The sequence below is a fragment of the Panicum hallii genome, chromosome 2 (genome assembly GCF_002211085.1).
Source record: "Panicum hallii strain FIL2 chromosome 2, PHallii_v3.1, whole genome shotgun sequence".
Taxonomy (NCBI): Eukaryota; Viridiplantae; Streptophyta; class Magnoliopsida; order Poales; family Poaceae; genus Panicum; species Panicum hallii.
In genome coordinates, this window is record NC_038043.1 from 46,054,940 (window position 1) to 46,124,675 (window position 69,736).

The window sequence follows — 69,736 nt, forward strand, 5'->3', positions numbered from 1 at the left end:
GCACTTCCCTGCGGTAAAAGTTTGGCCGTGCATTTTTTCCAGCAGGGATCTTGTTTTAAAGTACTCCAAGCTCATCCGTTTCGAGTTCACCAAACGATTGGCAATTGGCATTGCAGCTGCAGTATTTACAGGGTTTCAGGCTTTCAGTAAACCCCCCCCCCCCCCCCCCCCCACAAAAACACCAGGCCATCAGAATTCAGAACCAGGCACAAGATGTCACTGGACCGTGCAAATTATATGATCCTACTGCGTGCTTTTGTACAGATCGAAGCACCAAAAAAAGATCAGTTGCTGCCTACTGCGCTCGAACAGAACGAGGGAACTGATCCTCCTGTTGTTAAACTACTGCTGCTGCTGCTACTGCAGAATTTGACTTCAGAAACGTTGTTTATTTCTGTGATTATAAACGCTACACTGGCTGCCATGCCTTCACCATTAGGAAAACAAACACATGCTGCTAATCTTAGATAATTAAAGTAGTTAAAAATTATTCTAGGTCAAATGGAGAAGTGAACAAATCGCCTAAGATCTGAGACATCTTTTACCGAATACAGATTCTTCAGACCAAAAATTAGTACCATGTGGGAACAGTAAACCGTGCTCGATGCACATGGAAGCTTCAGTTATTTCTATAGACATGCCAAAGGCAAGAACCACCCCCCAAGTTCAAATGTCGAATAAACTAGTGTGTTTAGCATATGCATCATGCATGAGTCTTTCAGTTCCGTACAACCACTTAAACGAACAAGTTGTGATCTTGAGCATGTTGTTTCTGCCAGGAACAACTCATCAGTGTAGACCCAGCCTCTCCCAAGGCCATGTCTCACGTGTCCAGTGGGCATCGACAGGTTGATGGGTGAATCAGTCAGAGGTGAGTGCGTGTTGCAAGCGCTTTTAGTTCTTTTTCTGAACAATTATTGATGTGTCTTTGATCACCAGCTGCATAGAGAGACTAGAAGAGAAGAGTGCAGGCAGTGACAACTTTTTTTTCGTATTCATTCAATCATTCATCCGTAAAAAATGATAGAAATTATGAGAGTAATTCGGCGTAAAATAATACTTCAACTCGATCCTAACGGCATGCCTACCATATGTCCAAAAGAATGGCTCCATCAACCAATTCAAAACGAAATCAAGTGTGGCGAAGCACGGACACTCTGCTCCGAAATGGCAGGAACCCTCAAGTCTCACCACAGGAGCATCAAGCACCCTGCAGCGGCAAGCAGCAAGGAATTGGTAAAGCTGACGGCGCCGACGTTGTGCGCGGCGCTCGTCGAGTCACCCTTGCCGCCGGTCAGTCCGCCTGCTTTGCCGGCCGCCGGACTGGGTGCATCGGATGCTCCGGACTCCGGCGCGGGCGCCGGCGCCGGCGCGAGCGGCGGCTCCTTGCTGAAGAGCTGCATGGGCAGGAGCACCTTGTTGAGCGCGTAGATCGCGACGGGTTTGGTGGCGTACACGCTGCTGGCGATCTTGGGCCTGGACCACATGGACTGCACGTAGATGCTGCCCATGTCGTCGGTGAGGTTGAGCGTGTACGGCGACCCCGCGAAGGTGTTCACCGGGTTGAGCGAGCTCAGGTTCTTGAACTCGGCCAGGGAGTAGAACATGGGGAACGCGTGGTACAGGAGCAGCGTCTTGAGCTGGTCGGAGGTGAGGTTGGAGAAGGTGGACTTCTTGAGCGCCGCGAACGCCGAGTCCTTGGGGACGAAGATGGTGATGCCCACCTTGGTGTTGTTGGCCTGGCTCTGGAAGGTCTCGATCACGTTGGTCTTCTCCAGGTAGTTGAGGAACGTGTGGAACGGGCCGGCCACGCTAAGGAGCTCGGCGAGGTCCACGTAGTGCGGCGCCGGCGCCGGCGCTGGGGTCGGCGCGAGTGACATGGGCGCCGGCGCGGGGGGGCTGCTCGTCTGAGCCAATGCCGGGGCGGCGAAGAGGACGGCCAATACAGCCGTGGCAAAAATTGCAGCCTTGGACCCCATTATGCAGCGTTGCGTACTTCCTCTTCCACGTCGATACACCCCTGATGAGATCACGCAGAAAGTATATGTACCTTTAGATTCAGAAACGGAAATGCAGATACTTCAAGATTTTGATCTGATTAGGCAAGGAGAGAGTGTTTTTTTTTTAAAAAAAGGTTGGTGAGGTTTGACTAAATGCATATGCAAGGTATGCTGGTGATGTTATGGCTGCCGGGAAAAAAAAAGGTTTCATCTCTTGATCACAATGACCAAAATTATGCTTAGAATTTCAGTTGCCAGAACTTCAGATCAATGGTGTTATGTATTTATACCGTTGCCGATCTACTTGAAACCATACAGTTTGAAATTTTGTTTTTCCATTCATTCGCTATCACCAGGAAAAAAAGATCATTTCAGATATGAGAGGGGTCATCAGATCTAATTAGTCTAGATGCCACGTTGTAGGACGGCAACCGCCAACCAAATCATGACACGACATGTTGCTTGAACAAAAAGAAGGGGGGAAGTTTCACATCAGCGCCAATACAAAAAGGTAAAGAGCCAACCAACTACACATAGATGAACACTCAAGAGCCTACACGATCTTCGCTTCGACTTAAAGACGAAGAAATATCATTCCGTGCTAGATGAACATAAAAATGTTCCAAGTACGAGAAAGATAAACAAGCATCAGAATGCATGCAAAACTTGTAAATCCCAAGCAAAACAGTGAACTAGAACTGGCAACAGATGAAAAACAAGCTCGTAATCGCATAATGACGACATTGCATTGCAAATGCAGGAGAACAATGCAAGAGAAATTCAGGGGTAGCAGACCTGAGCCGAGCAGGGAAGAGGTCGAGAACGAGAGAGGAAGAGAGGCCAGGCGGCAGCACGCAGGAGCGCTGAGAAGAGGAGGCAGCTATATAAAACGGCGGTGTTGTTTCGTGTAAGGCGGGAGAAAATATTAAAAATCCAAAAAAAATGAGGTGTTTCATATGAGTGGCAGCTGTTGCGGGCGGGGCAGTAGTAGGTGCCCGCGCGCTCTCAACGAAGATGGTGTGCGTGATGAAAGCTGGCCGGGTATCGGCTAGCTGCGCTTTTCTCCTGCCTGTCCGGCCAGCTTTCTGCTCTGCTCTTGAGTAAATTGCACTGCTTGTTAGTGGTTGTGCAATTAGACCCCATTTCAGAAATGATTTTCAATCATGCAAGAACAATATATAGGCGCGCAGCTTTACTATGCAGGGCCGTATTTCGTATTCAACATATAGACTTTAGTTCATGCATAAAGTAGTAATTATTGTATATGTATGTGTCATGATCTGCAGCCCGTTATTATATTTGGTATATATTTTGGACTCTCTGTTGTCGTGAACTATTTAAGTAGGATGTTATCTTTTATGGAAATGGAACTATTTTTTTGTTATATTTAGTTTTTTTGGTTATAGCATTTTTTGTTATCATTTGTTTTAAAAACTTGTTGTGTAGCGAAGCTTTAGGTTTTGGAATTTTGAACAAACTTTTTATTCAAAACTTTTTGACGTAAAGGCGTTTTGGTGTCCGAATCGTAGGTAGAATGGATATTGTGTAAATATTTATGCGGATGAATTTTAAAAGTGCTTTGAATTTGAAATTGTACTATATAATGAAGCTGTAGATTTTGAATTCTGAGCAATCTTTGTATTGAACACTTTTTAAATTTGATAATATTTTGGTGTCCATATTGTAGGTACGATGGATTGTACGTAAGCATTTGTGCAAATGAATTGTGAAAGCTTTTTAAATTTTAAAATTTGCTCTATAATGAAGTTGTAGTTTTTGAATTTTTGATCAAATTCTATATTGAACAACTTTTGATTTCAACGGTTTTTGGTGTTCAAATTGTACATATAATATTATTCATGTAGAAGTAACGGATGGAATGGGTTGTCATTTGATTTAATTAAAATCTGAGGGATTTTTCTAAAATAATTCATCAGCACGGCGGGTTAATTTTACGAAAACTTAAGGTTTTCTTTGAAAATTTTCCTAAATCGGGAAAGTTGGACTGCGGATTGATTTTGAGCAAAATTATGGGCTTTTTCGCAAAATTATCTATGAGAGGAGACCGGACTGCGAGTTGATTTCTCTAAATTTTGAGGGTCGTTTTGCAAAATATTTGGGACTCGTACCATCTGGAGCGTCCGCCCGGCTGATCCAACAGTCGGGAAATGGCAGCGACGTGGCCACGCTGCATGGACACCTTTTGGTGCTGATTCCTATATAGAGATATTGCATTGTTTACTGTTGAATCCATCGAAATTTCAGTATTCCAGGCAGGCCGTTTGTGTACCATCTGACCAATAGGATACAGGACTTCAATTTTACTGTAAGGTCAATTCAAATTGTCACTCAGTTGCATGAAGTGCTTCTGACTTTCTTCGAGTCCAGTGGTGCATTTTGCGCTTTCAAACCGTTCTTGAGCGAGCCCCTGCGCAAAGCCACAAGGTGTATGAGGACAGTAGGCTTGTTTATTCACTGTCTGACACTGAGATCCGTTAGACTCAAGTAGGTTTTTGCAACATCTTTGTGAGGAAAAAGTCATAGGACAAATAGGATTGCAACGTGATCGGAAGTAACAGTGTGCTCGCTCAAAGTACTGAGATTCCTACTCTACAAAAAAGGTTCAGAGATTCTTCTTATGACAGGGTATCAAGATTTCATCGGAGCATAGAGGCCAAACTAAAGAAACTCCAGTTTGAATCGCTGCTGCTTTCCGATCTGGAGGCTATACCACATGTACAAGTACAACTACAAAAGTCAGTAGCAGATCAGCAGCAGTTAATAAGGCGGCTATTCATGGAAGACTTCAAGTCAGCCTAGTGCATCGGCGTGGTTATTGAATCTGACAATGTAACCGATGCTCCTTTTTCTATAACAAGGATTCCTTCAACTTGTATGGCACTCAAAGTACTAATACCAAACTAATTTTTTTACTTTTTTAAAGAAACTAATTTTTTCGTAAAGTAAACAAGCACATAACTACGAGAAATGTCACAAATTGCCACCAGCTAGCTTTCTGTCTAATGAGAATGATCTTTCTAGAAATGATGGGTTGTTAGTTCTTGATTAGAGTTGAAGGATTCGCAAATATTTTGTAGAGGCCCTCTTCTTCTTCCTCATAACTGAATACTCCATTTTATTATGTGCATCTTAATCTGCATACAACATTTTGTTTAGTGAAATGAAATACGTGCATAATAAATGAACTTCAAAGATATGAGGTGCCAACTGGATTTGATAATGTGAGCACACTACCTGACTTGATTTTGCAGTGTCGGTGAGATGGCCACTTGACTCGGTTGATACAGTTCGTATCTGGTGGGATCGATTAAGCATCTCATCCCTGCAGCAAGTCTAGAATAATAATTGTCCAGCGGTAGGTATCAACTCCTTAATCATTAGAGGAAAGGCAAGTTCATTTCTTGAGCTGTCATGCTCAATTAAGCTTCCAAAGGAAATCATATTCAGTGCCATCATTTACCATACCCAATCAAGTAACATGTTTAATACCCGTAGACTGCAAAAGCGATAAATTTGAATGCACAGTTGAATGTCATATGCATATTAGTACTTTAGCTAAGTCCAGTAAGAAAATTCAAAGTTTTAGGAAAAGAAACACATGATTTTGTGAAATAACACATTTCTTATACATCTCTGCATATTGATCACAATCCATTTAAATTTTTGGACCTACATTGAAGTTTGCTCACTTGTTTATCATACAAAATGAAAGGTCCAGGAGCAAGCTAATGTGAACCAGCACATTTCTAATATATTTCACTAAAAATCATCATCCGTCACAGATATTTTAATTTCAACTCTACTTCTTGGTCTGGTTTCACTTTCCAGGAAAATTCGATAGTCTTTTCTTTCACTCTAAGTATACTATGAAAACTTAGGCCCTGTTTGTTCTGGAATTGCAGGTAGCTAATGCCGCTCCTTTCGCTATAAACATGGAAGTACATGTACCTCCTTTAACTTTTGATGACTTCTCTAATGATCTCCGATGAAAAGGCCGTGTCAGTGGTTGTTGCCCCTTTGAAGTTCCACGTCGAGGTAGGCTGACTTCATCTGTTGTTAGGATGAAGCTAGCAAACCTTTTTCCAGAAGGTAGTACTTAGATTATTATTTCTTCAGGAGCTTCAGATTAAATCCACTCGCTGTTGCACCTTAGGCCTCCTTTGGACAGCATGATTTTAATATGCATATTCACATATACTCCAATTAGTTCCCCACAGGATTTGAGGGGGGAAATAATGTGCTCCAAAGGGGGCTTTATACATTACAAACATCGATTGGTCGAGCCATATGATTTTCGGGCATAAGAAAACTTTCGGAGATAATAGCGCTGACTTCCGAAGAAGCTAGCAACGTATATGAAAAACAACAATACATATGCATAACGTCCATGACTCCTGCGTTGGATGCTGTATAACTGGTAACAGCGCCCCCGTGTAAGAGTAGGGTAGGGGTTCGGAAGTTTGTCAGCCTGCGTGAGAGACCTTCTCTTATGCAATACTCGAAGCCCCCTCGCGGACCGAGTTTTTTAACTGATATGTTTTTTTTGAACGAATTTAACTGGTAGGTATTGAGCAGATGTAAGAGGGGCACTATGAGGCTCATCTCCCGACCTTTTGCTCCCTGCCCTCTTCGTCTTACTCTTCCTCTCTATTTTTTTCTCTCTTTTGGATTGGAAGAACGGACGCGGAGATGTCCCTGGAGTGCAATTATTGGCGACCCGGCGACGGGGGAACCACCACCCCCGGAGACGAGATGAACGCGCAAGAGAGGAAACGAGTGGCCTGGCGTAGAACGCGGGGGAAGAGCGATGGTTGCCATGTCGTCCAGGCACCCGCGGATCCTGCTGGCCGGGCGTCAACGTCCGCCCCCACGCGAGAGAGAGCCGAGAGGAAGGCGAGGGCTATTTAATTCCCTTGCAAGCCAAGGGCGCCGTGCTGCGCGTGCGCCGACGTGCCGTGCTCGCTTCCGAGGGTGGCGGCGGGAGAGCGGCGTCACCGACGGTTCGGGTCGGGGACGCGGCCGGCTTCGAGCTTTGGGCGGTCTGGGCCGGAACCTGGGTTTTGGCTGCTGGGCTGTTGGAGATTGTAGATGGGCCCTGTGCAAGTCAGCTCCGGCTCGCTGCTTTGTGGACCTAGCGAGTATGTGAGGTCCGTCAGGAAGGAGGAGGGGTCCCTGTCGCTGTCTCGCATTTCCTCAAAAAGAAAAAAAAAGCAGCTGGGCAGAGCATTTCCTCAAAAGAAAAAAAAAAGTTGGGCAGAGCATGGCATCAGGCAATGTGACGCCTCACGAGAAGGCTCTCGTCGTCGTCGGCTAATGTGAGCGCGACTGAGAGAAACTAGTGACCGGCGTCAGGTGTGATCAATGTCGGTAGACCGAACCCAGGTTGGCTCAGGTTTGGACCCGCCGCCCATCGGCATGGTGCGGTTGAAGTAGTCACCCTTTTTTTAAAAAAAATCTAGTTGGCACTTTTTTTGGTCCTGTGTCACGTCAAACTTACTGCTGCGTGCTGAACACGGGCTCGGCTGTGGAACGCGGCTGGCAACGCCTTTTTGCTGAAAACGAAGGCGCCAAATCAAACATGGGACGGAACCTGATTTGATCTCTCCCGAAAACCCATTGTATCCGTACGATTTCTCCATGGTCAGACCATGATATGCTTCTGTCGCTGTTGCTGCTCTGTCGACGGGCTACAGAAAACTGCAAGCTGAGAACGCAGCCGAAAATTTTCCAACTGCCTGCTGCGCGCGGTGCATCAATCCCTGGAGCTTGGTGCACGCAGCTTAAGCTCAGGACGAGAGGCGTACGAGTACGGCCTTGCCACTCCGACGACGTGCTGGTCGGTCTCGCTCGACGCCGGACGCCGGACGCACGAAGAAAAAGGAATGCTAGCTTTTTCACAGCCATGGTTTTCGGACTTGTACAGCAGCTTGAAAGCGAGTTCCCTGAGCTCGCTGCCCACACGATGCTTAGACCGGAAGCAAGCGCCACCGACCTTGCCATTCTCAGAACGGTCTGGGTCTGGCTCGACGCCGGCCTGCCGAACGCACCGAGAGAAGAATCCTCCTTTTGGAAAGGGAGGCCGCACGGCGGCGCCGTCCACGGCTCGACGCTGCGAGAACGCGCACATTCCCCCGCGTATTCTGCGAGCCTTTGCCGGGGAACGAATAATCCATGGGAGGGGGAGGGGAGGAGCCGGAGCCTCTACTTTAGTAGAGGACAACAGAAACTTGGCTTACATCTCAAGCGAGCGCATATCGGATTGGACTCCGACCTCGCGCACAACTCGCAGCATATTACCACCACCGCCACCCGACAAACCACCGCCGGGCGCAAGTGGCGCGCCGCTATAAAACGCCGCCACGGGCCCTGCCGCAACTCCCCAAACCGGCCGACCAAGAGAGAGCACACGAGCGCTAGTAGCGAGCGAGCTAAGAACAATCCCTTGTGTTTCCAAGATGAGCGTGGAGATCCTGGACGGGCGGACGGTGCAGAGCTTCGTGGAGGACGAGGGCGCCTTCAACTCGTGCGTGGACGCCCGGTTCGCGGCGCTGGACGCGGACCGCGACGGCCGGCTCTCGTACGCGGAGATGGCGCGGGAGCTCGCGGCGCTGCGCGTGCGGGAGGCGCACTTCGGCGCCGACGCGCCGGCGCCCGCGGCCGAGCTCGCGCAGCTCTACGGGGCGCTCTTCGCGCGCTTCGACCGCGACGGGGACGGCGCCGTGGGGCCGGACGAGTTCCGCGCCGAGATGAGGGAGGTCATGCTCGCCGTCGCCAGCGGGCTCGGCGTGCTCCCCGTCCAGATGGTCGTCGAGGAAGGCGGCCTCCTCAGGAGGGCCGTCGACAGGGAGCTCGCCGCCACCATGGCAGCCTGAACGCCACTAAGCCGGCTCGCGGCTCGCCTCGCCGTCGTCGTCATGCGCCGTTGATCCCTGTGCTGATGCTGACCTCGCTGTGGCGTCGCAGTTCACGGTTCTTTGAGAGTTTCCCATGCAGTATCTCGTAGTACACTCATCATAACGTGTAGTGCCTTACAAGCTATCGCGCACAAGAGTATTTGGATTGTGTACTTATGTACTAGAATTAACGCTGGGTGAGATTTCATCAGGCTTTCAGCTCTGTAACCGTGACAGTATTTATATATGCAACCGGAGTGTGTTGACGACTTTCGTTCTGTGTTGTTCACTTCAATCTTGTCGACGTTTGCATCCCAGCCAAACTCTGTAATGTACTTGACTACTTGTCGAACTTGACCTAGTGAAGTGATAACCTCAGAGAAGGCAAGAAGATTAACTTAAAAATTGTAATAAGAATTTGGAGTCGCGACGGCTGGATGACACAAAGTATATCCATGCAGTTTTTCCATTAATCCTACCTAGGCTTACCTCTACTGGCACGACCTCCTTGGTGCATGCAGTGGTCGTTTGAGAGCTTCAGTGCTCTGCGCGAGCAAACAAGACTTTGCCTTTTGGCACCACAAAAAGGTTATGCGGATCTGATCTTTTTTTAGGCTAGTTATGCTGATCTCTTGGTGATGGTTTCGCTACCATTTTGCCGGTATCTTACATTTGTGGTCTTCACCGGCGTCGCTTTGTTGCAAAACACTCTTATCCTTCTAATTTAGTGAATGAGGGTCTGTTTGGATCCTTTGGCAAAAGCGCAAATAGCGAAAAATTTGCTCTTTTTTTCCATTTAGACCCAAACACCCTATGGTAAAAAGGAAACAGCAAAAACAGATAGCAAAAGGAAACAGCAAAAAATTTGCTCTTTTTTTTCATTTGGACCCAAACACCCTATGGCAAAAAGGAGAAAAGAGGTTTAAATGAGCCTTTGCCAAAACTTTTGCCATTTGGATCCAAACACCCCTAATGGCAAAACTTTTGCCACTTTTAGCAAAGGGCAAATTTTTACCCTTTTGCCATTTTGCACTTTGGATCCAAACACTACCTGAATCATGAATGGCTGGGTTCCTACTTCCTACACTAACAGGAGTAGTAATAAAGAAAATCCAACTCTGTCTCTTTCTTCACTGTCTGTCTTAACAAAACTATCTAAAATATTTCCAGGCATATTCATTTGACAACAATAAAGGTTAACATGTGTTACATGGCTTTTTTAGTGGAAGAACTGGAAATGGACATTTCTATAAAAAAACACTAAAAAATGTTTTTGGGCCTCAAGCCTCACTATGTCGGGCCGAAAGCCGCCCTAAATGGGGCCCGGACCCGCCGCACTAGACCCCAAAGCCTCGCGCGCCGCATATTCTCTGCTGCTGTTCACTTCACCCGCTCCGTGCGCCGCCGAACACCGCCGCCAGCCTCACTCCACCGAATAACGGCAGCGAGCCACCGCCCGCCCACCAGCCCCCCAAAATGCCCGCGATGTTGGCGGCGCAGTTTACGGGCCTCCCTCTATCCCAGTCACCTGCGCCACAGCCCAGCTTCCGCCTTGGCCTCCGGCCTTCGCCGGCGGTGAGGGCTCGCTCTCTCGCTCCGCGGGTCGCAGCCTCTGCGGCCGCCGTATCGGCTAAACCGGCGGCGGAGGCTCCCCCGGTTGCGGACCGCACCGTCGTCCGTATCGGGCTCCCCAGCAAGGGTCGCATGGCCGAGCAAACCCTAAGCCTCCTCAAGGTTCGGTGCTCCTTCCCTGCGCGTGCTTCCGTTTCTGAGTTGGAAACTTGAATTCTATGATTGGTTTGCTGATATCGTTGTGGTTTTGCTGTTTTTGCTTGATGGTGCAGAGTTGTCAATTGTCAGTGAGACAGCTCAACCCGCGGCAGTACACTGCGGATATCCCACTGGTGAGGTTTACAATCCTATGTTCTCTCTTATTGAATTACGGTTACCACTTGTTGAATCTGGCAGGGAGATGACCAGTTGCTGTGGGTAGGTTTAGAATCAGAAAGCCTTTTGGTTCCTGATTCACTGATAGGATAATGGGGTTTATGAACAGTACAGTCTAGCTTTCTACTCCGTAGATTTGTTTGTAGGATAGATAGTTGAAGAATATTATTATCCAGAGCAGGTTATTGTAAGGTAAGCTTAGCACTTAGCAAGTGCGAAATGGCTACTCTGATTCTGATGGTTATATGCAAAGCCTGCTTGATGTTTGGTGGGAGCAATGCCAAATAGACATTTCATGGTGCCTATTGACCCTGCACAATGTGAGCCTAGATAAAGAAATTTAGGCCAAATGGGTTACTAACATTTTTGAGTAATCATTTAAATTCAAGAATCAAGAAGGTTTCCGTTGGCTACTAACCTTTTAGAGCACTCTCACATCACTGTCGTAATTAAAGCCCTGCTGGAAGCAAAACTAGTACAACCTATTATCTGCAGAACTGGAGTTATATGCAGTAGTGCTGAACCCAAACATCTGATTGATAGCTGTATGCAAAAAGACTTTGTATTTAAAAATGTAATAGTATACAATGTGGAATCATAGTATCTGCCTAAATATAGTTAATGTCCAACAGTATAGCTTGGGTCCTTGTCTTGTATGTTCCCCTTCTGGTTATTGTGGTTTTCTCTTTTTATAATGAATCCAAGCATCCATGTTTTCGTCATACACTCGCTGTCATTCGTAATCTCTCAGTCTTACCATGCAACATTATTTGGTAATATTTGTCCATTGACTAAAACATTGATATAGTTCTTGTTCCTTTTGCCTCCCATTTTTGTTAGTACAGACATAAAAAGTACAATGTTTGGTATAATCCATGTAACAATGGTATCTGGTAGCATGGGGACCTTACTTCCTTTTCCCTTATTTCAACTCTGTACCTCCTTAATCTGTTGCTATGAGCGGGCAGCTGGTCTGACAAGTTGGGGAGCGGAGTAAGTGATAGCAGTTGCAGTAGAATTCTCGCCCAGTTTTAATCCAATGGGCTGATACTTTTCATCCTTTTGCAGATTCCAAACTTGGAGGTTTGGTTTCAGAGGCCCAAGGATATTGTTCGTAAACTGCAGTCGGGGGATCTTGACCTTGGTATTGTGGGTTTTGACATAGTCAGTGAATATGGGAAGGTAAATTTTTGGGCGGTCCTCTTAAATATTTTTGCTCTGTTTGTGTATGCTTTCAGTCTTCGATGTTTCAGCTGAATATCTAATATTCCTTTTGTCACACAATTGAAGGCCTTTTATTCGATAGACACCATTTAACAATATGAGTCCAGGGATGAAAATAATAGCGTAGCTATTGCACTTTTCACCTTCTACCCCTCTATAATGATGTGAAAGAGGTATACGTCTTTTCTGCCTGCAATTAAACAGGGGATGTGCGGTCATTTCTCATTATCTTATCCTTAGACTTAGTTGCCTCGTTGGTTAGTGCGGACATGGAGGCTGTGGACTCATATATTATGGATGCTAACTGAGTCATAATATTCTTTATGTGAACTTTGATCTGTTTTGAAGAATCTTTATCTGGTTTGTGCTTACTTAAAATTTTGTGTGCCAGGGAAATGAGGATTTAGTAGTTGTTCATGATGCTCTTGAGTTTGGACATTGCCGTTTGTCCCTTGCGGTATGGTGCTATCCAAGCACATTCATCGGTACTAGTCTTACTATTCCTAATTGAATTTTTATATCTGAAGTACTCAACTTGTGTGACCAGGTACCTAAGGAAGGCATTTTTGAAAATGTAAATACTCTAGAGGATTTGTTAAAGATGCCTGAATGGACAGAAGAAAGGCCGCTACGTGTTGTTACAGGATTTGGATATGTAGGATCATTCACCCAAGCAGTCTAATTCCAAACCCCCCAACACGTGGACATTGCTTTGCTGATCATTGACCCATGTTATATTATTGTGCTGCAGCTAGGTGATAAGTTCTTGAGAGAGAAAGGTTTTAAGCATGTTCACTTTTTATCTGCTGATGGAGCTCTTGAGTCATATCCTCCCGTGAGATTGCTTTCTCTTCATTTGATTTTCTTCTGTTTTCGTGCAACTCCCCCTTTCTTTTTAACATTTGCTTCATCCATGTACTTATTTGGAATTTGGGTGGCCCAATAGTTAAAGGTTCCCCATTTCTGCTCCACAGTGGTACTTTCATTTAGATCTTGAGAGAATCTAAATAGCAACATTTTGTATTAGCATATGTTAATCTTTGCTCTGTCCACAAATTAGGATTTCAAATAGAATTTTGTGCACTACTGATTTCTGCTGTGCCTTTTTATGTTCTTGCTCTAGTTGTTATGATTGCTGGGGTGAATTCTGTATGGGTAATATATGACTGATGTAGATTATGGGTGTCTGAACTTTAACTCTTCACATGGTTCAATTTTTCATTTACTATTGTAGGGTACACTGGAATGCGTTCTAGTGTTTTTCTTTATTATCTTAAGTTGTTGCGGTAATATAGCAAGAGTCTATGAAGGTTAGTGCATGTTGCTAATTACCTGTTTTCCTGTGAAGATGGGTATGGCTGATGCTATTGTGGATCTCGTGAGTAGTGGGACGACCTTGCGTGAGAATAATTTGAAGGAAATTGAAGGTGGTGTGGTTGTGGAAAGCCAGGTAAATCTTATCTCTCCAACTCCCAGATGCTTCTTTTTTTCCAATAGAAAAAATCCATTCCTTTTCTAAGATATAAAATTTTATGCAGGCCACTCTTGTAGCGAGTAGGAAATCTCTGCACAAGCGTAAAGGTGTGTTGGAGATTACTCATGAGTTGCTTGAAAGATTAGAAGCTCACCTCAGAGCAACTGCAGAGTTAATGGTAAGTCTTAATATATCTTATGTATGCATGATTATACTGGGTTGATTGCTCAAATTGTTGTACTTTGTTTTATTATATTAGGTCACAGCAAACATGAGGGGCAACAGTGCAGAAGAAGTGGCAGAGAGAGTTCTTAGCCAGACATCACTATGTGGATTGCAGGTAATAATTAGGAATCTTTTAAGAACTAGCAACAATCATTATCTTCTGGAAACTGGTAGTGTATCAGTTTTGTGGTAAAATGATTATCTTCATGTTTGAAAGTAGAGCTGCATTCATCATGCATAGACACTATATCTGTGACCAAAACATTGATTTATTCATTATACAACTGTCGCAGCTCCAATATCCACATGAACCAAATCTGATCAATCTGCATCGTTTAAATTTCCCCACTAAAATCAGGAAATACAAATCTGTTGTTCTCTATCTTTTTCTTCCATGATGAGGGGACTTCTGGGCCTTTGGAGTGAGAGTGGTGGCTCCTACTAAGTACTAACATTATTCTGATTATATATATGCAACATCTGTCATTTCTCTTGGAAGTTATTGACATTATTCTAATTATATAACTGACAGAAAAATTAGTAACTATCTATAATTGAAACTGCAGGAGTTTGGAATGTTGAGGTTGGATTCTTATATTTTTCAACTCTTGCTTATGATTTCATTTACTCCATGTTGATGTGAACAGGGCCCGACTATAAGTCCTGTCTACTGCAGACGTGATGGCAAGGTTGATGTGGAATACTATGCTATTAATGTAGTTGTTCCACAAAAGTTGCTTTACAAGTCTATCCAACAATTGAGATCTGTAAGACTGTTGCCTCATCCTTTCGTTTGTTTAAACACTCAAATCAAATTCCTAATCTAATGACATGTTCGAAGATGATTATTCTCCACTAACTAGCCTAAGTAAATTTCAAATGTAATTCTCCTGAAGCGATGTGTTTCTGGCATTGCATTTGAGTGTTAGGATTGAGATCAGTTTATGCTTCGTTTGTACTTGTAGCAGTTGAAGGCACAGAACTTTTCCTCCACTCTAATGAGATTAAAAAAAATGCTTTTATTCTTTTTTTCTGCACATAGCACAGTGAACCAACTTGTTGGAGCTCTTATCAGAAATTATTAGAACCTATGTTATGCTAAGTTTATATAATTATCTTTCTGAACCTGTATGGTTCTTGATGTTAATGACACGAGCAATACTAATATCCGTATCCCTGTACTTGGAACTGCAGATTGGTGGCAGCGGAGTCTTAGTAACAAAGCTGACCTACATCTTCGACGAGGAGACGCCAAGGTGGCGCAATCTCCTCTCAGAGCTGGGGTTGTAGCTTGGCGCATGGTCAGCTTCGGCCCTCTCACAACGTCCTCTGTTCTGCACCGCCCTATTTGGTCCTTTACTGAAGCATGTAAAAGCATATGCAGAAGTGAGCTGTCGTCTGGAATATCTGTCGGTGCACCTCTTCGGAAAATTTTGGTCTGTACCGTCGTGTATTGTGGCGCAGCTGTTTATCTCCAGGCATCTGTTGGACTTGGACCGTCCGTGTTCCCACCGGTGTGTTCATAGCGGGTGTGTGTGCGTGTGTAGTATTTGTTGTGTGGGTGTGCCTGACTTTGCTCACTGTGGCGCCGAATAATCGGCCATGTCATGTTTGAATAAAGAAAGCCGGTAGGGTTCGTCACCTTGACCTCCCTTTGTGGCAAGTCTCGTGCCTGCTGTACTTAGCGTCCAAGCTCAGATGCACTTGTAGTCTAGACCGCAAGAAGTATCGTTTATTGACCACAAGAAGTCTTTTAGACATGGGAAGCCTTCCGACTTTGAGTAGCGAAGCCACAAGTTTTACAAGGAGTTCCGACTTCAATACAGAAGAAACAAATCATATAAGCGCAAAGAGAAACTCCAACAGACACGGCAACCAAACTGATACGCTGCTCTCACAGAGACAACTACAAGTGCGCGATTGAGGCTGGATGTCTGATCATCGCACATCCAGAAGAGAAACAATGCCCTCTCTCTCCGATAGCAGGAAGAGCTCTGCCCTCCCTTCACTTTTTCCACGCCAGAAACTCACTTGTTTCTCAGCTTCATCTTCCTTTTCAACCTTCCAAAGTAAGCGCACATTGACCTCAATTTCAAATTTCATTCTGCCTGTACAGCTACCGTCTCACCCATGATGTTCTTTATCCACGTCATGCAGTTCTTGAGCTGGTCTTGACCTTCTGGTTTCTGCAAAGACAATCCATCCCTCCAGTAGTTTATGATGCATAATTGCACAAACTATCACTCTTAGCCCTGCAGAATGCAAGCACCACCACTGGAAACAGAGAGGAACGCATGGGCGCAATGCAAAATATTCATCCTCTCTTTGGGGGATGCAGCCAACTTTTGCCAATGCGCCACCAAATCAAATGTTCTAGTTGCAACCAAATCGAGCATGATGGGCCAATTGACAACCGCAAATGTTGAACAAACATACAAGCCGGTCAATCGGTTTCCATGCGTCTGGCAACTACTTCTAAAGCTTGCAGAGCTGTTGATCTGTTTAGACAATGGCCGCAGGAAACCAGATGTAATCAGAATAGGTTCGTCACCCTCAGTTATTCTTCTCCTCGAGATCACCTTCCAAAGCACCAGCTTCGCCCGATGAACAATCATCAATCTCCAGCGACCTCAAGAAGTTGAAGTAGGCATACTTGATGTCAAACTGCATGTCGTACCAGTAGTTCACAGCAATGGTGAGCCCGTTCGGCCCAGGGCTCTGGCTGACATGGTGAAACCACATGCTTGGCAGGTAGAGCATCTCGCCGGCTCGGACAGTGCACCGGATCGGCGCCGGCCCGTCGAAGTAGAGAGGGAATGAAGACGCCTGCGCGGCCATCTCCTCCGGCGACCCCGGGCACGGGTCTACGCTGCTCCACGGCACGATCCTCCCGGGCTCTTCCATCTCCAGCTTAAGCCTCACCTGATGCTCCCCGTCTGTGTCCTTCTCCTCGGCGACGTAGTGAGCGGCGGGGTAGTCGCGCACGTAGAGGCGGTGGTGCTCGGTGGGGGGCAGCAGCAGGAAGTGCTTCTCGCCGGAGACGACGACGTAGATGTTGTCGTAGTGGTCCTTGTGGAAGGAGGTGACCGAGTGGGCGTTGCCGATCCAGAGGTTGACGGCCTCGGGGAGGCTGCCGAGCGCCTCGCTGGCCCAGGGCACGTGCGCGTCCACGTCGCCGGCCACCGCCGCGTACTCCCCGCGGAGGCAGTCGTCCTGCTGCTGCGCGTACGCGACCACGCCGGCGGCCGGGTCGGATCCCCTGATTAGCCGGACCGCGGTCGGGAAGTCGACGCGGCGGACGTGCGCAGACGCGAAGCACTTCGGCGCGGAGGAGGACCCGGGGCGCCCCGGGTGCGGATGCGGGGCGAGCGCGTCGGCGCGGCCGTCGGGGGTGAGGTGGAGAGAGACGGCGGTGGAGCGGAGCGCGTCGGTGATGTAGGAGGCCGTGGGCCAGAGCGACGCGGCGGGCCAGTGGCGGGTGCCCGCGGCGGAGACGAGGAGCGGGCGGCCCGGGGAGACGTGGTCGCGGAGGAAGGCGAGCGGCGTCGGGGGCAGGTCCGCGCGCGGCACGGCGGAGGCTGCGGCGGTGTCGTCAGGGGACGGGGAGCCGAGGCCCAGCAGGTCCCGGGACTCCGCCCACAGCTCCCTCACCGTGCGCTCCATCGGTGCGTTGCGGCGCCCACCTGACACGGGCGCCGCGGCTTCTGTTGCTCTGGCTGCTCGATGGTTTTGCGAGCTCTGGCGGCGGCGGCGGCGGCGGCGGCGGCGCGGAAGCAAGCAGAGCAGCGGGTTCAACAAAGAGGAAGGCGCAACTGGTTCAAGCAGGGCCATGGGCCTAAATTTGTTGAGCATTTTTGGGCCGAGAAGGGATTTGTTGTTATTTGGGCCTATTGCTAATGCAACTCTAAGAAACGCCACGACGAAGCCCATGTCGGTGCAATTCATCGTTTGTTTGGAAGTTGGAACCACAAAGGCTTTTTCAAACAGAATTTGCGGATACTCTTGAGTTTTGAATGGCACTTTCTATCTGAACACCCCTTCTCTGGAGGAATCAGAACAGCTTATTGACTCTTCATTGATTGTGAATACCAAACATGTAAGTATGAAGTCACTGCACTGCAGGCAAGTAAGTATGGAGTCTTTATTTCAAAAAAAAAAGAGTAAGTATGAAGTCACTGCAGCTATCTTTTACATGCCAACTTGAACAGCAGTTTCCAAGCTACATTTGTCTCTGGCCAAACATGTCGACGGCACCATTGCGAGTCCTATTACTAAACCTTTGACATCCAACTGCTACGGGCACGGAAGCAGACTACACTCCCTCACAATGCATGCTTGCATACCATCATCTGCCTCGTTGACCTGTTACAAATAACCCCAATGGCTAGCTAAACATGTAGCTCCATCATTAGCCCAAGAACTTTCGTCTGGTCGACAAACTCGACACGTCCAGAATAAAATTCCTTATCCTGAAAATGCGCTGGCGATCGGTGGTACTCCGCAGAACGTCGCGCCCATGGCAGTTGATCGATCAAGATGCCCTCTAATTTTATTTTATTTTATTCTTTTGCGAAAATTACGTATAGTACAAGCCCTCAGAAACTATAGTATTCTTGTTTCGTCCATTTGTTTGCAGGAGGCTACGGGAATCTCTGATTGGTTATGGCCTCATGGTCATGGGCGTGACCCGTGCTTGCTTGCAGTGAGCTCAGGCGCGTCCAATCGCGAGCAAAGTGGTTACTACATGGCGCCTGCGATGGCCGACGTGTCGGCGCAGCATTTGTTGATGGTAGAGAGCAGTACATACTACCGCCATTGTTCTTCAAGAAATGATGATGACACCATAGATTCCTCGTCAAAAGAAGCCCTCGCTGTCTTTCTTCTTGAGCAGTGAAAATTAATGGTAGATATGATTTTAGAATGCGCTAAAATACATGCAATTAGTCAGAGGTTTGATACTGTCTCGATGTCAAAGTAGTAGCTTTGTACTCCGGAGCAATCAACTTGCATTTCAAATAACAGGGTGGTGTTTACAAAGAGTGAAAATGGTAAAAAAAAATCCACACTCCCTTTCACCTCTGACCTCTGTTGAGGATATATTCTTTTTTTCGTCCATGTTTTATATGGAAAGAAATAGTGCATTTGGAGAATATTGCAGGGAGCACTGTATGTACTTGATTACATATATGTCCAAGGACACCACATGCATGTTCTTATGTTAGTGTGACCACTGGGTAAGTTTACAACGTAATGTTTTTTTTTTAACATACCAGGTTAATGGTTATGGAGAAGGAATGTAGCATCATGTCAATCCAGGTACTAACAGTTTTAACACCGGATGCATCATTACTCCAAGACGTTTTCTAACAATGATATTAAGCAGCAACAAACACGGCACGGCTCGAATTCTACAAATCCGAATAATGCCTCTCAATCCTAGAACAATTACGGCTCTCTGTTCATGGGTGCAGATCCTCTCGCTGATCACATGAATTTGGACACACTCATGCCATTAAGTTGCAAGTGGTCGCAGGATGACATGGAGACACGTATTTGGCGGCATCCGACGTCATCACGGAGTGGAAACACTGCTCCATGAGGACTGTGGGTGGGGGTCCCGCCCACCGCCCCTATCTCTGGTGCCACGTCACCGTCGGGTTCCGGGTCATGGCCTCCAATTATGCCGGTCTGCCTCTGCGGCCGGCAAACTCCATGGCAGCATGTGTGGCGCCTGAGCGCTTCAACCAGATGGACTCTGCACACAACAATGCGCCATTCGCAGAGATCAGCGAGCGTTCAACCTTCCACCACATTTTAAAATTGCCCTGTAATTCATATTTATCAACCATAAAACATCGCTAAAACTTTTAAAAACACTTGAATTGGATACGGAAACTCAAAAGTTGGGTCGCAGGCACACAAACACGACGACAGAGTTGGTGCCACTGGAGATCCGAGAGGATAGGCGCGCGGGCCCACACTGACAGCCGGCCTCGCCGATTTTCCCTGTGGTTTGTCGCCGGTCAGGCCATCCGACTGGGCATGTTGGATGTTCGGTGTGGGCTCTCTCGCGCTCCGAAAGGCGAAACCCCCTCGTCATCTTCCCTATCATCTCCACATCTGAATGGCCGGGCTCAGAGCTGGGAAAACGACGGGCACAAAAAGCTCTCGCGACCCGTGTAAACTTGCTAGAATTTGCATGAAAAGAAAGCTGCCCACCTCTATCATTCTCTGCTGCCATTGCCGCCGCTGTTGTAGGTCGTGATGATCAGCGTGCTGTTTGGAACACAGGAATTTTCGAGGTTTGTATTGAACAAACTATACCGTTGTTTTGTTAGACTCATAAAAGTGTATATATTTCTAGTGTCTTAAACATCAAAAACAGATGGAAAAAAGAAGAAGGATCACTTGTATAATTGAAGTTTGGGTTTGCTCGTTTCAGTTATGTGAAATCAAAGCTTTTCTTCTTGGCCTAAAACCTTAGCTTGTAGTGGACCGGCCGGCCTTGAGCTAGCTGCCATGTGATCTTTCGGCAGCGATGAGCTATGCGAGTTTGCGGAAGCGATAATGTGGTGTCAGGCAGCCCCATTGGCCATTGCGGTGTACCACAAAACGAGCGTGACCTCGCTGTCGTGCTGATGAGATCCTTGCTTGCTTTCTCCATTATTTTGCGAGGCAAAGGTGATCGATGGACAACTACTCCTGCGGCGCAGCACAATCGGCTCAAACATTTTCTATGCTAACTTTTTTTTTGTTGATAAAGGTGCTGCCTAATCTCTGAGGCAACAGGACGAACAAGGTCCAAAGTTGATAGAGAGGCTGATCTATCCATCTGCCCTGATTGCCTGGAATGAACAAGCCATGGGTTAGGAATAGGTTTGGTTTGGTTTCTAACACACATGTGATGCATTGATGCACATGAACGCCGAACCGAAACTTGGCATTGCTGCCAAACTCTAGATGGCCGAATGGCCTGTCTAAGTTTTAGTTTGGCTCATGATCGACTCGAACCAAAGATGTCATATATATATATATATATAGTACATCTATTATTGAAGCTCGTAAAGGATTACAGTCCTTTAGACGAGAAAAAGAATGTAATGTACAGCACAGATTCATCGTTCAGAAAGTCCTAGCACTAGCTGCTAGCTATAGAGATGCAACCTACTACACCTTGATCTACGCATCGTAGCATTCCTCTCAGCAGTCAGCACTGCTCGGATGCACATTCACCGGTTCCAATTGCATTGTCCGCACGCCAACCCGACAAGCGCCTCTGTTCCCGCCACCTCTAATCTCGTACGAGCAAAGCATCACTAATCGATCTGTTCTCCCGTAACATAATCATGAAAAGCTTTGGAGGAATCTCTCTCGCTGATTTGGCCGCGGGGGACCGGGGGGCGGGGGGCCTCGATCGATCAGACGGTCCAGACGAGCGAGGCAATTAACTACGGAGGCCAAGGACGGCGCGGAACGTGCAGCAGCAATGAGATGGGCACCGCAAAGCCCTGCACGCGACGAGCACGACGAAGGCTACAACGCAAAAGGTACGGCGCGCTCTGCCTCCACACGGAGAAATGCGAGGCCACTTGCTCGTAGACTATTTGTGGTGATGAATCTGTCGCCGAGGCAGCTTTTGAGATTCTAAGTGTCAAGTAGTATGCGGCAAGGATCTGGAGAGTCCATTGGTCGTGGTGTGGCAGTACTATCATAATCGATGGTGAACTTTTGATCAAGTCTGTAGAAAAATATATCTACCTCTACAAATACCAACTAAATGCAGATGTTAGTTTGTTTTTCTACGAAAGGCACTACTGGAATCGACATGTTTCCGTAGAGCCACTAGCATTTTGCATTTTAGAGGAATGGGGTAAGCAATGAGTATGTAACACGAATCTTAAAGCTAACTCGACGACATGGGCAGAGCAACGCTACAAGCGAGAAACAACACTCGCCACCACGACGAGACCATTCGGCCAGATTTCACTTGGCCCCTTTCCTGGCACATGTACCGATCGATCCGTCAGCCTGCTGCGATCGCTTGATCTCCTCTCCTCCCCCGGTCTCGCCGGGCCTGTTGAGCGAAACAACCAAGGCACCGTGCACACCGGCCCTTTTGGACCCTTTCCATGTGTCACGGCTCATGGACACACCTCCTTTTGGTTCCAATGCATGACATGTTCATGTGTGCCTGTACAGCTCTCAAGATTCCCGATCACGATACGAAGGACAGCTCTTCATTATATTTCTTTTTTTTTGAAAAAAAAAATTGCCCTGGGTGATGACCCATTGTGTTCTCCTCATCCTGGCCTTGCCACCGGGCCTCTATATATAGTGCCCCCGTCTCAGCTCCTTGCTTCTCAGAACTCGCAGCTCCATCCCATTCTCTGATCGCTCGCTCTAGTTCAGTGTTAGCTACTCTTAGCTCTTACTGCAGCTAGCCAACTAGCCACTCTTCCTTGTAGCTAGCCATCAACCTTCTGCTCGTCAGCAATGGCCACTGCCGAGGTAGCTCGATCAGCATCATCCTTGTGATTCATATGCACGGATCATAACTCCTTTTTTTTATCGGAATGCTTGGGAATGTTTTGTGATTCCATCGATCGCTCGTCTTGATGAGCTCGATCTCGATCCTAGTAAAGCGAGATCAACTGAGTTTCTGACGTGTGTTTTTGTGCTCGCCGTGACACGTGCAGGTCCAGACCCCGACCGTCGTTGCGACCGAGGAGGCGCCCGCGGTGGAGACCCCGCCGGCGGCCGTCGCGGCCGAGGAGGCCCCCAAGGAGGAGGCCCCCGCGGCGGCCGGGGCCGTGGCCGAGGAGGCTGCCCCCGCCGAGGCCGTGGCCGAGACCAAGGAGGTGGAGCCGGCCGCCGAGCCGGAGGCCGAGGCGCCCAAGGAGCCCGAGCCGGCCGCTGCTGCCGAGGCGGAGCCAGCCGCCGCGGCTGAGGCCGAGGCGCCCAAAGAGGCGGAGGCAGAGCCGGCGGCCGCCGAGGAGGTGAAGGAGGCGGCGGCGTCGGCTGCCGAGCCGGAGCCAGCAGCCGCCGAGCCGGAGGCCGCCGCTCCCGCTGCCGAGGAAGCACCGGCCGCCGCTGAGGAGGCGCCCGCCGCGGAGGCCGAGAAGGCCAGCAGCGAGTGATGCCGCCGCGCGACGGCGCCCAGGGGTGGATGACGGCTCGCCGTGGCGTGGCAGTCGCGTGCCAGCGTGCGCACGTACACGGGGCACGTACTGGCTTGCTGTTCAGTACGCTACGGTTTACTTGTTCGCGTGTGTCTATCGTAGCTAGCCTAGCAGTAAGCTGCTGTGTGGGGGTGCTGCGGGCTGCCAGGAGTGGAGTGACGTGGGCTAAATAAAGTGTGTCGTGGTGTGGTGGGGCCCGGTGTCAGCGGCGCGGCGCCCCATGACTGCCGCTGCAACATTGTGTGTCTTTGTGTTCCTTCGTGTTCTGTTATCATGCATCGTACTCGTACCAACTTATCAGCCACGTTTGCGTTATCGTTTCTAGTTCCGTTCACCTGCATTGTGTGACATGACTAGCTGAATATGATGGTCTTGATGCTGCTAACCGTTCATCGGCAAATCCGCAAAGATTTTTGTCCAAGATCAGTGATGCTCAAAAGCTCAGAGCGCGGGAACCAGCCCAGAGCTTGAGATGCCATCGTGGCTCAGTTTGACCAGTTCGGCGGGCTCGGTCGCCGGATCGTGAACGCCGGCCGAATCCACCTAGCTGTGCGGCTGTGCCGCGCAGCACGGGCCTACGAAACATTCGGCCACGCATCACGCCGACGTGCCGTGTCGTCCTCGAACACGATCCGTACGTGCATGAGTGCACCCCCCACCAGCGGTGAGCTGTGACTGTGAGCCTATTCCGTCGATGGCCTCCAGCGGCCGCTCAGGACTGTCGGACGGTGCGGTGCCGACGCCTGGTAGGCTGGTGCACGGCGCTGCCGCCGCCGTCGCCGTCGCCGTCGCGGGTCCCGGGATTCTCAAATCAGCCGAGCGCAGCCCGATGGATGTTCGCCGAGGATGTGACGGCCTGTCGTCGCAGTATATGCCAGCAACGCGTTCTTCCTTGATGGCCGTCACTCCCATCGGCGACGCAGCGCTGCTCCTGTACCAGATCCAAAAGGAGAAGAAACTGACTGCAGTTAGCTTAGCGGGCGTCTGCTGAAGAATTCTTCTCAGATTTCACTGGGGTATCCGGTTACAACGAGCATGCACAGATACATGTTGTGGCCACTGGCCAGTGGTAACGAAAATATCTGCGATTCAGAATTTGTTCCAGATGCCAAGCGCCGGGCTGGGCTAAGCCATAAGAACCCGATGTCAGGACATTTCTCAGAGAGCATCTGCCTATGCTTACCATGAGCTTCCATCCGAGGCAAAACATGTCTGAGAGTTGAGCAGAATTTGCCAGTTAGATAAAATTAGGGGGGAAACCGAATTTCGGATCCTGCCCATTCGAGCTGAACAGACCGTGAAAGCATTACCTAAGTCAACTTCCTTCCGATCACAAGGCAGTCCCATGCTTTTGTCCGGTACGGATCAACCAGAATAACCCATCAGCAGTTCAATGGTAGTCGGAGCTCGTCAGCACAATGCAGCTACTTGCGCACGTCGTTACATTACTGCCACCAGCTGACCGCGCAGCATCACACACATCTGGAAATAAAAGAAATCTGCTTTCTACCAATTCCATCTACATTAGGTTAAGTGTCTCAGAACACTAACTCACGGTACATACAAAAAAAGAGAGAAAAAAAGAAGAAGAAACAAAATAAGACAGCCTATTACCTTCATTCAAGCTTGTAGGATCAGATTCAATGAGATAACAGGATGGGACTACCCTACGATATGTACAGAATATACCGGCAACTACCATGTACCGAAGCTGCAGCTCACATGCTCTTGTGTGATCTTCTGCAGCTGGTTTTCCATCATTTTCAAGGATGTATAAGGAGGGAGGCAGAGGCGGTAGAAGCAGGTCTGAGACGATGGGAGACGATCAGGTGAGTCGGATGTCTTGTATATGTACAGTTTGGAGCTCAGCCCCCCAAAGCCGTCTGATGGTAAGTACTTCACTGAAGTCCAGAAGAAGAGGAGCTGCCTCTGTTGCTCGATTGGCATGCGCTCGACTGCCTGCAGTATGAACAAATAAGTATCCAAGCATGCAAGAAACTGATTGGCAATACATAATGGTGCTGCTCTATAAGAAAGCTGAATTTCTTGACAGATATGCATGCAAGATAACAAGGGAAAGCTAGCCATGTTTCAGACAACGTCAAAGCAGGGCAATGTGTTATCACTTTGCCGCCACACTTCGATAGTCCACTATATAAATACTGGTCGATATCAGCAAAAGAACCAGGTCCTGGCTCCTGTTGATGAAGCTCCAACCAAATGTGCATCCGCAACAACATGAGAAAAGTTGTTCTCATCTCACTTACACAAGCATTAACAAGAATTGTATGAGGTAACTAAACTAAAGTTTACAAAATGAATTAAGAACATTGATTTGTTTATTTGCGCAGAGCCGCCAAAAAGGTAGAAATATGGTGCAATCATGTCCTATTGATACTAAAACATAAGCAGCCATGTAGACCAATGGTAGAGTGTAAGGTTCTAGTGGTTGAGGTCTTGGGTTTATACCCACTATGGCACTCTCCTTAAAATTACAGACACATAGTTTCCTCCTGTGCATTCTCATTAAAAGAACAGAAGAAAAAATACACTGCCCGTATATCCATGATTAACTTGCTTGTTGGTGAATCCAACATACAATGTCATCAACTGACTTTTTGATGTAGCGTACTAGCGTAGCACCAAGGATCAAGCTAATAGCCTAGTTTCAATTAGTAGCTTGCATCGATAAGATTAAGAGATGAATGGGATAAAAGGACTATGTTGCTAAGCATATACCAGTCAGTCATCTACCTCCAAAATTCTGGACAAAGCTACAGTCAAAACTAAAATAGTAAAGGATTTCATCACAATGATGTGGGAACTACAAATTTCAAGGGCAATGTATCCAAAGTCCTTGAACAGTAGGCTTGGCTAACTAATGCATCTCATCATGGGATAAACTAAACAAACCGTAACACTAAAGTTCAACCTCATGGTTTAAACAGACAAAAACTAGATTCGACTTTGTTTTGCTTCCTTTGCACGCACCACATAATGTTTTGGCTTGATTTACAGCCTACAAGTTCAGAATCTGTTGGGATTGTGATCAACCAAGACAAAAAAAAACATTTCAAGCACAAACCAAGACATAATGTCTATACGCCTGTACCATATGTTGCCATGTTGGAAGAGACAGATATATACGATGGCAAATTAAATTCATGAACTGCTATGACGAAATGATAGAGGCAGAAAAAAAAAGGACAGCTAGGTAAAGCACATCAAGGAAAAATTATACCATACTTTGGAAAATGTAAATTTCTGCAGTGATAGCGTATGATTAGCCATTTTTATTGGGATAGGAATGTATATAATTGCATGTCTTTTAAAAAGTAGCTACGTATCAGAAGTGAATGATGCTGTTATCACACACATTTATATTAGGATTGTGTCTCACAACACATGTACATGTACCACATGCACTGACCTGATTGGTCTGCAAAAATGATTGAAATTTTGGTTTTCCCACAAAATCTAACAGAGTTTACTGAGAAATGGTATGTTTGCATGAGAAATTGAGCATACAACAGAAGACAGTCAAAACATAAAGCAGCACCACAAACTCATAATTGGTGATAGAATGCATTTATACAAAGCAATACAACATACCTTCCAGAACCAAGTAATCAGGCGATCCTTTTCTTTGTAGCCATTATATTGAGTATGTGATTTCCAATCTTGCAGATTTATTGTGTCGTTGCTTCCTCCTAGCAGTCGGTCTAAGTCTTCCAGATCTAAGCACTCAAAAAATTCTTTACGGCGATCAGGATTAACTAGTATGTCAGTAAATCCTTGGGTGAAATGGGTTAGCTGAGCTGAAATAGAGTCCACAAAGGTGTTCTTAATAAGAAGATCAATGTATTGATCTCTGTTTCTGATATTCACACTGATATCCTGCCCTCCTGGGCAAAGGTCAATAATCTCTCGAGTACCTAATTCATGAGCTCCTCGGGAAAATGTTAGGTATAGATCATCAATTTCAGAAGCATTCATCTCCAGAATCCTTTTGCAGCTTGCATATTTGACAGGATCTGCCACAGAAATATCTTCTAGTGTAATACTTCTCCCAGCAAGATGCAAGAACAGGGTACGGTCTAGCACAATTCCGACTTGCACTTTATGCATCAAGGCTAATCCAATTATTCGTCCCGCAAAAGTGAAGTACTTCAGATGCAATGGATCCACAGCAGATGCTGCAATGTGCAGATAACTGTCAAAGGTTAGAGGATATAGGAGCAACATCACTGTGGACATCAGTTGTCCAAAATATAATGGTCAAATAAGAAACAATTAAATAGAAAAAAATAAAGCCAAAGGTGGAACAATAACTATAATAAGTTGGGGATGGCTATTGTCTTCATAGGCGGACTGTCAACATACAAACTGCATCATAATCTTCTCATTTCATGAACATAATCATGGCAGCTATGAGGGCCCATACTGCATAATGAAAACTACAACATCACAGCTTACTATTGACTTCATCAAGTGATATAATACTTCTTTGGTCAAGCTTAGGCTTATCACATAGGGCACTTTCAGGATTGATAAGCTCAACAAAACAGAGTACATGATAAGTTAAAAGTTACATTTTATAGTAGGTGAATTTTTCTTATATGTGATTGTAGTAAGCAAAACGTGCACGATGTATGCAACTAAACAGCCCAGCAAAGTTGGGAAGGACAAGGCTCTACAAGACTGCTGTCCTTTGGGAAATACATGCACTCAAATTTTCAAAATTTCGACTATCATTATGTATTCAAATATTCAGCTTGGATACATGAAAATCACATGGCAGATTTGATCCTCAACTAAAGAGTATATTAAGCCCCACAAGTTTGAAGTCGCTTAGTTATAGTGCCACAACAATATAACTATATGTGAAGTTGTAAGATAGTACCCAGGAAACTTACTTTCATTCAAGTAGAACCTTCGTTTATCCTCAGGACAAGGCGAGAAGAGAACTTGCTTCGGACTGAAAAGAGCTTGGCACACCAAACAAAACCATTCCCTCAGAACCCCAGGCCCTGTAGCTTCCTCATTCTTAAACTCCATAAACAGCCCACCTCGAAGTTCACTGTGTTTCGCCTGTGCGATGTAATTAAAGGATTCATCAAGTAAATGTGACCGATCAATCAACATCTCATGCAGCTCCCCGAAATCATCCTTCCCTTCAGGGAGCATCATGAAGACTAAATTCCTTCTTGCCTCAAAGCAGAGGAGATTCTTATGCTTCACGAGCCAATGGAGACGCTCATTTCTCTTGGAACAGCGGACAAGTGCATTGAGCGGTGCCCTGTGTGCCATCAACACAAGCTGTAGGTTGTGCCCCACATCCTCATAAATCGCTGAGATGAAATCAAGTTCAGTCAACACAACCAGGATGTGTGATCGAGCGGCCCATATGGTTTGACTTTCCGTGACCCCAATGCTATCTGATGACAATGACAGGTCCATTTCCAACCTCTTCAAGCACTCATCCAACCTTTTCAACATGTCCATCGACATGTTATGGAACCTCCACATCCATGTGTTACCATGCTCAGACTCCCTGCTGTACAGATTCCTGGGCATCGACCCCTCACCGGATATCCAATGACGTGCCTGCTGGCACATCACTTTAAAGAAATTTGAGAACTCATCAAGATCAATAGGTGAGACCATCATGGACATGGATGCGAGTCCTTCAAGGACCACATCCACTGTTTCACGGGCAAATGGCAGGATTTGCTCGATCAACCTGGTTGGCGAGTTCATGGACGGGGGGAGCCTGGGCCGACTGGATAACACTGATGCAAGTGAACGCCGGCATGATCTATAGAGTACTTCCTTCTTGCCCGCAGCCAAGGAAAGCAACCGGCAAAATTCAAGCAGAACTGGCGCAGTCAAGACAAGCACGTCCATCGGTAAAGACGAAGGGTCCGTGGCGATAAAGCATTTGATGGCACGCTCGGCGTATGAGCGAAAGGCGGACTTTGAGAGGTAGAGGCGAACCAACGCTAAGGCGGCGCCCGCCTGCAGGAAGATGTCGAGGTACTCCGCCGCGTGGTCCCCCGTGGCCCGGTCTTCACCACCTGGAGCACCGCGATCGTGGCGGGAAAGGCCGAGGTTGGCGCGGTGGGCGCGGAGGATGAACTCCTTGACGAGCTCGTCGAGGGAGAAGGCAGCGGCGGGGACGCTGGCGGCCCCGGACTCGGCGCCGGCGGCGGTGGCGGCGATGTGCGCCGCGAGCTGCCACGCGTGCGGGTGCTGAGTGGATCGGAGTCGGGCCGCGAGGTGCAGAGTGGAGTCCTGCGGGAGGCGGAGCTCGGCGAGGGTGACCTCCGGTGGGAGCTGCCGCCCCGCGTAGAGGAGCCGCAAATCGCGGCCGTACCCGCAGGCGCCGAGGTGGTCGAGCACGGCGCCGACCGTGTCGTCCCACCCGGCGTGCATCGCGATGGTCTTGGAGTCGGTGGCGCGCACGAAGAAGTGCGCCTCCCGCGGCGACGCGGGGGGCGACGAGGCGGCCGCCGCCGCGGAGGCGCCATCGGCCCCCGAAGCGGAGGCGGAGGCCGACGAGGACGGCTCGGCGGCTCCGGCGTGGGCCATCAGCGGCTGCTTGGATGACGGGGGGAGCGCATGATCGGGCGCGTCGCGGCGGCGCTTGGGGTTGCGGCGGTGGCAGGCTAAAGCGGCGGACATGCTTAGATCGGATTCATCGGGGTCGGGGAGGGCGGAATTGGGGCCGCGGCGGAGGGGAGGAGGTGGGGGGAGGGGGTTTAGGAGGACCGGAATTTGGGGGAGGAAGCAGCAGGAATGGGGGTGGGGGGAGTGTGAGATGGACGACGACGGAGCAGTTTGTTTGGGTCTCCCTTTTCCTTTCTTCCTCCTCGGTTGATCACGCTTTGGCGTTTTGTTTAGGTTCCCCTTTGTTTCAGCTCTCCTCGAATGGCTTTTCAGGGTTCACTTGATTTTTATCGTGGCCTTTTTGATCCAGTTGCTGCGGGGGTTTCGTGCATTCTCACCTCTCGCAGCTAGACCTGTTCATTTTACGGGCCAGGCTGGGCTCGGGCTGGGCTGGGCTTGAACCGGGCCAAGAAAACCCAGTTTGTTTCGGGCCCAAAAATCGGTGCCCAAGACCCATCCAATAACTGCAAAATCAAATCCAACTCGGGCTGAGCTGCCATCATTTTTAAGTGCAAAAAAATGACTTAATTGCTTGGGCTGGCTCTAAATTATTATTGGGACGGGCTCCCGCTTGGACCGAACATGTTTGGCCCTAAATCTACACACAGCACTACCAAGTACCATACATCATGCCATCTATCAGGTTGGGAGATTTTGTTTTGATTTTTTTAAAGTGGTTTCTTAGCTGTTCCATCCATTAGATAGATATATCTTTGAAGATTTTGGTTTCCTTCATGCCATCCTGCTAGGTTTACCAAAAATCTTAACTGATTGATAAAAAAAATACACTTTTCTTTATTTTCTTAGTGACCTTAAACTGGTTGCTGTGTGTTGACACGTGTCCTGTCATTCCCTCATGTGTTTTCCATGTGAAATCGAGAATTATTTGTTCAATTTTTATTATGCTCTCCCTTGTGCACTAGCAATAGAAGTTCAGAGGGGTGACAAATTTCACTAGCCCAAATTCCTTATGAATGTAATTTGGTAGCTGATGCCTCAGCGTAGCATGGTGCTAATCTAGTTGGGAACGAGTCATAGTTCGTTGGATCAGTTTTCGTGTCACGAGGCTAGTGAGTTCACTAAAGCCAACATTTTACGTGGCGTTGCGGCTATAGCCACAACATCCAGCAAGCACTAACTGCAGCCACAGCCAGCATGAGGGAACGGATACAATAAGATATGTTCTCATTCTAAAAAAGACTATGCATGCTTATAATATTCTAATAAAAAATTCCATTCTCTTCAACTTGTTTTCCACTCTAAGAGTAGACTATATAACATTGGCATACAGTCTGTCTATCATAGATTTTTTTTTTGCTGATTGCTTACACAGAGTTCATAGAAGCTATATCGCACCGTTAATAATGGCACAAACTAAATAGGAAATCATTAATGAACTTTTTTACTTTTATTTCTTGTGTAAGCTTTGACAGAGCTGCAACGTAAATCCATGATGTAGCACGTCCTCATGATCTCGTTGGCGTTTTTTTCACGCGATAAAAACAAGAATTTGCATTTGCGATGTATCTTTTATATTCCTCTAACGTTATATTTTTTTATTATAATATACACATCAATCATTGTATCTAGGAACTACTTTGTTTGGATTTTTTGGTATTTATTTTTCGTATATTTATTCAAGTCTAGATTATGATGGGCATCACCCTATAGTTAGAGATGGAAATATTTCAAGATATATACTTTGTTCCCAAATAGAGTACATGTTACAAATTATACTTTGTATGTTGAGTTTGGATATTAGAAAATGACTAGACTTGTCCCAAATGTAGTTTCGTAAAAGTATTTCTTTTGTTATATGTCAAAACTATGTACTGTAGACTGTCTGAATGTGAACAATGTAACTCATTTACATTTGGAATGAGTAATAGCAACTTTGCTAAAATCCAAATAATTCATGTGCAAAAGGGTAAAGTTTCAAAAAAATTATTTGCGCACGTACTTACAAATGGTATTTATTTTGAATCAAATATCGCAGATGATATATCGTATGCAATGAATACTCTATCCATCCTGAAATATAATGGATTCTCTTAAAATATTCTAGATTTGATCAAGATCGTAGAAAAATATTAATATCTACAATTTCAAATGAGCCTGGTTAGATCTATCATTAAATATATTTCCATAATCCACTTCTTTAATGTGGTAGATGTCATTACTATTATCTATAAGCTTGGTCACCAAAAGATTTGGGAAAAAAGAGGACCAATGATACAGCGTGTTATCTTCTTTCGAGAAAAAGAAGTGTCATACATTCACGTAACGCTCAGAGATAAGAACGTCACCGAAAGCTGCGTTTTATATGCCGCAAAGGTCAGACGGCAAAGATGCCCATTAGTTGCTATGCCGTGGTTTATAAGCAGCCACATTATATTATTGCAATTTGGGGGGATCAAGGTCGTCGACCTTCCTCGTTCACCGCGTTCGGTAGGTGCCCTTTGACACCTGCAGCTTTGTTTGCATTGGCAGAGAAACTTCTGAGTGAATGTTGTTGAACAGTCATATGGAGCGGGTCATAGAGGTCATTCACTGCACGTGTGACAGAACTTTATTTCTGGTGACTGTCATGACGAGGATTGAGGAGAGTTTTACCTCTCCGAAGTGCAATTATCCTGGCAGGCTTCATCGTCAGCGTCCCTATGGCCGGGCCCCACGAGAGTACGAGATCAACCGCCGGTGGCAGCCCAGCTGAGCTCCGCGTGATCGGCTAAAAGCGGGAGAGCTGCTGGGCTGCCAAGCCCCGTGCGCTTGTATTCCAGTCCAGTCAGAAGTTCGGTTTACATTCTTAAACTATCGCAAAAATTTAATTTTCAATCTTTAACTATAAAATCAGGTAATATAGGCCATCCAAATATCGAAATCGTGTAAAATTAGCCCTTTGAGTAGTTTCAAATGTGATTTTTCATTTTGTGAAAATTAAAATATACAATTTTAAACTAAAAAGTTTAGAAGTAATTTATTTTAAATCAAAAAAAATATAAAATTGGTATAAATTTTTCTATAAGTGTAATCTATCCATTAACACTCTACTTGTCATTTATTCAGATACAATTTTTCTATGTTCATAGTATTTGGTTGCTTGTAGTTATGTCTATTATTTTTAAATAAATAAGTTTCAAATAGAGCAATAATAGATATGTTGCATTTTTAGAAAAAAATTGATACTAGTTTCATATTTTTCTGATTTAAAATGGATTAGTTTTGATTTTTTAGATCTAATTAGAATTTTTTATTTTTTTAAATACAAAACCACCTTTGAAACTAACCAAAAGGCTAAGTTTGCACGGTTTCGATAGTTGGATGACCAATGTTAGTCGGTTTTGTAGTTGAAAGTTGAAAATCGAACTTTTACAGCAGTTCGAAGGTGTAAACCGCACTTTTCCCCACTCATATCGAAACCCCCTCAGCCTTTGATGCCGCCTACGCCGCCACCGCCGCAGTCCTAGCGATTTGGTAAAAAGGAAGGAGAAGAGACATGGCAACCGCGGCTGATCTAAGGCCTGTGTCGGAGGACGAGCTGCGGAAGTGCAATTTGTTCCGGTGTTTTTGCTGTTGGCGCAGACGCTGCTTGCTCGGGATCCTACGCATTGGGCCCCGTAGCGAATATCTCTGTTTACCGCATGGCGCAGACGAGGGGCCGATGTTAAGGCGGGACTTGGGATGCTCCAGCGCCCCCTACGGGCTGGATTTCTGTTGGGGAGAAGAGGAGGAGGAGGAGGAAGGAGGAGGACGGGAAGAAGAACAGCAGCTTTTGGAGGTGGATAAGGAAGAAGAAGAGTGTAGGAGAACAAGTCTACGTCCATGTGGTTAGCTAGTTGTTAGCATAATCCAAGGGATAAACCATGTACTTCTATTTCTCTGGTCAACCATCCTAGCTTGCTGTGACGCCCTGAAAATTTACCAAATTAAATTACGCGCTAAGATGTTTCGTTCAAAACGTTGAAACCCTAACCACCTCCCGGACTCTACACCGACCAGACGCTCGGCTCCAGCTGTTGACCCCGCCCCTTTTCCGATGACCGTACCCTCTTTTCCTCGTCACCGTCCCATCCCGCGCCGCTCGGTGGCCTGCCGCCCACGCGCGATCACCCGCCGCGATTAGTGCCGGCGCGATTCCTTTCTCCTCGCGCAACGCGCGAATGCCCCGCGCGCGTGGCCGACCGGCCGCGGTCGCCGCCGTGATCGGCGCCGACGCGCCCCCCCCTCTCTTTCTCTTCTCTTTTTTCTCTCTCCCATTTCTTTTCTTTTTTCCCAATCTCTCTTTCTCTTTTTTTCTTTCTCTTCCTTTCTTCCCTTTTTCCTTTTTCCTTTTTTCTTTCCCCCTCCTTCCTTCTCTCTTTCCTTCCCCTGCCGCGTGCCCGAACGCCGCCCAGGCCGTGCACCTGCCTTGCCCCGGCCACGCCACGACGCACGCGCACGCGCAGCGCGTGGCCGTGCGCCGCGCAGTGCCGCCCGTCGCCCGCGCCCCCGCTCTGGCCCGCACCTCGCCGCGCCGTGCGCGCATGCGAGCTCGGTCCCGCGCGTGCCGCGCCGCCCGCCGCTAGCGCCCCGCTCCGCCGCGCGCGCCGCCACTGTGCCGGTACAGCGCTTCCCCATGTGCGGCGCCTCGACCCTCGCCACCGCGTCACGGCGGCCGCGAGCGGACAAGACGCCATCAATGGCGCCCGCCGAGCCGGAGACCGGCCACCGCGCGGTCCCGCCTCCCCACCGCCTCGGCCGCCTATAAATAGGGCCGAGGGGCACCCCCGGTACCCCCACAACCTACCACGCCGCCTAGCCCCTCGCCTCCCCAAACTCCGGTGCCGCCCCGCCGTGCCCTGCAACCGCCGCCGCCTGCGCCCGCCGCCCCGCTTCCTCACGCCGCCCCGGCCCGAGGTGAGGCCGGGAATCAGTTCCCCCTCGCCTCCCCCTTCTTTTCCCCCCCTCCGCAGCCGACGCCGGGCCCGGGCCGGCCGGAATTGGCCGCCGCCGGCGCCCCCACCTCCCTCCTCTGTTCTGTGCGGGGGAGAGGAAGGAGAAGGGCAATTTTGCCCAAAGGCCCCCCCTCCCTCTATTTCCTATAGAACCTTTTCCCCTCTTATTTACTCCCTTTTTGCTAAAAAGACCCTGCTCTTTCTAACATTTCAAACTAAACCCCTCCATTACATAAACCTAAATATACCCGATACCCTTTAGCAGGCCCTGAGTATTTCTAGAATTCGCAAATAGGTCCTTGCTTCCTCCGGATAAATATGAATAAGACCTTAGATTCCTGTTTAACCCCGAAACCCCTCCTTAACCCGTCATTTTATGCGCCAAACGACCTCCGATCGACCCGAAACTTTACCACGCCCTTTCCAGTATAGTTCTAGCCATGCCATTAAGAAACCACCCAAAAATATTAACCCTATCTCCGTAACCAAATTATTTCTGATACAAGCTCAACGATGAAAGCTTTTAGTTCTTTCGATTGATTGTGTGCTTGATTGTTTGCGCCGTAGAATCCGGAGTGAACGAGGAAGGTCCTGACTGTGACCAAGCGCACGAGGACCAGTTCTGCGACCCCGAACCTGAGGGACAGTGCTTCGATCAGGACCTCCCGCAAGGGTTTGATGATGGCAAGTTCAATCCCGCCCTTTGATGCATGTTTCTGTCCTAGTTTTTATAAACACAACTCAGTGGCCTGTTTTATAAAATTGCATGGTTTTGCTTGCTGAAAACATGGTAGGATAGCCACCCTTTGTGACGCCCTGAAAATTACTTAATAAAATCATGCACTCGAGTGATTCGTAAAAACGGTTCGACGACAAAACCCTAACCCTAATCGGATCGCTGTTCCGTTCCGCGTCGCTCGCGACCGTCCGCCGCGCGAATACCGCGCGCGTGGCCGACCGGCCGTGACCGCTGCCGCAATTAGCGCCGACGCTCCTCGTGCCGCGAGCGAACCCCCGCGCGCGCGTGGTTGACCGGCCGCGGTCGCCGCCGCGATCGGCGCCGGCGCGTCTTTTTTTTTTTTTTTCCTCTCTCTTTTTCTTTTCTCCCTCCCATCCCTTCCTTTTTCTTTTCTTTTCAACCTCCCTCTCTCTTTTTCTTTCTCTCCTTTCCCTCTCTCCCCTTTTCCTTTTTCTTTCCCTTTTTCCTTCCTCCTTTCTTTTTCCCTCTTCCCTTCCTCTCCCCTCTCTTTCCCCTGGCTCTGCTCCCGGGCGCCCGAGCGCCGCTGTGCGCTGGCCCCGCCCGGCCATGCCGCACGCGCGCACGCCGTGCGCTGCCGTGCCGCGCACGCGCTCGCCCCTGGCCACGCCGAGCGCTGCGCCGTGCCCACGCCCCGCTCTGGCCCGCGCCGTGCTGCGCCATCCGCGCGACGCGCTGCGCCCCGGGCCGCGCCACGCCACCCCGCGCGCGCACGCGGCCGCGCCGCCCGCCGTTCGCCGCGCCGCCCGCCGCTGTTGCACCCCGCCTTGCCGCTCGCGCCGCTCCTGTGCCGGCCCAGCACCACGTGCGAGCTCGGCGCCCTCCCCGTCACGCCGCGTCGCGACGACAGCGTGCGGCCGAGGCGCCATTAATGGCCCCTCACCGGCCACCACCGCCCCCGCCATTTCCCCGGCTATAAAACGGCCCCTCGCGCAGCCCCTCACTACCTCACAACTCCCCCCGCCGCCGCCTGCCTCCTCCCCTGTCCCTAGCGCCACCGCCGGCCGTGGCACCGCCGCCGCCCGCCGCTCACCGTGGGCACGCCCCTCTGCTCCACCCCAGCCCGCGGTGAGTGGGGGAATCAACTCCCCTCTTCCCCCTCCCCCTTTTCCCCCTCTCACCCGAGCCGCCCGGGGTCCCTGGTGGCCGGAATTGGCCGCCGGCGCCCCCCCCACTCCTCCTCTGTTCCTGTTAGCGAGGGGAGGAAGAAAGGAGGCCATTTCGCCCAAAACCCCCTACTGTTTTTCTGTTTTTCCAAAGAAGCCCCCCCCTCACTCTAATACACATATCCACCCCTTTTTACAAAAGGAACCCGCTCTTTTTAATATTTCAAACCAAGCCCCCCCCCTCACCACGTAAACCTAATTACACTCGACACCCGTTAGTATGCCTGAATATTTCTAGTATTTGCAATTAGACCCCTACCCATTTCAGATAATCGCAAATGAGCCCCTGGACCCTGTTTAAACCCTAAGACCCGCTTTAGCGCGTCATTTTATGCGCGAAACGATCTCCGATTGACCCGAAACTTTACCACGCCCTTTCTAGTATAGTTTTAGCCATGCCATTAAGAAACCACCTAGAGATACCACCCCTAACTCCGTAACTAAATTATTTCCGATTCAAGCCTATCGGTAAAAGCTTTTAGTTCTTTCGCTTGATTGTGTGTCTGTTTGTTTGCGTCGTAGGACACGGAGTGAACGACGAGGTTCCCGGCCGCGACCAAGCAACTGAGGACCAGTACTGCGACCCCGAACCCGAAGGACAGTGCTCCGATCAGGACTTCCCGCAAGGGTTTGACGATGGCAAGTTCAATTCCGCCCTTTGATGCATGTTTCTGTCCTAGTTTTTATAAACACAACCCAGTGGCCTGTTTTATAAAATTGCATTGTTTTGCGTGTTGAAAACATGGTAGGATAGCCACCCTTGCCGTGATAGCCATACCTTGAATACCTGATTTTATAAAGAAAAATGCGTGTGTGTGGGAAAGGGTAAAGTGTGGATTTGAGAAACGAGTCGGACGGGATGGATGGCATTTCTGTGTGAATTGCCGTTGGTGTGCTCGTACCTGTGTGGTTGAGCGAGGAAGGGAGATATCCATCCTGTCACCCCTAAGGACCGAGTTGATGTGACATCTCACCTAGCTTCTTGTCGTGCGAACCACTTGACCGTTGTATGGGCAACGGCTTGGCCTAACCCCACTAGTTAGTCTGATAGCCATCAGGAGAGCTGGGAGCAACGGGTGATCAAGGAGACGGGATAAGCTCTGTGTGACTTATGCCCCGGTTAAACCTCGGTGATAGGTCGAATAACCCCTTGATAGATCCCGTGGTGGCTAGTCAGGTCTAGCTAAGGTGGGTAAGGGCTTCGATGGGATCTACACCGGCGCTAAGGTGTTCGTGTTGTGGTACCCCGCCTGTGGGTAAAGTTGCACACCTCTGCAGAGTTAAAATCTATTCGAATAGCTGTGCCCACGGTATTGGCAAGTTACGGTGTGGTCACATAACTAGTGTTTCTCTCTGGGAATGGTTGATCCAGTGTGAGTTGTTTGGAAAGTATCCGGCAGTAGGTGCCGTGTGCTACGGCGGACGGGGAGTCCGGTGGCAGTTTTAAACTAGATCCTGTGTGGATCAACACCGTGTGCCCCTCGATGCTTAACGACTTGTTTTTGAAAAATGCTTTGAAACGAACCTTTGCATAAAGTCAAGTTTTCCGCAAATGAACCATAACCTTATCCTTGGATTATCCTGTGCATGTAAATCTGTTATAACCCCTCCGTGGGTGTGATTGGACTTGCTGAGTACGTTAGTACTCACCCCGTTCTTACTTTTCAGTGGAGGATCCCGACTACATCCCCGAGAACGACGAATAGGGTCCCGTCCTGCACCCAGTCTTGCCTGTGGGTGAGGTCACCGTTGGAGCTCCGCATGGCGCAAGACTCTGATGATCCCCTGTTCGTAGTCAGTGTAGTAGTATGGGTTTTTGTTGTAATCCTCGCGATAGTGGCGCTACACTGCCCATTACCGCGAAGAGTTGTACGGTGATGTACCATCTGATGTAATAAAAGTGTTATCAGCCTCCTGGGACTGATAAAGTGACACTTTTAAGTCTTCCCTGATGGGGGGACGCTTCAGGTGGTATCAGAGCCGTAGGCTGGCCGTAGGACGTGACCCTAGGAGCGAGACCCCTTTTTAGGCCCTAGAAATTGTCCTGACATAACCCTTAGCTTACACAAACACTCACCGCTGATTTCTTTACCCTGTTCCAGATGGCTGACAATGGATGGGTCAACGGAATCTGCCATGCAGAACCCGGCCTCCCCAAGCTACTATTGCTCAGCCTGGAACGCATTGGAATCATGGAACCACCGGAGTATGCCTACCGAGAATACATCTCCGGAGGCACCCTTCGGTGTGACATGATGATTTTTATGGAGAGAAGCACCCGCTACCCTGAAGTGGACCCGTGGTTCATCTCCACAAAGGGCTTCCGATTCCCCGACACCTACCGAAAGGCCGCCCGTAAAGCCCTGCGCCGGCTACGTGTGCTCTACAGGCACTACCTTCAGCGGACTCCTATGGGATTTTTCCCACCCGCTGAAAGAAGTGGACGCACTTGGATTGCCCGGATGAGGAGACTTGGACGAGAAGAAGAAGACTTAGAAGATGCGGTCTCCCACCTATCCATCTACCTTACTGTCTTGGATGCACTCTGCCGCGAACAGTCGGCACAACTGAAGAAGCTAATCCAGGGGATTGAAAAGATAACCCAGGAGCTGGAGGAACAACGGACAAGAGCTGCAAACGCCGAGTATTCCTTAGCCGCCCTCCAAGCCCAGATGCAAGAATACGAGACCCGCAACGGAATAGGTGGATGGATAGAGGAAGAAGAAGAAGAACCCATGGAAACCCATTGGGATAAGGGTACTCAGACCGAAAATGAGGTGGATCGGTCCCTTCCAATAAAGAAGCGCTCTATTAGGACCGAGGAAGAATCCCCATGATAGGATTAGCACCTCGAACTAGAACCCTACCCTAATAACCACGTGCCCATGAAAACTGTACCATCCCTGTTGTAATAATAAATGTTACCTACTCCCTTTTGCACCTATTGTTTACCTTGTCCTTGTTTCAGATGGCTGAGGAAGGATGGACCCAGGGCGATTGCCAAACTGCACCTGGCTTCCCCAGCCTGTTGGTCAACACCCTGGAAGACCTTGGCGTTACGGAGCGCCCAAGGTACTACAGCCGGGAGTACGAGCACCATGGTACCCTCCGCTGCAGGGTGATCCTGGTCATCGCCAGGAGCAACCGCTACCCCGACATCCAGCCCTGGCGGGCGACCGCCACAGGGTTTAGACACCAAGACACCTACCCCTTGGCCATCAGAAAAGCACTCCGTTACTTGTGCCGGATCTTCGAAGAACACCTCGCCCCCACGCCAGCGAAGTTCTTCCCGCCGGCCATCAGAACCCCAGTCTGGGAAGCACGCATGAGAAACCTGGAGCGACGTCGCCACGAAGAAGGCCCCCTGTACCAAGTGGCCACTTACCTAGCCGCCCTGGACCAACTCTTTGATGAGCAAGCCAACCTCCTAAGGGAACAGACCCATCGAGCCGAGCAAGCAGAGCTCGCAGTGAGGATACAGCAGATCCGAGCCGCCCATGCCGAGGCAAGAGCCGCAGCCGCGGTCAGTAGCGAAGCAGTCGCCCAAGAGAGCCTTAGGCAGGCCCGAGACCGGCGTATGCAAGATTGGACCCAAAGTGGAACACCAGTCCCGGCAATAGGGGAAGACCACGTTCTACTCGGGACACCCGTCATAGGGTGGGGATCACTCTTCGGGAGCGCACGAGCCCCACCCGAGAACCCTGAAAGCTCTGCTGCTGCCGACGAAGGGGATGCTGCAATACAGCCCATGACCGATAGGGACCCAGAAGACGGCGAGCGAGAACCTCTCACCCTGTCCGCCCCGGAAGAAGACACACCGCGCAAGTAGAATGATCGACGCCATCCCAGTGATGCCCCAGCCTTTCTGTTTAAGACGTGCCCTTTTGCAAGACCCTAGCCGAGTAGCACGAGACTTAGTCGTACCCCTAAGTTGTAACCCCCGTGCTTAATAATATAGTTGATGCTTGTTGTTGTGGTGATTGTATGTTGGTTTGTTGTGTGCTACTTGTTTATATGGATACCGGCGGAAGGTAGATCCTGCCTTATATATACGAATTAAATAACTTAAACACCACAGAATCGTAAACCCGATTTGCCCAATCAACAGGTGACCCCCCGGAACGTTGCGAGGGCCTCCCGTGGCCGGAACCCCGTAGCCGCTAGTGTCGGAGCACATCCCGTTGAACAAGATCTTCCCCAAGGAGAGCAAGAAGTAAGCCAGAACCGAGGGGGAAGTCAAGAGGGAGAACAACTACCACCACCCCCACCCCTCGGGGACTTGGCGCAGATCATCCATAACCAGACCCTCATACTGGAGACCCTGGCGAACGCCCTCATTAACCGGCAGCCACGAGGGCAGAATATGAACGACAAGCTGACGGCCTTTCTAAGGACCAAGCCACCAACCTTCGCCGGATCCTGCAACCCATTGGATGCTGACGACTGGTTGCGAGTAGTTCAGAGGAAGCTCGAACCATTCGAATGCCAGGACCGGGATAAAGTCCTTCTGGCGGCCCACCAGCTCACCGGAACGGCATTATCCTGGTGGGAAAACTATTGTGCTGCAGCCGAAGATGCCTCTACCATCACCTGGGGAGAATTCGTAAGGGAATTCCGCCGCTACCACATTCCTTCTGCCACCATGAAACGCAAGGCGGATGAATTCCGCGCACTACAACAAGGGAGTATGACGGTGGAAGAATACACCCACCGGTTCATAGAATTGGCCAGGTATGCACCGGAAGAGGTGAACGACGACGACAAAAAGCAAGACATGTTCAAGAAGGGGCTAAGCCCAGAACTCCGGACCTTGCTTACTCCCCAGATCTATCCGGACTTCAACACTCTGATGAACAAGGCCATTCTCACAGAAAGGGCCAAGGCCGAAGAAAGAAAGGATAACAAACGCAAATTCTTGGAAAGTAAGGCTCGCCAGCAGGACCGCTTCCAAAAGTCGAGGAACTCCAACTACACTGCACCAAGATTCCAGGCCCCAATGCAGTATAGGACTCAGTCCCAAGTGACTGGATCACGAGCCTCTGAAGCACAGCCCAAGGGTCAGAATACCATGAGGGCCCCGCAAAGCAACACAAGTCTGGCCGCCTCCGACAACAACAATGTTAGGGCCTGTTTCAACTGCCGTGAGACGGGGCACTTCATCGCCAACTGCCCTTACGCCAAGAACAAGCCGGCAACGTCGACCTTCTCCAACACAGTGAATGGGCCCAGACCAGCCCTGACCGGTGCCAACCGAGTGCCCGTCCGCAACAACGACAACGGCCAGCAGGTGAAGCAGCAATCGTTTGGACGAGCCCACGTCAATCACATCGACGCGCAGGAGGCTCAAGAAGCTCAGGGCGTAGTGCTCGGTGAGTACTTAGTCAACTCAGCTCTGGCGACAGTATTATTTGATTCTGGAGCCTCGCACTCGTTTATATCCTCGAGCTATGTGGAGAAACACAAAATACCTACAGTACTACTAAAAATACCCCTATTAACCCGGACGCCTGGAGGCGACATCAATTGCCAATTAGGTTGTTCACGGGTAAGGATCAACTTAAGTGGGGTAGACTTTCTAGCAGATTTGGTAGTACTTAAGCCTGGGGGAATAGACGTGATCCTTGGGATGGATTGGTTAAGCCGACACAATGGTCTCATAGGCTGCACCGACAAAGTAGTACACCTAACAAACCACGAAGGAGTACAAGTGATCTGCCGAACCCGAGATAGTAAGTTTGATCCAATGGTATTTAGCATGGAAGCCAAGCCTTTAGAAGGAGTTCCGGTGATAAGCGAATACCCAGATGTATTCCCCGAAGAACTCCCTGGCATGCCGCCAGAAAGAGATATAGAGTTCGTCATAGACCTCATCCCCGGAACATCCCCTATAGCCAAGAGACCCTATAGGATGGCGGCCTCGGAATTGACGGAATTAAAGAAGCAACTAGAAGAACTGCAACGGATTGGTTTCATCAGACCAAGCTCGTCGCCTTGGGGAGCCCCAGTCCTGTTTGTCAAAAAGAAAGATGGGAGTATGAGGATGTGTGTGGATTACCGGGCACTGAATGAGGTTACCATTAAGAACAAGTACCCTCTTCCCAGGATTGATGACCTGTTCGATCAGCTAAAGGGAGCCAAGTACTTTTCCAAGATCGATTTAAGGTCAGGGTACTTCCAGCTCAAGATTAGAGAAAGTGACATCCCTAAAACAGCTTTTGTCACCCGCTACGGGCAGTTTGAGTTCACTGTAATGTCCTTCGGACTAACCAATGCCCCTGCCTATTTTATGAACCTCATGAACAAAGTATTTATGGACGAGCTGGATAAGTTTGTCGTAGTTTTTATCGACGACATACTTATCTACTCTAAGAGTATTCAGGAACATGAGCAACATCTGCGGGTAGTATTGGAAAAGCTGAGGGCACATAGGTTATATGCCAAGTTCAACAAGTGTGAATTCTGGCTGGAGAGAGTAGCTTTCCTTGGTCACATTCTGACCGCGGAGGGAGTAGCAGTGGACCCAGAGAAGGTTGAAGCCGTATCCAATTGGCAGCAACCGACTAACGCTAGTGAGATCAGAAGTTTTCTTGGATTAGCCGGGTACTATCGGAGATTCATCGAGGGATTCTCTAAGATAGCTCGACCCATGACAGAACTCCTTAAAAAGGAGAAGAAGTTCGCTTGGACGGAATCTTGTGAGAGAAGCTTTCAGGAACTAAAGCAAAGGTTGACAACCGCCCCAGTGTTAACCCTACCGGACATTCATCGGGATTTTGTCATTTATTGTGATGCGTCCCGACAGGGATTAGGGTGTGTTCTGATGCAAGATGGGAAAGTCGTTGCATATGCTTCCCGCCAACTCAGGACTCATGAGCAGAATTACCCGACCCATGATTTGGAACTAGCGGCCGTAGTGCATGCCCTTAAAATTTGGAGACATTACTTGATCGGAAATAAGTGTGAGGTTTACACCGACCACAAGAGTCTAAAGTACATCTTTACCCAGCCGGATTTAAATTTAAGGCAGAGAAGATGGTTGGAGTTGGTCAAGGACTATAATCTGGAAATTCAGTATCACCCCGGAAAGGCGAACGTGGTAGCCGATGCCTTAAGTCGGAAATCCTATGGGCCCACGAATGACCATCTGCGAGAGGAAATGGCACGATTAAATGTGCACATTATATCTCGAGGTTCCAGCCAGGTGCTAAACGTCCAATCAACATTAGAGGATAAGATTAGAGAAGCCCAAAGCTCAGATCAAGAGTTAGTAAAAATTCGCAAACAAACTGGAGAAAACAAAGCACCGGGCTTCAGAGTGGACGATAAGGGAACCTTATGGTACGAGGATAGAATTTGTGTACCCCAGAATGGAGATTTCCGGCAAATGATCATGGACGAAGCCCATAACTCGGCCTACTCTATCCACCCGGGATCCACCAAAATGTATATGGACATAAAGCAAAAATATTAGTGGAATGGAATGAAAGCGGATATTGCACGATTTGTGGCTCATTGTGATACTTGCCAAAGGATCAAGGCCGAACATCAGAAACCTGCGGGATTATTGCAGCCCTTGCCTATTCCGGTGTGGAAGTGGGATGAGATAGGAATGGACTTTGTAGTGGGACTACCCCGAACACAGAAAGGACACGATTCCATATGGGTAATTGTGGATCGACTCACTAAATCGGCACATTTCATACCCGTAAGGACCACTTATGGCGGAGAAAAGCTGGCAAAACTTTACGTGGAAAATATAGTGAAGTTACATGGAGTGCCCAACAGAATCGTCTCGGATAGAGGGACCCAATTTACATCTAGGTTTTGGAAAAGCCTACATAAAGCCATGGGCACTAAGTTAGATTTTAGCTCCGCATACCACCCACAGACGGATGGCCAAACCGAGAGGGTGAATCAGATCATGGAAGATATGCTGAGAGCATGTGTCCTGACCTATGGAAATGATTGGGAACAGAGTCTGCCCTATGCAGAATTCTCGTACAACAATAGTTACCAAGCCAGCCTGGGCATGTCGCCATTTGAAGCTCTCTACGGAAGAAAGTGCAAAACGCCCCTGATGTGGTCGGAAGTTGGAGAACGTGCACTAGTGGGGCCCGCACTTATAAAAGAGGCAGAAGAAAAAGTAGCGGAAATCCGCGAGAAATTGAAAGCAGCTCAGTCCCGACAGAAGAGCTACGCAGACAAGAGAAGGCGAGAAATAAGTTTCGATCCAGGGGATTTCGCCTATCTCAAAGTCTCACCCATTCGGGGAACGCGAAGGTTTCAAGTACAAGGAAAGTTAGCCCCTCGGTACATTGGACCGTATCGGGTTCTAAAGAGAGTTGGGGCAGTAGCATACCGACTGAAGTTACCAGAAGAAATGTCAGATATACACCCAGTATTTCATGTCTCGCAATTAAGGAGGTGTTTAAGAGTACCCGAGGGAGAACATGTGCCAGCGGAAACAATCGATCTACAGCCGGATCTGCGATACCAGGAAGTACCGGTCAGAATCCTGGACACTGTCACTAGGAGGACCCGAAACTCCGAAGTACGGATATGTAGAGTTCAGTGGAGTAGACATGGAGTAGAAGAAGCGACATGGGAACGCGAGGAGGCTCTCAAGAAATAATTTCCCCATCTATTTAGGAGCCAGCCGAATCTCGAGGACGAGATTCATTTTAGTGGGGTAGGTTTGTGACGCCCTGAAAATTACTTAATAAAATCATGCACTCGAGTGATTCGTAAAAACGGTTCGACGACAAAACCCTAACCCTAATCGGATCGCTGTTCCGTTCCGCGTCGCTCGCGACCGTCCGCCGCGCGAATACCGCGCGCGTGGCCGACCGGCCGTGACCGCTGCCGCAATTAGCGCCGACGCTCCTCGTGCCGCGAGCGAACCCCCGCGCGCGCGTGGTTGACCGGCCGCGGTCGCCGCCGCGATCGGCGCCGGCGCGTCTTTTTTTTTTTTTTCCTCTCTCTTTTTCTTTTCTCCCTCCCATCCCTTCCTTTTTCTTTTCTTTTCAACCTCCCTCTCTCTTTTTCTTTCTCTCCTTTCCCTCTCTCCCCTTTTCCTTTTTCTTTCCCTTTTTCCTTCCTCCTTTCTTTTTCCCTCTTCCCTTCCTCTCCCCTCTCTTTCCCCTGGCTCTGCTCCCGGGCGCCCGAGCGCCGCTGTGCGCTGGCCCCGCCCGGCCATGCCGCACGCGCGCACGCCGTGCGCTGCCGTGCCGCGCACGCGCTCGCCCCTGGCCACGCCGAGCGCTGCGCCGTGCCCACGCCCCGCTCTGGCCCGCGCCGTGCTGCGCCATCCGCGCGACGCGCTGCGCCCCGGGCCGCGCCACGCCACCCCGCGCGCGCACGCGGCCGCGCCGCCCGCCGTTCGCCGCGCCGCCCGCCGCTGTTGCACCCCGCCTTGCCGCTCGCGCCGCTCCTGTGCCGGCCCAGCACCACGTGCGAGCTCGGCGCCCTCCCCGTCACGCCGCGTCGCGACGACAGCGTGCGGCCGAGGCGCCATTAATGGCCCCTCACCGGCCACCACCGCCCCCGCCATTTCCCCGGCTATAAAACGGCCCCTCGCGCAGCCCCTCACTACCTCACAACTCCCCCCGCCGCCGCCTGCCTCCTCCCCTGTCCCTAGCGCCACCGCCGGCCGTGGCACCGCCGCCGCCCGCCGCTCACCGTGGGCACGCCCCTCTGCTCCACCCCAGCCCGCGGTGAGTGGGGGAATCAACTCCCCTCTTCCCCCTCCCCCTTTTCCCCCTCTCACCCGAGCCGCCCGGGGTCCCTGGTGGCCGGAATTGGCCGCCGGCGCCCCCCCCACTCCTCCTCTGTTCCTGTTAGCGAGGGGAGGAAGAAAGGAGGCCATTTCGCCCAAAACCCCCTACTGTTTTTCTGTTTTTCCAAAGAAGCCCCCCCTCACTCTAATACACATATCCACCCCTTTTTACAAAAGGAACCCGCTCTTTTTAATATTTCAAACCAAGCCCCCCCCCTCACCACGTAAACCTAATTACACTCGACACCCGTTAGTATGCCTGAATATTTCTAGTATTTGCAATTAGACCCCTACCCGTTTCAGATAATCGCAAATGAGCCCCTGGACCCTGTTTAAACCCTAAGACCCGCTTTAGCGCGTCATTTTATGCGCGAAACGATCTCCGATTGACCCGAAACTTTACCACGCCCTTTCTAGTATAGTTTTAGCCATGCCATTAAGAAACCACCTAGAGATACCACCCCTAACTCCGTAACTAAATTATTTCCGATTCAAGCCTATCGGTAAAAGCTTTTAGTTCTTTCGCTTGATTGTGTGTCTGTTTGTTTGCGTCGTAGGACACGGAGTGAACGACGAGGTTCCCGGCCGCGACCAAGCAACTGAGGACCAGTACTGCGACCCCGAACCCGAAGGACAGTGCTCCGATCAGGACTTCCCGCAAGGGTTTGACGATGGCAAGTTCAATTCCGCCCTTTGATGCATGTTTCTGTCCTAGTTTTTATAAACACAACCCAGTGGCCTGTTTTATAAAATTGCATTGTTTTGCGTGTTGAAAACATGGTAGGATAGCCACCCTTGCCGTGATAGCCATACCTTGAATACCTGATTTTATAAAGAAAAATGCGTGTGTGTGGGAAAGGGTAAAGTGTGGATTTGAGAAACGAGTCGGACGGGATGGATGGCATTTCTGTGTGAATTGCCGTTGGTGTGCTCGTACCTGTGTGGTTGAGCGAGGAAGGGAGATATCCATCCTGTCACCCCTAAGGACCAAGTTGATGTGACATCTCACCTAGCTTCTTGTCGTGCGAACCACTTGACCGTTGTATGGGCAACGGCTTGGCCTAACCCCACTAGTTAGTCTGATAGCCATCAGGAGAGCTGGGAGCAACGGGTGATCAAGGAGACGGGATAAGCTCTGTGTGACTTATGCCCCGGTTAAACCTCGGTGATAGGTCGAATAACCCCTTGATAGATCCCGTGGTGGCTAGTCAGGTCTAGCTAAGGTGGGTAAGGGCTTCGATGGGATCTGCACCGGCGCTAAGGTGTTCGTGTTGTGGTACCCCGCCTGTGGGTAAAGTTGCACACCTCTGCAGAGTTAAAATCTATTCGAATAGCCGTGCCCACGGTATTGGGCAAGTTACGGTGTGGTCACATAACTAGTGTTTCTCTCTGGGAATGGTTGATCCAGTGTGAGTTGTTTGGAAAGTATCCGGCAGTAGGTGCCGTGTGCTACGGCGGACGGGGAGTCCGGTGGCAGTTTTAAACTAGATCCTGTGTGGATCAACACCGTGTGCCCCTCGATGCTTAACGACTTGTTTTTGAAAAATGCTTTGAAACGAACCTTTGCATAAAGTCAAGTTTTCCGCAAATGAACCATAACCTTATCCTTGGATTATCCTGTGCATGTAAATCTGTTATAACCCCTCCGTGGGTGTGATTGGACTTGCTGAATACGTTAGTACTCACCCCGTTCTTACTTTTCAGTGGAGGATCCCGACTACATCCCCGAGAACGACGAATAGGGTCCCGTCCTGCACCCAGTCTTGCCTGTGGGTGAGGTCACCGTTGGAGCTCCGCATGGCGCAAGACTCTGATGATCCCCTGTTCGTAGTCAGTGTAGTAGTATGGGTTTTTGTTGTAATCCTCGCGATAGTGGCGCTACACTGCCCATTACCGCGAAGAGTTGTACGGTGATGTACCATCTGATGTAATAAAAGTGTTATCAGCCTCCTGGGACTGATAAAGTGACACTTTTAAGTCTTCCCTGATGGGGGGACGCTTCACCCTTGTTTGTGATAACCATACCTTGACCACCTGATTTTTATAAAGAAATGTGTGCGTGTGGGAAGGGATAAAATATGGTTTTGAAAGATGAGTCAGACGGGATGGATGTCATTTCTGTGTGAATTGCCGTTGGTGTGCTCGTACCTGTGTGGTTGAGCGAGGAAGGGAGATATCCATCTTGTCACCCCTAAGGACCGAGTTGATGTGTCATCTCACCTAGCTTCCTGTCGTGCAAACCACTTGACCGTTGTATGGGCAACGGCTTAGCCTAACCCCACTAGTTAGTCTGACAGCCATCAGGAGAGCTGAGAGCAACGGGTGATCAAGGAGACGGGATAAGCTATGTGTGACTTATGCCCCGGTTGAACCTCGGAGATAGGTCGAATGACCCCTTGAAAGATCCCGTGATGGCTAGTCAGGTCTAGCTAAGGTGCGTAAGGGCTTTGATGGGATCTGCACCGGCACTAAGGTGTTCGTGCTGTGGTACCCCACCTGTGGGTAAAGTTGCACCCCTCTGCAGAGTTAAAATCTATTCGAATAGCCGTGCCCACGGTATTGGGCAAGTTATGGTGTGGTCACATAACTAGTGTTTTCTCTGGGAATGGTTGGGTTGGTGTAGGTTGTTTGGAAAGTGTCCGGCAGTTGTGCCGTGTGCTACGGCGGACGGGGAGTCCGGTAGCAGCCTAAAACTTGGATTCTGTGTGGATCAACAACACTCGTTCCTTGGTGCTTGAAAACTTGTTTTGAAAATATTTTTAAACGAATCTTTGCATAAAACCGAGTTTTTCCGCAAATGAACCATAACCTTATCCTTGGATTATCCTGTGCATTTAATTCTGTTATACCCCCCTCCGCGGGTGTGATTGGACTTGCTGAGTACGTTTGTACTCACCCCATTCTTACTCTTACAGTGGAAGATCCAGACTACATCCCCGAAGATGTCGAGTAGGGTTTCGTCCTGCACCCAGTCTTGCCTGTGGTTGAGGCCACCGTTGGAACTCCGCATGGCGCAAGACTCTGATGACTCTCTTTTCGTAGCCAGTGTAGTAGTGTGGGTTTTCGTTGTAATCCTCACGATAGTGGCATTTCACTGCCCATTACCGCGAAGAGTTGTACGGTGATGTACCATCTGATGTAATAAAAGTGTTATCAGCCTCCTGGGACTGATAAAGTAACACTTTTAAGTCTTCCCTGAAGGGGGGACGTTTCAGGTGGTATCAGAGCCGTAGGCTGGCCGTAGGACGTGACCCTAGGAACGAGACCCTTTTTCAGGCCCCAGGATTTGTTTTGACTTAGTTCTTTTCCTGCACAAGCACTCACCACTGGTCTTTGCCCTGTTCCAGATGGCTGACAATGGATGGGTTGACGGAGTCTGCCACGCAGAACCCGGCCTTTCTAAGTTATTAATACTCAGCCTGAAACGCATCGGAGTCATGGAACCACCGGAGTATGCTTATCGAGAATACACCTCCAAGGGCATCCTTCGGTGCGACATGATGGTCTTTGTGGGAAAAAGCACTCGCTACCCTGATATAGACCCCTGGTTCATCTCCACCTCTGGCTTTCGCTTCCCTGACACCTACCGAAAGGCCGCCCATAAAGCCCTGCGACGACTGCGTGTGATTTACAAGCACCACCTTCAGCGGACTCCCATGGGATTTTTCCTACCTACTGAAGGAAGAGGACGCACTTGGATTGACCGGATGAGAGGACTCGGAAGAGAATAAGAGGACCTAGAAGATACGGTCTCCCACCTGTCCATCTACCTTACCGGCCTGGATGCGCTCTGCCGCGAGCAGGCGGCACAACTGAAGCTGCTAATCCATGGGGTAGAAAAGGCAACCCAGGAACTGGAAGAACAACGGATAAGAGCCGCACACGCCGAGTATTCCTTAGCCGCCCTCCAAGCCCAGATGCAGGAATATGAAAACCGCAGGGAAATGGGTGGATGGATAGAGGAGGAAGAAGAACCCGAGGAAACCCATTGGGATAAAGGTACTCAGACCGAAGATGAGGTGATGTGCCTCCCAATAAAGAAGCGCCCTATCAGAAACGAGGAAGAATCCCCATGATAGGAGTAGCGCTCCAAGCTAGAACCCTACCCTAATAACCATGTACCCATGGACACGGTGCCCCCATGTTGTAATAATAAATGTTACGTACTCCCTTTTTCCTGTGCAAGGTTGTTTACCCTGTTCTTGTTTCAGATGGCTGAGGAAGGATGGACCCAGGGCAATTTCCAAGCAGCACCTGGCTTTCCCAGCCTTTTGATCAACGCCCTGGAAAGCCTTGGCGTTACGGAACGCCCAAGGTACTACAGCAGAGAGTACGAACACCATGGTACCCTCCGCTGCAGGGTGATCCTGGTCATCGCCAGGAGCAACCGCTACCCCGACATCCAGCCGTGGCGAGTGACTGCCACAGGGTTTAGGCACCAGGACACCTACCCCTTGACCGTCAGAAAGGTACTCCGTTATTTATGCTAGATTTTTGAAGGTCACCTCGCCGCCACACCAGTGAGGTTCTTTCCGCCGGCCATCAGAACCCCAGTTTGGGAAGCACGCATGAGAAGCCTGAAACGTCGTCGCCAGGAAGAAGGCCCTCTGTACCAAGTGGCTACTTATCTAGCTGCCCTGGACCAACTCTTCGATGAGCAGGCCAACCTTCTGAGGGAGCAGACCCATCGGGCCGAGCAAGCGGAGCTCGCAGTGAGACTACAGCAGATCCGAGCAGCCCAAGCCGAGGCAAGAGCCGCAGCCGCGTTCAGCAGCGAAGCGGTCGCCCAAGAGAGTCTCAGGCAGGCCTGAGACCGGCGTATGCAAGAATGGACCCGAAGTGGAACACCAGTCCCGGCAATTGGGGAAGACCATGTTTTACTTGGGACACCTGTCATAGGATGGGGACCACTTTTTGGAAACACACAAGCCCCACCCGAGAACCCTGAAAGCTCTGCTGCCGCCGTCGAAAGGGATGCCGCAGCGCAATCCTTGACAAATGGAAATCCAGAGAACGGCGAGCAAGGATTACTCACACTCCCCGCCCCAGAAGAAGGCACGCCCCGCGAGTAAAATAACCGACGCCACCCTAGTAGTGCACCCCAGCCGCTTTTGTTTAAGCCTCGCCCTTAGGCCTGACCCCGGACAAGTAGTACGAGACCTAGTCTTACCCCAAGCTGTACCCCCCTTACGGCAATGAAGTTGTTTGTGCTTGTTGTTTGCGATGTTGTGTGCTGGTTTGTTGTGTGCTGCTTGTTTATATGACTACTGGCAGGAGGTAGATTCTGCCTTATATACGAATTAAACAACTTGAACATCACATAATCGTAACCCTACTCTACCCAATCAACAGATGGCTCCCCGAAGCGTCGCCAGGGCCTCCCGTAGCCGGAACCCTGCAGCCGCTGGTGCCGAAGCACAACCTGTTGGACAAAATCTTCCTCAGGGAGAATAGGAAGTAAGCCAGAACCGAGGAGAAAATCAAGGAGAGCAGCTACCACCACCCCCACCCCTTGGAGACTTGGCACAGATAATCCACAACCAGACCCTCATACTGGAGACTCTGGCCAATGCCCTCATTAACCGGTAGCCACGAGGGCAGAACATGAATGACAAGCTGACGGCTTTTCTAAGGACCAAGCCGCCCACCTTTGCCAGATCCTGCAACCCTTTGGATGCAGACGACTGGTTACGAGTAATTCAGAGGAAACTTGAACCGTTCGAATGCCAGGACCGAGACAAAGTCCTTCTGGCTGCCCACCAACTCACCGGAACTGCATTAGCCTGGTGGGAGAATTATTGTGCCGCAGCTGAGGATGCCTCTACCATCACTTGGGAGGAATTCGTGAAGGAGTTCCGCCGTTATCACATCCCTTCGGCCACCATGAAGCGCAAGGCGGATGAATTCCGCGCACTGCAGCAGGGAAGCATGACGGTGGAAGAGTACACCCACCGGTTCATTGAGCTGGCCCGATATGCACCAGAGGAAGTAAACGACGATGACAAGAAACAAGACATGTTCAAGAAGGGGCTAAACCCAGAACTCCGGACCCTGCTTACCCCTCAGATCTACCCTGACTTTAATACCCTGATGAACAAGGCCATCCTTACGAAAAGGGCCAAAACTGAAGAAAGGAAGGACAACAAACGCAAATTCCTGGAAAGTAAGGCTTGCCAACAGGACCGCTTCCAAAAGCCGAGAAACTTCAGCTACACTGTACCAAGATCTCAGGCCCCAATGCAGTATAGGACTCGGTCTCAAGTGACAGGACCACGGGCCCCTGACACACAGCCTAGGAGCTCGAATACCATGAGGACCCCACAGAGAAATACAAGCCTGGTCGCCTCCGACAACAACAATGTTAGGGCCTATTTTAACTGCCGTGAGACAGGGCATTTCATCGCCAATTGCCCTTATGCCAAGAATAAGCCAGCCACCTCAGTCTTCTCCAACACGGTGAATGGACCCAGGCCAGCCCTGACCGGTGCCAACCGAGTGCCCATCCGCAACAACGACAACAGCCAACAGATGAAGCAGCCCCAGCAATCATTTGGACGAGCCCGCGTCAATCACATCGACGCGCAGGAGGCTCAAGAAGCTCAGGGCGTAGTGCTCGGTGAGTACCTAATCAACTCAGCTCTGGCAACAATACTATTTGATTCTGGAGCATCGCACTCGTTCATATCTTCGAGTTTTGTGGAAAAACACAAAATACCTACAGTATTACTAAAAACACCCCTATTAACCCGGACGCCTGGAGGTGACATCAATTGTCAATTAGGTTGTCCCCGGGTAAGGATCAATTTAAGTGGGGTAGAATTTCTAGCAGACTTGGTAATGCTTAAGTCTAGGGGAATAGACGTGATCCTCGGAATGGACTGGTTAAGCCGACACAATGGTCTCATAGGCTGTACTGACAAAGTGGTACACCTAACAAATCCCGAAGGAGTACAAGTGATCTGTCATACCCGGGATAGTAGGTTTGACCCGATGATATTTAGCGTGGAAGCCAAGCCCTTAGAAGGAGTCCTGGTAGTTAACGAATACCCAGACGTCTTCCCCGAAGAACTTCCCGGTATGCCACCAGACAGGGATATAGAGTTCGTCATTGACCTTATCCCCGGGACCTCCCCCATAGCCAAGAGACCCTATAGGATGACAGCCTCTGAGTTGACAGAATTAAAGAAGCAACTAGAGGAACTGCAACGAATTGGCTTCATCAGACCAAGCTCGTCCCCATGGGGAGCCCCAGTCTTATTTGTCAAGAAGAAAAATGGGAGTATGAGGTTGTGTGTAGATTACCGAGCACTGAACGAGGTTACCATTAATAATAAGTACCCCCTCCCCAGGATTGATGACCTTTTCGATCAGCTAAAAGGAGCCAAGTATTTTTCCAAGATCGATCTAAGGTCAAGTATTTTTCCAAGATCGATCCAAGTCTTGTACAGTGTCCGGCGTCAGCGTTGCATAACAGTGAAGCCGTGCTGTCACTGTTAGGATGGGACCTCCCGTCAGGCGGTGAAGCAGCGCTGACCCGTTGCGTATGCACTGTTACAGCGCACGCCTTGGCTTTGCCTATTATAGACCATCATCACGCGTGCAGCGCCGTGACGGGACTGTACACAGTCCGCGCACTGTGCACGGTGATTCGACGCGCCGCCTTCAGATCAGGCAGGCTTACCGTGGTGTCAGCTTACCTGCCCCGCGTGTCAGTGGCAGGCCGCTCTTTTTGACTTGGGCGCGCCCGGCCCAACTACCGCATTAAATGCTGGTAGGTGGGCTGGTGACCCGCGAAGGGCCGCCAGCCGCAGGCACGCGGCAGGACCAGTCCCGCTCCCTCTGCGAGGCGGCACGTGGCGGCACCGGACCCCTTCCCGGGGGAAGGGGAGTCCGGGCCCTCCGAGTCCGGTTGAGGGAGCCTGGCCCGTGATGGTCCGGTCATCACACGTAGCGGCCTCAGACCCCCTGGGGAGTCCGGGGCCTCGGGGGCAACCAGAAAGCCTTCCTGCCCTCCTGGGTGCACAGGGGCCCCGGACCTCCCAGAGCTCGGGGAGGGTCCGGAGACCGTAGTCCCAGCTGTTAGGCCCGGGTCGCATGCCACGTCACCCAGAAGAGGAGGAGGAGGTTATGGATTACGAGACGCTAAGGACCTGGACACCCTAGCAGGAGGTACCCCTGTCTGTATGTACCGACACTATTGAATTTGATCCATATGGCTCTTCTATCAAGGATCTTCGTACCCGGATGTTTCTTCTCCGATGTGATTCGACCGGTGATCTTTACCCACTGCGCCCGACGTCTAGCAGTGCCTCTGCTGGTTCTCATGGCTTCCTAGCAGCCCATGACAATGAGCTCTGGCATGCTCGGCTTGGACACCCTGGGAATGATTCACTGCATCGCATTCTTCGGTCCTCCGGCTTCTCTTGTAGCAAATCCAACACATGCCGTGCCAGTCTCTTGGGTAAGCATGCTAGATTGCCTTTTTCTTCTTCAAATAATGTTGCTGCTTTTCCCTTTCAACTTTTGCATTGTGATGTATGGACCTCACCAATTTTGAGCAATTCAGGGTTTAAATTCTATCTTGTTCTATTGGATGATTACTCTCACTTTGCATGGACATTCCCACTTCGTTATAAATCTGATGTACTCCCCACTCTGATTTCATTTCATGCATTCGTTCCTACACAATTTCAGCTGCAAATTCCGTGCCTGCAGACAGACAATGGGCGTGAGTTCGATAAAAGTGCATCGCGTGCATTCTTCTCCACCCATGGCATTGTTCTTCGCCTCACATGCCCATATACGTCCCAGCAAAATGGTCGCGCCGAACGAGCCCTCCACACGATTAATGATAGTGTACGCGCCCTGCTGTTTCATGCACATGTTCCACCCAACTTCTGGCCTGATGCATTGGCGACAGCTACATATCTTCTGAATCGCTGGCCCTGTCGTGCTCGATAGCACCGGACACCGTATGAGCTTCTCTTTGGCGTCGCACCTGAGTATGACCATCTACGGGTCTTTGGGTGTCTGTGCTACCCAAACGTGGCAGCCACTGCTCCTCACAAGCTTGCCCCTCGATCTGTTGCCTGCATCTTTCTTGGGTATCCTACATGATCAGAAAGGCTACCGAGTGCTATGATCCACTAACCAAACGTGTGCTCACCTCACGGCATGTGTATTTCGACGAGCTCAAGTTTCCCTTTCAGCAGGTGACAACCCAGGCTTCAGCTCCTCGCCGTGCCGACACACCAGCTCCTGAGCTGGTGCCCATGCCGCAGCCGCGACGTTGCCGCGCGGCACCCAGGCTAGACTGCCCTTGCCAATAGCGGCCCATCTGACCGCACTGACGCCGGAACCTCTTGCCTCCCCGACGTCCACAACGGCCCTCCCGATTACGACGACGTCCACACCAGCGATAGCCACGGCAACCGCATCCTCGCCAAGCACTGCTGCACCGGACCTCGCTGCTTTGCCATCATCTCCGGCCACTACGCCGCCCACGTCAGGCGGCCGACGATCCACCAGAACATCCTCGCCGCCACATGGTCACGCGGGCACGTGATAGCACTCGTCGACCCAATCCGAAGTACGTCCACGTCGCCACGACTTCTGCACCATCTCCGCCACCGACGACAGTTCGTGCTGCGCTCCGGGATCCCGAATGGAAAGCTGCAATGCAGGCGGAGTACGATGCCTTGATCGCCAACGGCACTTGGTCGCTGGTTCCACGACCACCAGGCGCACATCTCATCACCGGGAAGTGGATTTTCAAGAACAAGCTTCATCTCGATGGCAGCCTAGAGCATCGCAAAAGGCGCGCTGGGTTGTCCGTGGATTCACTCAGCGAGCTGGCGTTGATTTCACTCCGACATTCTCTCCCGTCGTCAAGCCTACCACTATCCGCACAGTCCTTCATCTCGCGGCGTCGCGCAAGTGGCCGGTTGTAGGATCGAGATGGCGGACTAGAGGGGGGGTGAATAGTCCTTTCTAAAACTAATTGCGCCGGCTAACCGAAACTTATGCGGAATTGAAACTATTCGTTCAGTCAAGATTTCACCCCTCTAACTATGACTCTAAGGCACTTCCAAAAAGATCCTACACAAAGCAAATGGAGTGCCAAGCTAGTAATAGATCTCCTAACAATTCTAATGCCAAGCCACACAAGTCTAAGCACTAGTACTTCACAAACAAGGGGAGCTCCTACACAATTCTAATGGGCAATAGTACAAATCCAAACCTAAGCTCACTAGATGCTCAAGGACAAGGATACACAATACAAACTCAAGAGCTCAACTTGCTTAGCTACACAATCTAAGCAAGAGCAACTAATTAAACTACACAAGCTAACTAGTTACACTATGATCTCTATTTCTAGCTACACAAGCAAGAAGATAATTAGCAAGCTACACAAACTAACTAAACACTAGAGAGCAACTACACAAGCACAAGATATATATATATATATATATATGAATGTAAATACAAGGCTTGTGATTTGGAGAATGCAAACCATCGAGAAGAGTAGACAAGATTGACACGGTGATTTTTATCCCGAGGTTCACTTGGTTGCCACCAAGCTAATCCGCGTTGAGACAAGCTCCAAGATTGCCGCCGATCCTCTTGCTAGTGGTGACTCTCAAGTCACACTCTCCCACGTGGAGTGCTCACACCGAGCTCTAGCACATGATCCGGACGAACCACTTGTTGCTCTTCACGTCTTGCTCAACTAGAGTTGCTTTTCGCGGCTCCCGCGGGGTGAGCACAATACCCCTCACAATCTCTTCTCCGGAGCACCACACAATCTTCTTGCGGGCTTCAACGGAGCCTCTTCCCACCAAGCCGTCTAGGAGGTGGCAACCTCCAAGAGTAACAAGCACACCGGCTTGCAACACGATCACCTAGTGCCACTCGATGCAATCTCTCAAAGCAATCGCACTAGAATCGCTCTCTCACTCAATCGGATGATCACTATCAAGTTAGAGTGAGTAGAGGGCTCTCAAACACTCTCACACATGGACACCAAGTCCCCAAGGTGCTCAGCACCCTCAAATAGCCGGCCACACCCTCTATTTATAGAGGGAGGCCCCAAACTAGCCGTTACACTCAAATCCCGTGAAAACAGAGATTCGCGGACTATCCGCCTCACAGAAACCGGACCGTCCGCCATTCAAAACCAACGGCTAGAACTGCAATTATTATGTGTCAGAGTCGACCGTTAGAGCCCCGGGCGGACTATCCGCGCCCTTGGGGCGGACTGTCCGCGGTTCAAAACTTCGAACCAACCGATTTGCAAACGTCTCTGACTAAATCTGGAAGTGACCGGCGGACTGTCCGCTCCCCATGGGCGGACTGTCCGCAGTTCAAAAAGTGAGCACACACAGAAGCCGTAGTGTTTCTGTCCCAGAATTTTCAGTAGGAGGCAGACCATCCGCCCCCAAGGACCGGACGGTCCGCAGTTCATTTTGGACCACCAACAGAGCCAAAAACGGCTCTGTTAGAGCACATCCGGGATAACGGCGGACCGTCCGCCCCCCATGGGCGGACCGTCCGCAGGTCTATTTCCAGCAGAAATGTAACTCGGTAAAACGGCCATAACTCTTACCTCCGATGACCAAATTAGGTGATCTTGGACTCTATGGAAAGCTAATTCAGAGGGCTACACAACCCAACTGAATACTTGGTCCAAAACATAATGGATCAAAGCAGTATTTCACTCCAAGAGACAACCTAATTTCCGGAGAAAACCGAAAAACCTTTCTTGCTTCCCAAAGTTGATCAACATCAACTCCAACTCTTTCTCCTTTGCAAATGTGCCAACACCACCACGTGAACAACACCATGTGCATGTGTGTTAGCATTTCACAATCATTTTCAAAGGATTTTCACTTGATCTCACCACGCCACTCGATCCTAGCAAGATCGCAATGTTAGATCGCTCAAGTGGCAGTAGATGACCGATATGGAAACAAGTTTGCCCCTCTTGATAGTACGGCCATCTATCCTAAATCCGGTCATGCACTTCTCTACACAACCTTTGACCGGTGAAATGAAATGCCCTACAAGTCATACCTTTGCCTTGCGCATTTCATTTCATTTTCCCAAATGTTGATGCCACAAAAGCACCAAATTCCATCAAGCCTTTTGATCATCTTCATGAGTCAACACTTGGCTTGATCTTCCTTGAATGATATGATCCACTCCATATCATCACATGACCTCTTTGGTCCATCGATCTTGACCTTGCTCGCTCTTCACCGTTGCCTCGGTCCATCGGCGCCAAATCTTGCCCAAGCTTCACCGCCTCGCGGTCCCTCGCTTCAAAGCCTTAGCTTGCCCTTCTCCATTGCAACCGGTCCATCAAGTCAAGCCTTGTCTTGATCTTCTCCATTTTGGTCACATAACTCCATGTTATGTCTCATATGCAATGAGCTCCTCGATCACACTATATGAGCATAGCATCAACCCTTAGCCATTTCTCCTCCATAGCACATGTTGCTCATACTAGTGTCTTTATGTGGACTAATCTTCTGTGTATCTCAACATAAACACTTATTAGTCCACCTAAGTTGTCACACAATTACCAAAACCAAATAAGGGCCTTTCACCGGTGCACCAGCTCGACGTCAAGGACGCGTTCCTGCACGGCGAGATCACCGAACAGCTCTACTGCCATCAGCCGGCTGGGTTCGTTGATCAGGAGCACCCTAATCATGTTTGCCTCCTCGCCAAGTCCCTCTATGGCCTCAAGTAGGCGCCCAGGGCCTGGTTCGATCGACTCGGGGGACATCTGCGCTCCATGGGGTTCAAACAAGCTTTCTCCGACTCGTCGCTGTTTGTGTACAACCATGGCGGCGAGATGGCGTACCTGCTCGTCTACGTCGACGACGTCATCCTCACTGCGACAAGCTCCACTCTCCTCGGTCGGATCATCGATCAACTCCGAGCAGAGTTTGCTATCAAGGATCTCGGGGACCTTCGGTTCTTCCTTGGCGTCCAAGTGCAACGTGATGCCGACGGCTTCAGCCTATCTCAGGCTTAGTACACAGAAGAAATCCTCGAGCGCGCTGGCATGGCAAATTGCAAGCCGGCCGCCACGCCGGTGGACACCAAGCCAAAGCTGTCTGTTGATGAAGGTGCTCTCGCCTCCAACGCCTCGTTCTATAGGAGCATCGCCGGCGCTCTACAATGTCTGACACTAACACGTCCAGATATTGCGTACGCCGTCAATCAGGCATGTTTATTCATGCATGCTCCACGAGATGCACACTGGAAGCTTGTCAAACGGATTCTCAGGTATCTACGCGGCACGATCGACCACGGCCTTCGCATCTCCGCCTCGCCATGCTGCGACCTCATCGCCTACTCCGACGCCGATTGGGCGGGCTGCCCCGACACACGCCGCTCGACCTCCGGCTATGCGGTGTTCCTCGGCGACTCGCTTGTATCTTGTATCTTGGTCCTCAAAACGGCAAACGACGGTGTCGCGGTCTAGCGCGGAAGCTGGATACCTGGCTGTCTCCAATGCCACGGCCGAGTGTTGCTGGCTACGCAACCTTCTCCGGGAGCTCCATGTCTCGATTGACAAGCCCACGGTAATCTACTGTGACAACATCTCTGCAGTATATCTCTCGGAAAACCCAGTGCATCATCGACGAACAAAACATATGGAGTTGGACATTCACTTTGTGCGTGAGAAAGTGGCTCTCGGCCAACTGCGAGTTCTACAGGTTCCATCATCACATCAATCCGCCGACATCATGACAAAGGGTCTCCCGAGTGCATTGTTCAATGAGTTCAAGACCAGCTTGTGCATTGGCTCAACCAGTGCTCAAACTGCGACGCGGGGGGGGGGGGGGGGGGGGGGGGGGGGTGAGGTGTTGGTGTAGGAGAACAAGTCTACATCCAGGTGGTTAGCTAGCTGTTAGCATAATCCAAAGGATAAACCATGTACTCCTATTTCTCTGGTCAACCATCCTAGCTTGTAGGGAGAGCTGTTGCTCACGATCGGCCCCCTGGCCTCATGTATATGTACTCAGTTCTGAGATTAATAGAGCTGCGCATGTACTACTCTACAAGGAGGACTCTGCCACTACTGACGGCCGCCCGCCCTGGTCGGTCCTCGTTGGTTGCACCTCCGCCGACCATCCGTCGCACGATCTGCGCATCCACTACTTCCGGGTCACCGCCTCCGGCCGCGTCATCGGCCGCAACACCGACATGCTCGAGCTCTTCTGCGGTGTGTCCCCGATCGACGACAAGCACACCATGTTCCCCGTCGCCAGGGCCGCGATAGTCCCGGCCGACCGCCATCTTTACATCATCTGCGCACATGGGCCGGCGCCCGGCTCGAGCAGCACCAGCGGCCAACAAGCCGGCGAGAGGGTCTTTCACCCCAAAGCCTTCTCTTTGAACACTGCAGACAAGAGCCTGTCTACTCTGCCGCCCCTCCCGTTCACTGGCGGATCATGGGAAGCTATCACAGCGTGGGGCAAGCTCTGGGTGCCGCTCGTCTCGGTAAAGAGAGGCTGCTATCGAGGGACATTGCGCCTCGTCGTTTACGAGCTGATTGGGGACTGTTTGGCTGAAGTCAGCAGTGTCGAGTTCCCTTTACAAGCGTTCGTTGGAACGTGGATACAGTGGCACCTTACTCCAGGGCTACGTGGTTCTCGATAGTAGATTCATTCTACCATCATTCAGTAACTCCATCTTCTTCTTATTCAAGTGCACCAGCGGCCAGTTGTCCCAAGTTGGCACTGATGGCACAAGTCAATATGTTCCTATCACTGGTAAAGCAGTGCATGTCCAGCGCGATGGCATGACCTACTTCATACGGGGCGCCAAACTGTTTGCATACAAGAACCCTCCAAATTGGGACAAGCCGTTTGCGGCTCCCATAGTGATCGGTAATATTTGGCCCTACGACGAGGAAGGGTATGGCTTCATGGAGCACCTAGGTGGCCGTATGATGTGCGCTGCTTGGATCAATATGGTGTGCCACACGGCATGCCCTGATCACGCTCAGCATCAGAGGCTCCGTTGATGAATCTGGCTGCTTCATCCCCAATGGTGTTGACATCCTGCACTCCACCTGCCGCCGAATAGACATGCTCAGGAGCAATGCACCTGGATACACATGCTGTGACACCACCTGTTTCCTGCAGAAAGTAATCTTGGTTTGTTTTGCTCAAATCAGTTCCTTGATGCTTAATTCATTGCTTTGTTAGTTTGTACATCCATCTGTTTTAGCACGTCAGCTAACTTAGTTGCATTACAACTTCAGTGGACAGATACTAGTGCATTTCAGCATTTTGCAGTAATTTCAAGGTGTTCTCATATGCTGTGTCTTAAAGTTCTTTAGAGATCACCCTACTGTCAGTAAACTCAAAATATCTTACTGGTGTGACAGGAAGTATCAGGTTCGTGGAGCCAAGTTTCATCCCTCGGACCTTTCAGAGATGGGAAGATTCTACTGCCCCCAAGGTGTAAAGTTCTCAGAAATGCTTGCTTGCTGCAGGTTTGATTTCATTTTAGTAACCAAATTTCTCTTAGACCCCGTTTGGAACCTTGGAATTGAATTCAATTCTAATAATAATAATTTAGACACAAATCTATTAAGCTAATATCATTATATACGGAATATATTTGTATACTATTGTTGACCATATGAGGGAGATAATTATATGATATTTTCTACTATAGATGAGTGAGCTATAGAGGAGTGAGCCAAAGAGCGTGATATAAGTTACGTAATAGAAATATAGATTGGTGGTGTATAGAATCAATTTTCATATCTCACCTTATGAATTTAGAATAGGCTTATATCTCAACTTTGAAAAGTGGTGGGATATCAAATTCTGAGCCAAATAGCCCAATTTATTAAGTAGATTTTAATTTCTTTAAAATGAGAGGATCCAAACGGCTCCTTAACAATTTTTTATTTGAAACTGCACTAATTGGTTCTTACCAAGCAGTTTGATTATAGGTTATTGATTAGTCATTTGAGAGTAGTCCAAGTTTGTTTTATTGATTTCAGCCCTCTACTTCACTAGCTTGTGTAGCTAATCCTGCTCACTAATGGTTTAGAGACCTTTACATTTCATTATAAAATACTAAAAACTTCTTTTGAAAAATGTGGATTGGAGCTGACATCCCAACTATGATGGATATGGGGGGCACTGGTGTTCGAAAATAATGATATATGAGTAGTAGACATAATAAAGGTGGTTTATTGAAGGTGGGAATAAATACACATGGTAGTTGAATGTATTATGTGTATTGTAATGGCCAGAATATATGAGTTTGTTTCTTATCACTAAAATGCCTCAGAGCTTTTGCGATTAAGTTCACCCTTGTCATCTCTGAAAAGTTTGGAGTCTGCTTGGAACTGTCTCGTACATGTTTATGGTTGACATGAAGTTTTTGTATGGAATGTACATACATGATATTATTGAAGGATTGGAAACTAAATTTGACAAGCAGGTACGAGATGGGCTGAAGTCAACAAAAGCAAACTTGAGGTTTTGATTGTGTAAGGTTGAACAATAGAACTGATCATTTGAAATCAACAAAGCTATAGTGGGTTGCTGCAATAAAACATAGCTGTGCAAGGGTCTTATTGTAATTTTCCCTTTGAATAATTTAGTTACTGTACTTCAACCAAGAGCCATTTTTTTGTGCTGAACAGTTACAACTTTTATCTGTAGGGAGTTTCTAAGTGGAAAACCTGAGCCCGGTCGAGGTGTAATACTTCTTGACTTCTGCAAAATTGCTACCGGATCAGATTTCTATTTTATCTGCAAGGTGGATCAGTGTGTTATACCTTTGGCCGCCGACGATCGTCAAGACGTGAGCACAAGCAATCGGATCGAGATACAGATAGGTAGGAGAAAGGAGGAGGTCTCCTTCTCTCGAACCCCCTTTACTTAAACTCCTCACGGTACAGACCCCGACAGGTGGGCCACCACACTCACGTGCTCCTGAAGACGTACTTCCAATCTCCGCTTCCAAGTCGCCTGGAGGCCTTACACAGTGCTCCCTTTTGTATCAAATACCTACTTCAGGAGGTACGTTGACATGTACTGGCAAGGTCCTGGAGATGTTGGAATACATGACCCTCCAGCATGGTATTTTGTACATCGCGGATCGACACTTGATGTTATCCCATCGAGTCCAGATACTACAAGAGCAAAAGATCCAAGCTCTTGTTTTCAGCGGTTTTCCGAGCTGGTGAGTATGTCGTGGCTCTAGGTGATACTTTGCAGTATGTCTATATCCTTCGAAACAATTTCCAGTGGAGGCGTCAGAACACGGCATCAAGGTCTGTTGATGTGTCACGAAAGGTCAAGGTTTCTGGATTTGTAGACCTCATCGACGATGCGTTCATGATATCAGATTTTAACACAGATGAGTTCTTCTTGTTTGATTTGAAGAGTTGGGAATGGTTTCCCGTCAGGCCATCTTTTTGTTTCTTGAGTGGAAGATGCATATTCGCAGAGGTTTTCATAGGCACCTGCTCAGATGAAGGTCTTGCTGCTTTTGAGCTGATCCACGATGATACTTCATATTGGCTGGGTGTGCCAATCATGTTAGATTTTTCTTGGAAGTACATTTGCGGCAACAGAAGGTTTTTATCCTTTGCTTCAATCTGCAAGGGCGAAATTGGTGATTGCATTGCCTTTTGCGTGGTCCACGGACATGAACTAGCACACCTAGTACTTGGAGCCACACCTTGGCTACAAATACAAGTGCAGCTTGTGGAAACAGCACCAGGAACCAAAAAGCCTGTCAGAGTTGATCATGTTGACATCTTTCTTTCGTCGATTGTACAGAAAAGGTGGATCTTGACCAACTACGCTTTTGCTTTGTAAGCAGCTGCAAGCTGCTGTTCGGTACTAAGTTCTGTGAGGTTCTATAAGGCTGGCTGAAAGCTGTGTTGATGTTGGGTTAATATTTTGTACCTTTGGAAGATGACGTGGCTAGCTGCTAGGCACTATACCAAGCGCTGGTGTTCTGCCCCTAAACATGGCCACCTTCTTGTTCCATTCTTGGCACCTTGAACATGTTGGTAAGACTAATATGAGTCGAACACATTTCAAATATGTTGTCAGAGCTGTCAAGTTTTTCTGGCACCATCTTGGGAAGTTGATGCGCTTTGCTTGTAGTGGCCGTTCACTCGTTCTGCCCTATATATCGTTTCCTTGCACTGGATGTTATGATCCTCCTGGCTTTGGTTACATTAGGTTGTCGGGATTTGCCAGCACATACCAGCAGATTTGCAAATTTTATACGTGTGCTGCAGCTGGATACTATGTTGGGGTTTCATCCACCAGAGGATCGACCTCGGAGAATTCGACGAGGACCCGGACCGTGAGGCCAGCCAGCAGCCCATCTCTACGGCCTCTCCTGAATGCTTACTTGTTAGTCTGGCGGTTGTTAGTTTGGCCGTCCATCACCCGCTCCAAGGTGCTGTTCGGATCCAAGGGCAAATGGCAAAAGGGTAAATGGTAAAATTTTTACTCCTGTCATATCAGATGTTTGGACGCTAATTAGAAGTATTAAATATAGTTTAATTAAAAAACTAATTACATAGATGAGGACTAAATGATGAGACGAATCTATTAAGCCTAATTAATCCATAATTAGCAAAATTACGGTAGCATTTGCCCTTTTGCACTTTGGGGTGTTTGAATCCAAAAGTGCAAAAAAAAGTACAAAAGAGCAAACGTTTTGCACTTTCTCTTTCTCTTTCCATTGGATCCGAACAGGCCCTAACTCTACCAGCCCTGCGCGGCACGGCCTTGGCAGCCTCGCCGTCACTCGGGCACCGACGTCACCCCCAGTTCCTCACCGCGCTCTGGGCCAGCTCCGGATCTTGCCACGAGCGAGCGGCGCTGCCCGGGTGAGCATCAGAGCATGGCACAATGACACCGGATTAATTTGCTTGTCGCGCGATTAGGACGCGTGCTGTTTAGTTCGTCCATCAGCAGGCGTCCGGGCTAACCGTTTCAACTTTCAACGGTTGACGGGCCCTGAGGCGTCTGGAGGCTGGGCGCGGTGCGTGTCTGCTCCAAATGCCACAAGCCCACAACCACAACTGATGGTGGCCCAACCACAGGCAAGCAACCAGTAGCAGCGATCTACATCTACTAGATTGAGCACGACCCATGAATTAGTTTACCCCTACTAACTGTTTTTTTTTTGAAAGGATCCCTACTAACTGTGACTACTAAATCCTTTGAAAACGAGCCAGGCCCATGCTACTGCTTCGAGTTGCGAACAAGTTAGGTTCACCTGACAAGTATAGGCCTGGATCATAGTATTAGGTTTTCTGGTAAGCTAAGTGTCAATTCATCAATGAACTAATAAAGTGATTAATAGCCTTAATCACATCGTTCGCTCCTTCAATCAGCAACATGGAAGTAGTTTTTTCTCCCTCTCTTGCAGTAAGCTAGTCGTCGGTCCCTAGGCGTGTTTGGTTCTCGTGTGGACGGAGCCAGGCTCGTATCCTAGAGCCAGGCTACCTAGGGCCAGGTCCAGCGCATGCAGAGAAGCTGTTGTTTGGTTTACCGATTCATTTCAGCCTGGCTACATGGAGCTTCTGTTTGGTTCACCGCGTCCACGTATCTCTGTCTCACGCGTCGTGCACTGCTCCACGCTCGCTCGCACCATGTCACAACCCAAAGTTTAAAAACCATGTTAACATGTAATTTGTAGCATCATGAGCATCATCTAATCATAATGGAGCATCATTTATGCATAAATTGGAATGATTGTATTTAATTCTTTGCCTTGTTTGAGTGAAAGTTGTGAAACAAGTCTAATTTTTGTTAAGTAACTGTGCCCTAAAACATTCGATTCAAATACTAGATTTCAAATGATGAATTTAAAATATTTTTTCTCAATTTTGTGATGTTTAGCCCAAGCCATAAAATTCTTGGAATGTTTGGAAATTGTTGTTTTGTTTGGATTTCTGTGAGAAATCCTTAATAGCTTTTTGAGTTCTTGTTGTTGAATTGTGTTCTTGGTAGTTTGATCTTGCTCCAGTAATTTATTGGTCATTTTTGGAGCGTGGAAAGTCCTATTGTTTGAATTTAGATGTTGAACCATCGCTTTCTTTTTTTTCATCCACCCCGGGCCCACCCGTCACCCTCCGCCCCCGCCTTCCCCGCGCATCCTGGCTCGCCCGTTGGCCAGCCCGGGCAGCAGTGCCGTGCCGTCGGCCGCTGGCTGGGCCAGCGTGGCCGCGGGAAGGCAAGTCGCCCTGTCGGCCGCTCGCCTTCCTTCATTCATTCAAACGCCGTTCCCCTCCACCAAAACCCTAGCCTCTCTCCTCCATTGCCGCGCCGCCTCATTCTTCCCCTCCGCCGGCCGCCGCGATTCGCCGCCTCCAGTGAGCCTCCCCTCGATTCTCCGCACGCACAGCACTACCTCGCTCTCCTCGTCCGAATTAGGTCCTCACTGGCCATCTTCCTCCTCTGCAGATCCCCCTCGGCGCCAGCGTCTGCCCTCCGCCGCCGCCCCTCGCCATGCCACCCCTCGACGTGCCGTTCTGCCCGTAGGTGCCGCGGGTGAGCATCCCCTCGCGCCCAGGTCCCCGTGCGCGTGCCGCCCCTGTTCCGCTCGCCTCCCCGACCGCGTTTCCCTGCCAGCCACCGCGACGTCGCGCTGCGCCGCTCTCTGGCCGCGCCCCTGCCGCGAGTCAAGGCCAGCGGCCGGCCTTGACTCAGCCCGGGTCCGCTTTCCCTCCTAGGCCCACCTGTCGGCGCCTGGGAGCGTCGGATCCAGGTGTCCGTAGCTTTTTCCAGGTGTTTTTATGATTTTTCTTAGAGCTGTCAACTTGTAAAATCCATATAAATTTGTGTAGGTCTCCAAAATTTATAAAACTCATTTAGTTGGGTTCTTGTGTTGTATATCTACATAGAAAAAATGGTTTTTTGCATGTTAATGTACTGTAATTTTAGTAATGCTTTATTTTTACGAAAGTAATTTAATTGCTTAATAAATGGTAGGATACTCTCGAAATGTCAAACTAAATCTTGTTAGAATCCTCGTGAAATGTGCTATCTAATGGTGCAGTTTTTTATAATAAATCTCTACTATTTGATAGGGTTTTAGTGTGTTTAATTGTTCTCTGCCTGCAGGCTTGTTTAATTCATAACTTTTGTTGGAAAAGTGATAAAATAGTAAAACCAATTCTGTTATCCTTGTGGAAGTGAATTGCATGTCTTTTAAGATTTAACTTGTCTAGAGTAGCTGAAACTTGTGATATGCATAAGTAATTCTAAAAAATATTTTTGCTGCAAATCCAACTCTCATGAGTTTCTTATGATGTTCCCTATATGATAGAATTAAATCTTGATTTATGCTTGTTGAATGAATTATTTTGAGCAATCCTCGCTTTAGATCCTTTTATTTAAGAGCATAATAAGCAAGATCTTATCGCTAGCTTTCGTGATGCTTGTCTTGTTTATGTATGCCATCGATTCCTCATTTCATATCATATCATTTTTATATCATCCGCATCATGCTAATGCATGCATCTCATTCATGCATTATAGTGACCGAAACGCTGGAGAACGAGCCCGTTAAGCTCGCTAAGACCATCGAATCCGAGCCCGAAGTTGAGTTCGTTGTCGAGCCGGAAGAACACCAAGGCAAGCAGCTAAGCATGTTCCTTGACCCACTTAAATTGGTTTAGTTTATTTATCTCACTTGGGTATATGTGGTTATGCTCTATGTTTATCTATTGCATCGTTGATCCTACCTTCTTGTTTTTATCTTCCTTATTCTATATATCCATGTCCTTGCCACTTGTAGTTAGTAACTAATTAATTGATTAAATGCTAAGCTATGCTTAGGGTTGGTCTATAACTTGTAGGAAGATTTTGGGAATAGGATCCCGCTATACTCACTAGCAACTTGTTTACCCTTAATCGCACTTGTCCGGTGTTGGAATGTTGGAAGGATCGGAAAGGTCTAGTTGGAATAATCGGAAAGGTCTAGTTGGAATAGTGGTTTCGTAGCTTGGACGGAATGTAAGGCCTAGAGAAAGGAGTCTCGGAGGCATATCTGCTTAAATCGGTTAAGAACCATCCGTGGATGATCTCGGTTTTGAGCAACTTGACGTACTACCATATATCCAATCATGGTATGGATGAGCCAAATACCTTATATATTTTAATCCTTGAGGCACGGTTCTAGATGCGTGGTCATAGAGCTTTATAGAGAGACTTAGCGGTGTCCCCGGTGGATCTAGATAACTCTCCAAGCAAGTTATGTGTGATTTTCAACGGTTGAGACTTGTTGGAAAAGGTTGACGCAAGTATCCCCTTACCCAACATGATCGGTTGGGTGAGCCGTATGGTTCTTGTGTCGTATGGGTAAAGAAGTACACCCTTGTAAGGTTAAATAATCAATTCGAATTGCCGCGCTCTCGATTACGAGAAAGCTCAATATCCAATGAATTCTTCGTAGAAGTATTCATAGAAGTATATTTATGTTTGATTTTGACTCATATCACCTTATGTTACTTTACTTATTGAGTAGTTCTAGCAACAAAAAGTGTGAGGTGGGATGGGGCGAGATAATTAAATGGCTAGAAAGTTAGGTGTTGGATCAGAGAGCTCGTGCTTATGCAAACTTACTTAACTCTAAAACCTTATCTTGTGAGCTCTCATTTGCATACTCCTTGGCTATTAAAATTGTAAGTCTTGCGTGTACCTTCGTACTTATGTTACTTTCTAAACTAAGTTGCAGGTGAGTCGGAAGTTGTGTTTGGCCACTTCTACCCCGCCGATCCCAGTGCGGGGGGGGGGGGAGTAGATTGATGTGGCTTCGATGGTGTCCTTGAGCAAGACTCCATTATTTTTATCGCGTTTATCAAGTTATCCACTGCGCAATCATTCTTTTAGAATATCATGTTAAATACTAAAATTTATATTTTATGTCCCTTTTAAATGCTAATTATGAGCCCAAAGCTTGTAATTTGTTGTAAACCTTTAATTTCATATTTGAATACTGTTATCTTGAACTTGTAATATTTATTTATCGAACCTTGAAATGTTTAAAGTTGCTCTTGGTGGTTCATCGGTAATGTGATTTTAAACGGTATGTGTGTATGCGTGATCTTGGATATATGATGGAGCATATACCGGGACTATCGGATTTGATATCATTTTTTGCGAATGACGTGTTGGTTGTTTATAATTTAAATGTGGGTTAACATGTGGTACGCTCTTGGACGAGCGCGTGTTAGCTCTCATCTTAAAAATAATAATCAGCAGTTTATTTAAAATGGTGTCAAATTGGACGGTCATTTGCACACCAGGTGAGCCAGGCCCGGCAGAAACGGCCAATCTCTACGTTCCTCCGGAGCCTGGCCGCGGAGGCCTTCCTGCATGCACAGAGCCTGGACGAACAGATACGCGAACCAAACAAAGCTCTGTCCTCGCATGCGGAGAGCCTGGCCGA

At 49.0% G+C, this 69,736-nt stretch overlaps 6 protein-coding genes and 1 long non-coding RNA gene across 8 annotated transcripts in view; 3 read left to right on the forward strand and 4 right to left on the reverse strand.

Annotated features, from left to right (window-relative positions):
- Positions 1-970: 970 nt before the first annotated feature.
- LOC112881822 (fasciclin-like arabinogalactan protein 7) lies at positions 971-2,935 on the reverse strand. Its single transcript, XM_025946702.1, has 2 exons — positions 2,796-2,935; positions 971-2,020 (listed from the first exon to the last, which is right to left on the reverse strand). Exon 2 carries the CDS (start codon positions 1,977-1,979, stop codon positions 1,188-1,190), a length of 792 nt encoding a protein of 263 aa, XP_025802487.1. The 5' UTR covers positions 1,980-2,020; positions 2,796-2,935; the 3' UTR covers positions 971-1,187.
- Positions 2,936-8,299: 5,364 nt separating this feature from the next.
- On the forward strand, positions 8,300-9,188 carry LOC112881852. The gene has a single exon (XM_025946748.1). It carries the CDS (start codon positions 8,477-8,479, stop codon positions 8,891-8,893), a length of 417 nt encoding a protein of 138 aa, XP_025802533.1. The 5' UTR covers positions 8,300-8,476; the 3' UTR covers positions 8,894-9,188.
- Positions 9,189-10,266: 1,078 nt separating this feature from the next.
- Positions 10,267-15,425, forward strand: LOC112881402 (ATP phosphoribosyltransferase, chloroplastic-like). 2 transcript variants are annotated; one of them, XM_025946066.1, is made up of 12 exons: positions 10,267-10,648; positions 10,759-10,818; positions 11,930-12,043; positions 12,477-12,542; positions 12,633-12,740; positions 12,837-12,920; positions 13,434-13,535; positions 13,624-13,737; positions 13,819-13,899; positions 14,432-14,551; positions 14,979-15,085; positions 15,169-15,425. In XM_025946066.1, exons 1-11 carry the CDS (start codon positions 10,391-10,393, stop codon positions 15,072-15,074), a joined length of 1,203 nt encoding a protein of 400 aa, XP_025801851.1. In that variant the 5' UTR covers positions 10,267-10,390; the 3' UTR covers positions 15,075-15,085; positions 15,169-15,425. The 2 variants fall into 2 exon arrangements, with proteins under 2 accessions (XP_025801851.1, XP_025801848.1); XM_025946063.1 differs by having other exon boundaries at positions 10,268-10,648; positions 14,979-15,425.
- A 647-nt stretch (positions 15,426-16,072) lies between these two features.
- Positions 16,073-17,595, reverse strand: LOC112881401 (jmjC domain-containing protein 7). Its single transcript, XM_025946062.1, has one exon. It carries the CDS (start codon positions 17,445-17,447, stop codon positions 16,338-16,340), a length of 1,110 nt encoding a protein of 369 aa, XP_025801847.1. The 5' UTR covers positions 17,448-17,595; the 3' UTR covers positions 16,073-16,337.
- Positions 17,596-22,131: 4,536 nt separating this feature from the next.
- LOC112881891 (induced stolen tip protein TUB8-like) lies at positions 22,132-23,287 on the forward strand. The gene is made up of 2 exons (XM_025946800.1): positions 22,132-22,292; positions 22,481-23,287. The coding sequence occupies exons 1-2, from the start codon at positions 22,278-22,280 to the stop codon at positions 22,919-22,921; spliced, it is 456 nt and encodes a 151-aa protein (XP_025802585.1). The 5' UTR covers positions 22,132-22,277; the 3' UTR covers positions 22,922-23,287.
- Positions 23,288-24,446: 1,159 nt separating this feature from the next.
- On the reverse strand, positions 24,447-29,877 carry LOC112881557 (E3 ubiquitin-protein ligase UPL5). Its single transcript, XM_025946301.1, has 3 exons — positions 27,880-29,877; positions 26,576-27,159; positions 24,447-24,922 (listed from the first exon to the last, which is right to left on the reverse strand). Exons 1-3 carry the CDS (start codon positions 29,645-29,647, stop codon positions 24,659-24,661), a joined length of 2,616 nt encoding a protein of 871 aa, XP_025802086.1. The 5' UTR covers positions 29,648-29,877; the 3' UTR covers positions 24,447-24,658.
- Positions 29,878-69,551: 39,674 nt separating this feature from the next.
- The window catches only part of LOC112883396, a 1,290-nt gene continuing 1,105 nt past the window's right edge, over positions 69,552-69,736 (reverse strand). Inside the window, exon 3 of the long non-coding RNA XR_003226833.1 lies at positions 69,552-69,736. This exon is cut by the window's right edge and continues 423 nt beyond it. This is a non-coding gene — a long non-coding RNA (uncharacterized LOC112883396).

Excerpts from the sequence above, each read along its gene's own strand:
- LOC112881822 (XM_025946702.1), bottom strand. The coding sequence starts at position 1,979 with ATGGGGTCCAAGGCTGCAATTTTTGCCACGGCTGTATTGGCCGTCCTC.
- LOC112881401 (XM_025946062.1), bottom strand. The coding sequence starts at position 17,447 with ATGGAGCGCACGGTGAGGGAGCTGTGGGCGGAGTCCCGGGACCTGCTG.
- LOC112881557 (XM_025946301.1), bottom strand. The coding sequence starts at position 29,647 with ATGTCCGCCGCTTTAGCCTGCCACCGCCGCAACCCCAAGCGCCGCCGC. Across the intron at positions 27,160-27,879 it reads AAGGTTCTACTTGAATGAAA|CATCTGCTGTGGATCCATTG; the intron begins GTAAGTTTCCTG and ends TGCACATTGCAG. Across the intron at positions 24,923-26,575 it reads TGATTACTTGGTTCTGGAAG|GCAGTCGAGCGCATGCCAAT; the intron begins GTATGTTGTATT and ends TTCATACTGCAG.
- LOC112881852 (XM_025946748.1), top strand. The coding sequence starts at position 8,477 with ATGAGCGTGGAGATCCTGGACGGGCGGACGGTGCAGAGCTTCGTGGAG.
- LOC112881402 (XM_025946066.1), top strand. The coding sequence starts at position 10,391 with ATGCCCGCGATGTTGGCGGCGCAGTTTACGGGCCTCCCTCTATCCCAG. Across the intron at positions 13,900-14,431 it reads CATCACTATGTGGATTGCAG|GGCCCGACTATAAGTCCTGT; the intron begins GTAATAATTAGG and ends TGATGTGAACAG. Across the intron at positions 14,552-14,978 it reads CTATCCAACAATTGAGATCT|ATTGGTGGCAGCGGAGTCTT; the intron begins GTAAGACTGTTG and ends TTGGAACTGCAG.